The 72089-nt window shown below is 41.4% G+C and overlaps 4 protein-coding genes across 19 annotated transcripts in view; 3 read left to right on the forward strand and 1 right to left on the reverse strand.

Moving 5' to 3' along the window:
* Nucleotides 1–10640: 10640 nt before the first annotated feature.
* Nucleotides 10641–21437, forward strand: LOC109900328 (leucine-rich repeat LGI family member 2). The gene is made up of 8 exons (XM_020496019.2): nucleotides 10641–10948; nucleotides 11207–11278; nucleotides 11954–12025; nucleotides 12336–12407; nucleotides 15970–16041; nucleotides 16980–17149; nucleotides 17943–18107; nucleotides 19673–21437. The coding sequence occupies exons 1-8, from the start codon at nucleotides 10767–10769 to the stop codon at nucleotides 20506–20508; spliced, it is 1641 nt and encodes a 546-aa protein (XP_020351608.1). The 5' UTR covers nucleotides 10641–10766; the 3' UTR covers nucleotides 20509–21437.
* A 671-nt stretch (nucleotides 21438–22108) lies between these two features.
* LOC109901030 (coiled-coil domain-containing protein 149) lies at nucleotides 22109–45122 on the forward strand. Of its 15 annotated transcripts, none has more exons than XM_020497007.2 (16): nucleotides 22118–22293; nucleotides 25830–26001; nucleotides 26429–26635; nucleotides 26801–26907; nucleotides 29131–29292; nucleotides 31521–31559; nucleotides 34824–34931; nucleotides 35142–35258; nucleotides 35932–36104; nucleotides 36254–36326; nucleotides 36709–36793; nucleotides 41461–41608; nucleotides 41815–41891; nucleotides 42390–42425; nucleotides 43642–43869; nucleotides 44015–45122. In XM_020497007.2, exons 3-16 carry the CDS (start codon nucleotides 26593–26595, stop codon nucleotides 44155–44157), a joined length of 1539 nt encoding a protein of 512 aa, XP_020352596.1. In that variant the 5' UTR covers nucleotides 22118–22293; nucleotides 25830–26001; nucleotides 26429–26592; the 3' UTR covers nucleotides 44158–45122. The 15 variants fall into 15 exon arrangements, with proteins under 15 accessions (XP_020352600.1, XP_031693452.1, XP_020352601.1 ...); XM_020497010.2 differs by having other exon boundaries at nucleotides 26801–26875; XM_031837587.1 differs by having other exon boundaries at nucleotides 22119–22293; nucleotides 44135–45122.
* Nucleotides 45123–53258: 8136 nt separating this feature from the next.
* On the reverse strand, nucleotides 53259–56964 carry LOC109901031 (extracellular superoxide dismutase [Cu-Zn]). Its single transcript, XM_020497014.2, has 2 exons — nucleotides 56560–56964; nucleotides 53259–54147 (listed from the first exon to the last, which is right to left on the reverse strand). Exons 1-2 carry the CDS (start codon nucleotides 56646–56648, stop codon nucleotides 53487–53489), a joined length of 750 nt encoding a protein of 249 aa, XP_020352603.1. The 5' UTR covers nucleotides 56649–56964; the 3' UTR covers nucleotides 53259–53486.
* Nucleotides 56965–65471: 8507 nt separating this feature from the next.
* LOC109901032 (pre-mRNA-splicing factor ATP-dependent RNA helicase DHX15) overlaps nucleotides 65472–72089 on the forward strand; it is a 13756-nt gene continuing 7138 nt past the window's right edge. Inside the window, exons 1-7 of one of the 2 annotated variants that reach the window (XM_031837598.1) lie at nucleotides 65472–65561; nucleotides 67635–67989; nucleotides 68674–68867; nucleotides 69469–69628; nucleotides 70652–70870; nucleotides 71049–71216; nucleotides 71498–71584. In XM_031837598.1, coding sequence (XP_031693458.1) covers nucleotides 67771–67989; nucleotides 68674–68867; nucleotides 69469–69628; nucleotides 70652–70870; nucleotides 71049–71216; nucleotides 71498–71584 — 1047 coding nt within the window. In that variant the 5' untranslated portion in view covers nucleotides 65472–65561; nucleotides 67635–67770. Of the gene's footprint in view, nucleotides 65562–66313; nucleotides 66495–67634; nucleotides 67990–68673; nucleotides 68868–69468; nucleotides 69629–70651; nucleotides 70871–71048; nucleotides 71217–71497; nucleotides 71585–72089 lie in introns of those variants that run through there. The other variant, XM_020497015.2, reaches the window with a different exon arrangement.

A 72089-nucleotide genomic window follows, 5' to 3' on the forward strand; every position in this document is an offset into this window, starting at 1 on the left:
CGCAGCAGCGCCTCTTCAACCTCAGGAGGCTGAAGAAATTCGGCTTGTCACCAAAAGCACTCACAAACTTCTACAGATGCACAATCGAGAGCATCCTGGCGGGCTGTATCACCGCCTGGTATGGCAACTGCACCGCCCTCAACCGTAAGGCTCTCCAGAGGGTAGTGAGGTCTGCACAACGCATCACCGGGGGCAAACTACCTGCCCTCCAGGACACCTACACCACCCGATGCTACAGGAAGGCCATAAAGATAATCAAGGACATCAACCACCCGAGCCACTGCCTGTTCACCCCGCTGTCATCCAGAAGGCGAGGTCAGTACAGGTGCATCAAAGCTGGGACCGAGAGACTGAAAAACAGCTTTTATCTCAAGGCCATCAGACTTTCAGCTGGATCTTCACAACTAGCTATCTAGCTAAACCGCAACCCCGGATGATTACTCCTGGCTAGCGTTTCCACCCACTTAGCTTGAAGCTAGCCCGGCCTGCGCACCTGTGCTACCACCGTAGCATATGTGGGTGAAATTGGTTATGTGGGAGAATTATATACATGATTTGATAACAAAAGAGAAAAGGTACACTTATGGGTTCATTCCCTGTTCTGGTAAAATGCATTTTCTATTGTATAGGGCAGGAAGCAGTTAAAGGCCATAGGGGACACATATATTCTACCATGCCCAGAAACCTCCTCTTATTCTCTGTCCCCAACGCTCTAGGCGACCAGTTTTGATAGCCTTTAGCCGCACCCTCATACTACTCCTTCTCTGTTCCGCGGGTGATGTGGAGGTAAACCCAGGCCCTGCATGTCCCCAGGCACCCTCATTTGTTGACTTCTGTGATCGAAAAAGCCTTGGTTTCATGCATGTCAACATCAGAAGCCTCCTCCCTAAGTTTGTTTTACTCACTGCTTTAGCACACTCTGCTAACCCTGATGTCCTTGCTGTGTCTGAATCCTGGCTCAGGAAGGCCACCAAAAATTCAGAGATTTCCATACCCAACTATACATCTTCCGTCAAGATAGAACTGCCAAAGGGGGAGGAGTTGCAGTTTACTGCAGAGATAGCCTGCAAAGTAATGTCATACTTTCCAGGTCCATACCCAAACAGTTCGAACTACTAATTTTGAAAATTACTCTCTCCAGAAATAAGTCTCTCACGGTTGCCGCCTGCTACCGACCCCCCTCAGCTCCCAGCTGTGCCCTGGACACCATTTGTGAATTGATCGCCCCCCATCTAGCTTCAGAGTTTGTTCTGTTAGGTGACCTAAACTGGGATATGCTTAACACCCCGCCAGTCCTACAATCTAAGCTAGATGCCCTCAATCTCACACAAATCATCAAGGAACCCACCAGGTACAACCCTAACTCTGTAAACAAGGGCACCCTCATAGATGTCATCCCTCCCTCCAAATACACCTCCGCTGTCTTCAACCAGGATCTCAGCGATCACTGCCTCATTGCCTGTATCCGCTACGGAGCCGCAGTCAAACGACCACCCCTCATCACTGTCAAACGCTCCCTAAAACATTTCTGTGAGCAGGCCTTTCTAATCGACCTGGCCCGGGTATCCTGGAAGGACATTGACCTCATCCCGTCAGTTGAGGATGCCTGGTCATTCTTTAAAAGTAACTTCCTCACCATTTTAGATAAGCATGCTCCGTTCAAAAAATGCAGAACTAAGAACAGATACAGCCCTTGGTTCACCCCAGACCTGACTGCCCTCGACCAGCACAAAAACATCCTGTGGCGGACTGCAATAGCATCGAATAGTCCCCGTGATATGCAACTGTTCAGGGAAGTCCGGAACCAATACACGCAGTCAGTCAGGAAAGCTAAGGCCAGCTTCTTCAGGCAGAAGTTTGCATCCTGTAGCTCCAACTCCAAAAAGTTCTGGGACACTGTGAAGTCCATGGAGAACAAGAGCACCTCCTCCCAGCTGCCCACTGCACTGAGGCTAGGTAACACGGTCACCACTGATAAATCCATGATTATCGAAAACTTCAATAAGCATTTCTCAACGGCTGGCCATGCCTTCCGCCTGGCTACTTCAACCTCGGCCAACAGCTCCGCCCCCCCCGCAGCTCCTCGCCCAAGCCTCTCCAGGTTCTCCTTCACCCAAATCCAGATAGCAGATGTTCTGAAAGAGCTGCAAAACCTGGACCCGTACAAATCAGCTGGGCTTGACAATCTGGACCCTCTATTTCTGAAACTATCTGCCACCATTGTCGCAACCCCTATTACCAGCCTGTTCAACCTCTCTTTCATATCGTCTGAGATCCCCAAGGATTGGAAAGCTGCCGCAGTCATCCCCCTCTTCAAAGGGGGAGACACCCTGGACCCAAACTGTTACAGACCTATATCCATCCTGCCCTGCCTATCTAAGGTCTTCGAAAGCCAAGTCAACAAACAGGTCACTGACCATCTCGAATCCCACCGTACCTTCTCCGCTGTGCAATCTGGTTTCCGAGCCGGTCATGGGTGCACCTCAGCCACACTCAAGGTACTAAACGATATCATAACCGCCATCGATAAAAGACAGTACTGTGCAGCCGTCTTCATCGACCTTGCCAAGGCTTTCGACTCTGTCACCATATTCTTATCGGCAGACTCAGGAGCCTCGGTTTTTCGGATGACTGCCTTGCCTGGTTCACCAATTACTTTGCAGACAGAGTTCAGTGTGTCAAATCGGAGGACATGCTGTCCGGTCCTCTGGCAGTCTCTATGGGGGTGCCACAGGGTTCAATTCTCGGGCCGACTCTTTTCTCTGTGTATATCAATGATGTTGCTCTTGCTGCGGGCGATTCCCTGATCCACCTCTACGCAGACGACACCATTCTATATACTTTCGGCCCGTCTTTGGACACTGTGCTATCTAACCTCCAAACAAGCTTCAATGCCATACAACACTCCTTCCGTGGCCTCCAACTGCTCTTAAACGCTAGTAAAACCAAATGCATGCTTTTCAACCGGTCGCTGCCTGCACCCGCATGCCCGACTAGCATCACCACCCTGGATGGTGCCGACCTAGAATATGTGGACGTCTATAAGTACCTAGGTGTCTGGCTAGACTGCAAACTCTCCTTCCAGACTCATATCAAACATCTCCAATCGAAAATCAAATCAAGAGTCGGCTTTCTATTCCGCAACAAAGCCTCCTTCACTCACGCCGCGAAGCTTACCCTAGTAAAACTGACTATCCTACCGATCCTCGACTTCGGCGATGTCATCTACAAAATGGCTTCCAACACTCTACTCAGCAAACTGGATGCAGTCTATCACAGTGCCATCCGTTTTGTCACTAAAGCACCTTATACCACCCACCACTGCGACTTGTATGCTCTAGTCGGCTGGCCCTCGCTACATATTCGTCGCCAGACCCACTGGCTCCAGGTCATCTACAAGTCCATGCTAGGTAAAGCTCCGCCTTATCTCAGCTCACTGGTCACGATGGCAACACCCATCCGTAGCACGCGCTCCAGCAGGTGTATCTCACTGATCATCCCTAAAGCCAACACCTCATTTGGCCGCCTTTCGTTCCAGTACTCTGCTGCCTGTGACTGGAACGAATTGCAAAAATCGCTGAAGTTGGAGACTTTTATCTCCCTCACCAACTTCAAACATCAGCTATCTGAGCAGCTAACCGATCGCTGCAGCTGTACATAGTCTATTGGTAAATAGCCCACCCATTTTCACCTACCTCATCCCCATACTGTTTTTATTTATTTACTTTTCTGCTCTTTTGCACACCAATATCTCTACCTGTACATGACCATCTGATCATTCATCACTCCAGTGTTAATCTGCAAAATTGTAATTATTTGCCTACCTCCTCATGCCTTCTGCACACATTGTATATAGACTCCCCCTTTGTTTTCTACTGTGTTATTGACTTGTTAATTGTTTACTCCATGTGTAACTCTTTGTTGTCTGCTCACACTGCTATGCTTTATATTGGCCAGGTCGCAGTTGCAAATGAGAACTTGTTCTCAACTAGCCTACCTGGTTAAATAAAGGTTAAATAAAAAATTATATTAAATAAAAGTTCACGTGCTCCACAGCCTCTGACTGGGTGTTCCGGGACCTTAAACACCGCTTCACCAAGGCTCCGATCCTGGTTCATCAGGAACCTTCCCGTCAGTTTGTGGTGGAGTCGGATGCTTTGGATGTCGAAGCTGTTCTGTCCCAACGTTCTGCCCTGGACTTTAAGCTGCATCCCTGCGACATCCCTGCACCTTCGCAGTCTATCACAGTGCCATCCTTTTTGTCACCAAAGCCTCATATACTAGCCACCACTGCAACCTGTATGCTCTCGTTGGCTGGCCCTCACTTCATATTCATCGCCAAACACTGGCTCCATCTATAAGTATTTTCTAGGTAAAGCCCCACCTTATCTCAGCTGGGCTGGCGCTCTCACTGGTCACCATAGCAACACTCACCCGTAGCACGCACTCCAGCAGGTATATTTCACTGATCATCCCCAAAGCCAACACTTACTTTGGCCGCATTTCCTTCCAGTTCTCTGCTGCCAATGACTGGAAAGAATTGCAAAAATCACTGAAGCTGGAGACTTATTGTCACGGTCGTCGTTGGAAGTAGACCAAAGTGCAGCGTGATGAGCGTACATTTTCTTTTATTGTGGAATGACGCCAACAAAACAAGAAACAAAATGAACAACCGTGAAGCTTACAGGGCTAAGTGCCAAAAACTAAGTTAACTACCCACACTGAAAGGAGGGAAAAAGGGCTACCTAAGTATGATTCCCAATCAGAGACAACGATAGACAGCTGGCCCTGATTGAGAACCATACCCGGCCAAAACATAGATATAAAGAATCATAGAAAACAAAAAATAGAATGCCCACCCCACATCACACCCTGACCTAACCAAATAGAGAACTAAAATGGCTCTCTAAGGTCAGGGCATGACAGTACCCCTCCACCCCCCCAAAACCTGAACCTACAGGGGAGGGTCCGGGTGGGCATCTATCCACGGTGACGGCTCACTGGAGGCTTCGTGCCATGGATCATCACTAGAGGCTTGGTGCATGGGGCGGGCATCGGATACACTGGGCGGTGGAGACGCACTGGCGGTCTCGAGCACAGAGCTGGCACAACCCATTCTGGCTGGATGCCCACTTCCACCCGGCAAATGCGGGACACTAGCACAGAGCACACCGGCCTGTGAATGCTCACTCGAGACACCGTGCGCCTCACCCCACAACACGGTGCCTGACCAGTCACATGCTCCCCACGGTAAGCATGGGGAGTTGGCTCAGGTCTAAACTCCGACTCCGCCAATCTCCCCGTGTGTCCCCCCCCCCAAAAAAAACATTTTTTGGAGCTGCCTCTCAGGCTTCCGTGACCGGGTCTTGTCCCCTGCATCAGCTGCCAGAGCAGCTTACCAATCACTGTACACAGCCAATCGGTAAATAGCCCATCCAACTACCTCATCCCCATACTGTTATTTATCTTCTTCCTCTTTTGCACCCCAGTATCTCTACGTGCACATGATCATCTGCACATCTATCACTCCAGTGTTAATGCTAAATTAACATCCATCCAGTACCGTTGCCCCACCTCTGGTTTTCTGACCCCGGTCTGCCTTGACCTGTCTATTGCCTGCCCCTGTTTGGAACATTAAACTATTGTTTCTTCGACGTGGTCTGCATCTGGGTCTTCCCTTCATATCTGATAGTTATCACATCTTTATTCATCTTTAAAAAATGTTAGAATTTTTTTTCTCCCACTTTGACAGTGTATTTTGAGTAGATTGTTGACAAAAAATGTCAATTAAATCTATTTTAATTCCACTTTGTAACACAATGTGAAGAAATCCAAGGGGTATGAATACTTTTGCAAGGCACTATAAAAACTATTTATAACAGAAGAACTGCCCTGACATTGCTAATCTGTATAATTTCTTTGCCGATTAAAAAAATTCTGCATCTGGACGACAGCCTTTACTTGACTTAGTTTGTTGTTTATGGTATGTTTTGCTTAAGTAGGTATGCAGCATTGTCAGAGCTAGAACTGCTCATAGAGCAGGAGATGGTTTCTGTAGCTTCAGGCAGCTTGATGCACAAGTACACCTCCTGAACCGGACGCTATAGTTTATTTCATGGCCTTATCATCGATCTATCTCCTTAATGCTAAGAGCCAAGCAGAGCGGCATCAGTCTTTGCTGACTCAAATGGGGATCAAACCCCCAACCTTCCAATATCAGGGCTGACACTAACCACAAGGCAACGTAGTTTGTCTGAGTTGTTCTGCTGAAAGAGTTGATATTCTAGAGGTAATGAGAGAGAATCCCCGGGCTGACCTATTATCTCACTGAGATAATACATCATTTTCCTACAGTGTCCTTTTCTCTCTTGATTGCTACATTAGCCTAATGCAACCGCATTGCACATGTCAGTACAATTAGCCCTCACTTAGTCATTAAGGTTGCCCAGTCTTATTTGTAATGGGCATGGTAACCATATTCTACAAAGAGGATTTTGTACAGTCTATTCAAATCAAATCAAATTTTATTGGTTGTGTACACATATTTGCAGATGTTATCGCAGGTGCAGTAAAATGCTTGTGTTTCTAGCTTCAACAGTGCAGTAATACCTAACAATAGATAATAATAACAATATTACACACATAATGCAGAAAAACTAAGAAATATCAGAATGAGCAATGTCAGAGACTGGAATATGTTTTGTATGGAAACATTATTAAAGTGGCCAGTGTTCAATGACTAGAACACAATATTTACATATATACATATAAAGTGAGGAAAGCAGTATGTAAACATTGTCAGGCGCAGGACAGCAGATATGAGTAATCACCGTATTTTTACTCAAAATATCAAAATACAAAGTAACATCACGAGCACACCATGACAGACCGAAAATACAATAAACAATCACTCACAAATACAACATGGGGAACAGAGGGTTAAATAATAAACAAGTAATTAGTTGTGAAGCCAGGTGTGAAAAAGACAAAGCCAGAACAAATGGAAAATGGATCGGCGGTGGCTAGAAAGCTGGTGACGTCAACTGTCCGGGCCTCCCGAACAAGGAGAGGGACCGACTTTGGCAGAAGTCGTGACAAACATTTTTTAAAGTGACCAGTATTCAATGACTCTATGTACATAGGGCAGCAGTCTCTAAGGTGCAGAGTAGAGTAGCGGGTGGTAACCGGTTGAGAACAGTGACTAAGGTTAGTGGTGAATGTTTAACAGTCTGATGGCCTGGAGGTAGAATTTGTTTCTCAATTTCTTGGTCCCGGGCTTTGATGCACCTGTACTGTCTCCACATTCTAGATGGTAGTGGGGTGAACAGGCCGTCCTTGATGATCTTATTGGCCTTCCTGTGACACCGGGTGCAGTAGATGTCCTGGAGGGCAGGCAATGTGCCCTCAGTGATGCTTTTGGCTGACCGCACAACCCTCTGGAGATCCCTGCGAATGCTGATGTTACAGTTGCAGTACCAGGATGCACGACAGGATGCTCTCAATGGTGCATCTGTAGAAGTTTGTGAGGGTCTTAGGTTCCAAGCCAAATTTCTTCAGCCTCCTGAGGTTGAAGAGGGGCAGGTTGTGAGTGATGTGCACACCGAGGAACTTGAAGCTTTTGACTCTCTCCACTGTGGCCCTGTCGATGTGGATGGGGGCGTGCTTTCTCTACTGTCTCCTGTAGTCCACAATTAGCTCCTTTGTTTTGTTGACGTTGAAGGAGAGGTTATCTTTTTGTCACCACTCCGCCAGGGCTCTCACCTCCTCCCTGTAGGTTGTCTCACTGTTATTGTTATTCAGGCCTAGCACTGATGTGTCGTCAGCAAACTTGATGATTGAATTGGAAACGTGCGTGGCCACGAAGTCATGGGTGAACAGGGAGCACGCACTTCTGTGGAGCCCCCGTATTGAGGATCAGCATGGCGGATATGTTGTTTCCTACCCTTCACTACTTGGGGCAAGCCCGTCAGGAAGTCCAGGACCCAGTTGCACAGGGAGGGGTTCAGAACCAGGGACCTGAGCTTAGTGAAGAGCTTGGAGGGTACTATGGTTTTGAAGACTGAGCTGTAGTCGATGAACAAAATTCTTACATACAGTTGAAGTCAGAAGTTTACATACACTTAGGTTGGAGTCATTAAAACTCATTTTCAACCATTTTCAACCACAAATCAGAAAGGACATCTACTTTGTGCATGACACAAGTAAATATTCCAACAAAACTATAGTTTTGTTTACAGTATCACAATTCCAGTGGGTCAGAAGTTTACTTACACTAAGTTCACTGTACTTTTAAACAGCTTGGAAAATTCAAGAAAATGATGTCATGGCTTTAGAAGCTTCTGATAGTTAAAGGCACATGACAGCCCACTTGGAGTTTGCCAACAGGCACCTAAAGACTCTCAGACCATGAGAAACAATATTCACTGGTTTGATGAAACCGAGATTGAACTATTTGGCCTGAATGCCAAGCGTCACGTCTGGAGGAAACCTGGCACCATCCCTTCGACGAAGAATGGTGGTGGCAGCATCATGCAGTGGGGATGTGCTTCAGCGGCAGGGACTAGGAGAATCATCAGGATTGAGGGAAAGATGAATGGAGCAAAGCACAGAGTTCCTTGATGAAAACCTGCTCCAGAGCTCTCAGGACCTAAGACTGGGGTGAATGTTCATCTCCCAACAGGACAACGATCCTAAGCACACAGCCAAGACAATGCAAGAGTGGCTTTGGGACAAGTCTCTGAATGTTCTTGAGTGGACCAGCCAGAGCCCGGACTTGAACGCAATCGAAAATCTCTGGAGAGGCCTGAAAATAGCTGTGCAGCGATGCTCCACATCCAAAATGACAGAGCCTGAGAGGATCTGTAAGGCAAGCTTGTAGCGTCATACCCAAGAAGACTCGAGGCTGTAATTTCTGCCAAAGGTTCTTCAACAAAGTACTGAGTAAAGGGTCTGAATACTTATTGTTAGTAGAAAAAATAATATCATTTTCAAAATGTTTGTAGTATACATTAAGAGCTCAGTATTTGAATTATTTATTTTATTCAGTCTTTTTGCTAATCTTTATCAATGGTTCCACAATTTGGGAGGTAACTGTATGTGTTGTGTAGGGGATATAGCCAGAGCACTTACTGTTATAAATGTTTAATGTACACACTTAAATGCATCTTATCTTACCTAATTCAGTCACAATGCCATTAGGGTTGTCAATAGATTACATTAGCAGAGGTTATGATATAGAGGTCATATATCAAAAGGATGAGTTGCAAACAAGTCCACAGCCCTAAAGGCTTATACGGAATGGTAGAACTATTACATTTGATCTAAGGTAGTCTAAAAGTATGGAATTGCTTCATCACCTGAGCTGGACCTGCCTCATTGTTTACACTAGCTTCTACAGTATATCCATACAGTCAGATTCCACAGACACTAATTGAGATTCACAGCTACAAAGTCAAATTGGCTACAAAAATGATCTTAATTGAAATCATCTTAATTTAAGGTTAGGGTTAGGCATAAGGTTAGCAGTGCAGTTAAGGTTAGATTTAAAATAAAATTTGATGAAAAGAAATGGTAAATATGGGTGGGGTTTATGACTTAGAAGCTAGTCTAGGAGTTAGACATGCATCTGTCTCTCCTGTAGTTATCCTTCCTTGTCGTCTGTACTGGTGTAGGATCTTAATGTGATCACTCTTTTGTTGCTGGGATTTTTTTCTGCACTGCAGGAAAATCAAATCAAATGTTATTTGTCCAATGTCCCAAATAAAACAGGTGTAGTAGACCTTTACCATGAAATGTTTTCCTACAAACCCTTAATTAAACAACAATTTGGTTCAAGAAATAGAGTTAAGAAAATATTTACTAAATACACTAAAGTAAAAATTAAATAAAGTGCATATGAGCTTCATGATTTACACAAATTCACTGAAAACACGCAATAACAACGGTTATATTAGCAGGCTATTGCACTTTTCATTAAGCATAATTTTGGACAAATAATAGATTCATGCAACATTATAGACTAAACTTTCAAATCCTGTTAGGCCTGCTGTAGGTTTATTTTTCTGCGACAATAGGTTTAAATTAAAATCCTACACCTGTAAATCAACCATATCCTGAACAACTAGGATGGCCCATGAATTTAGTTGTAATCAGGCATCAGACAAAACAAATATATAAGGGCGAGATATTGGAGATCACGAGACATGTACTAAATCATTCAAGAGAGGTCACAAATTGTTTAGTTTAAACATGGAGCTGTAACATAATTGCGGACAGTATTTAGCCTATTTATAAAGGAGAAATGTATCCCGACAAAAAGCAGATATTGCCATGGCAGACACGTGGGTTTATGTGTTGGGGAAAAAAGGGGACAATTTATTTGAGAACATAACTACACTACAATCCTATTTTCAAACAAAAAAACTCTCCTTTCTCCGCTGCACATGTCAAGACTTCAAAAATCACTAGTCTGTCGCACATATGGGCCAACTTTCTCACCTATTGGAGCTTTGAAAGAAAGCTAACTACTGATATTATCATCAACATTTTTTAAATATTTTAATCGACCGTAGCTTGCCTGGAATCCCGGAAATCTTCCTGAATAGCGTTGGATGCGAAATTAGGAAGCCTTTGCGGAAGCATCTGCAGCAGAATCTGCTTATGTCAGGTGTTCTTCTGTCCACTGCTGTAGTCAAGGCACCGAGCGGTGAGATAGAGGTGGATTGCATCGAAGTCACTCTCTGCCATTGTCATACATTTAAAAAAAAATGTTAGCCTCGAAGCATTGGTTATGGATCAATTTGATTATACTCTGTCTCGGTCAAGCCAGTCTAGCTGCACCTAAAAAGGTTTTTCGATGCCCTTCGGGATGCTCGTGCTCCAGGGAGACCATTATTTGTGTCGGGACCTCAAGTGTACCACGGACTATGCCGAATGACATCAACTCACTGTGAGTATTGTCTTCAATTTATTCATCATCACACATAGTTGAAAGGAAAATACAGTTGGCCTATCACATGGAATGTTGAAAAACGTGCAAGCATGAATTGTGTAATGACATGAAGTTTGTAATTGTGTTACAAATGTAGCCTAACCCACTTTTTTTTGTGTCAATGATTTCCTCGTTACAGACTATTTAGACAACTGAAGCTTATTAATAGGTTAATGCTGGTTTCATATTGTCAATATTATGTCGATCTTCCACCAGGAGCATAGTAAATGGATCCCTCGCAGAAATCACAGAGGCCATGTTCTCCCTCATGCCATCTCTGCAGTTGCTGTACGTAGCCACATAATTTACATTTTCAGCAAGTACCTAAGAATATTGTGTTTTTATAGTAACCTATACATGGATGCAGCAATGCAGGCCTACACCACTAACTGTAAATGCAATTCTGATGAGGCTGTGGTCCTGTATGGCTCAGTTGGTAGAGCATGACGCTTGCTAAATCAGGGCTGTGGTTTGAATTCCTGGTGCTACCCAAACGTACAGTGGATGTATGCATGACTAAGTCGCTTTCTGTTAAATGGCATAAATGATTACTATATCAGACAGCGACACATGCAGGGAGTCGTGTCAGACTGAACTGCCTTATTTATGAACAGTATTTCAATGCCTTCGATAGTCTGTTTGGTCATTGTGTCTTGCAGATCGAAGGTCCGTCACTCACTATATGGTCCGTCACTCACTAAATTACTAGATATTAGGATGTAGCCATGAAAATGATTACTACAGTAATCATTTCAATTCTTCACTTGAAACCACACACGCTTTTGCGCGAGTACGAATGCAAGCCCTAACACGCACACAACTCACTGCATCCATGCTGCTAATCTTTTTTTTCTTCATCTTTAATAAGTGTAACCTTTGCCATCCAAATGTTAAAAGTGGAATATGCTATGGAATTTTGGCTAGTATGATCCAAAACGTATCATGTTTTTCTTATTTTCTCAGGCTTCTCAATTCAAATTCATTGACCAACATCAAAGATGATGCATTCTATGGCCTTCCTCATCTTGAATATTTGTGAGTATTTGGTTCAAACTAATTTGGCTTCCTCTCCTCAGTCAACTGTTTTTGCAGAGACTGTATGATTAACAAACATCTGAATTAATCTTCAATGTCTAAACACATTTTAAGGTGGCCTATGGAGCACTAGTGTAATGTGATACCTGTAATTCCCCATAATTCTTTCTTAATTTGTGTCATATAAAACCAAAAGTTGTTAGCTTTAGTAAAATAAGTAACTTGATGTTTTTAAAAGTGAATAACAAGCTCAAAAGACAGCTAGAGTAACATCATTACTCCCTTAATTTATTACATTTGTGATTAACAGATTCATAGAAGGCAACAAGATTGAGACCATCGCCAAAAATGCCCTCAGAGGTCTCCGAGACGTGACTCATTTGTAAGTCTGCTGATACCATTTCTACCATCTCTATTCTACCCAGGGCTGTAACTGCATATGAAGACACCAAGGTCCGGACCTCTGTAATTGTTTAGAATTTAAAAAATAAACAGTACCAGTCAAAAGTTTGGACACACCTACTCATTCAAGGGTTTTTCTTTATTTCTACTATTTTCTACATTGTATAATAATAGTGAAGACATCAAAACAATGAAATAACACATATGGAATCATGTAGTAACCAAAAAAGTGTTAAACAAATAAACATATATTGTATATTTTAGATTATTCAGGGTAGCCACCCTTTGCCTTGATGACAGCTTTGCACACTCTTGGCATTCTCTCAACCAAATTCACCTGGAATTAATTTCAAACAATCTTGAAGGAGTTCCCACATATGCTGAGTACTTGTTGGCCGCTGTTCCTTCACTCTGTGGTCCAACTCATCCCAAATCATCTCAATTGGATTGAGGTCGGGTGATTGTGAAGGCCATGTCATCCGATGCAGCACTCCATCATTCTCCTTCTTGGTCAAATAGCCCTAACACAGCCTGGAGGTGTGTTGGGTCATTGTCCTGTTGAAAAACAAATTATAGTCCCACTAAGCGCAAACCAGATGGGATGGCGTATCGCTGCAGAATGCTGTGGTAGCCATGGTAGCCATGCTGGTTAAGTGTGCCTTGAATACTAAATAAATCAGTTACAGTGTCACCAGCAAAGCACCCCCATCACAACTCCTCCTCCATGCTTCACGGTGGGAACCACACATGGGGAGATCATCCATTCACCTGCTCTGCGTCTCACAAAGACCAGTGGTGGAAAAAGTACCAAATTGTCATACTTGATTAAAAGTATCGATACCTTAATGGAAAGTTACTCAAGTAAAAGTGAAAGTTACTCAAGTAAAAGTGAAATACTACTTGAGTAAAAGTCTAAAAGTATTTGGTGCTAAATATAATTGTAAATGTAAATGTAATTGATAAAATATACTTATGTATGAAAAGTGTAAATAATTTAAAATTCCTTATATTAAGCAAAGCAGACGGCACCCTGTCTGGGTACACTACAACACTCAGACATAATCTACAAATTATGCATTTGTGTTTAGTGAGCATGTCAGATCAGAGGCAGTAGGGATAACCACGTATTATCTTGATAAGTGCGTGAAAGTCCTCAACTGGCAGCTTCATGAAATAGTACACGCAAAACACCAGTCTCAACGTCAACAGTGAAGAGGCGACTCCGGGATGCTGGCCTTCAAGGCAGAGTTCCTCTGTCCAGTGTCTGTGTTCTTTTGCCCATCTTAATATTTTCTTTTTATTGGCCAGTCTGAGATATGGCCTTTTCTTTGCAACTCTGCCTAGAAGGCCAGCATCCCGGAGTCGCCTCCTCACTGTTGACGTTCAGACTGGTGTTTTGTGGGTACTATTTAATGAAGCTGCCAGTTGAGGACTTGTGAGGCGTCTGTTTCTCTAATGTACTTGTCCTCTTGCTCAGTTGTGCACTGGGGCCTCGCACTCCTCTTTCTATTCTGGTTAGAGCCAGTCTGCTCTGTTCTGTGATGGGAGTAGTACATAGCGTATGAGATCTTCAGTTTCTTGGCAATTTCTCGTATGGAATAGCCTTCGTTCCTCAGAACAAGAATAGACTGACGAGTTTCAGAAGAAAGGTCTTTGTTTCTGGCCATTTTCTGGCCTGTAATCGAACCCACAAATGATGATGCTCCTGATACACAACTAGTCTAAAGAAGGTTTTATTAGACAGTTTTATTACTTCTTTAATCAGCACAACAGTTTTCAGCTGTGCTAATATGATTGAAAATGGGTTTTCTGATGATCAATTAGCATTTTAACATGATAACCTTGGATTAGCTAACACAACTTGCCATTGGAACACAGGAGTGATGGTTGCTGATAATGGGCCTCTGTACGCCTATGTAGATATTCCATAAATAAAATCAGCCGTTTCCAGCTACAATAGTCATTTACAACATTAACAATGTCTTCACCGTATTTCTGATACATTTTATGTTATTTTAATGGACAAAAAATTTGCTTTTCTTTCAAAAACAAGGACATTTCTAAGTGACCCCAAACTTTTGAACGGTAGTGTATATATAGAGAGAGATTTTTTAGGACCTCAGTCAAGGTCTCAACTTACTGTTGAGAGTTAGAATAGTAGAATACACAAGGTGCAATTTTGAAACTTAGTTGTGAATTGGCAGTTTTTCTTTTGTTATATGTCACTCACAGACAGTCACTCAATTAGCCCAAGTCAGTTAAAACATTTTTGATTGGTAAATTAGTCTAGTTAGTCTATCCAGCTATATAAAATTGCAGTAATCATGGCCGAATTCCCGACCCGGCCCAGGGCCCTGACTTCCAGGGGGCCCCCGTTGATTTCTTCCACTCAGATATCATATTAGCATGGCATAAGTCATGACAAAATGTGTAGAATTGCAGAAAAGGTGCTTTAAAACTGCAAAGAATTATCCCCATCCCATGACAAAACATTTAGAATTGTAGGAAATTATCTGTAAAACTGCAACCCCCCAAAAATGATTTGTTTTCTTTTTGTTCATAAAATACTTTTTCTGCTTACAAATTCCTTTGTACGCATTCAATTATCGTTTTGAATCCTGGTGCTGAGTTAATGTGAGTTAATGTGTTGCGACTTATTCTATAGCTAATAGGCTATGGCTGAATCTCAAACCAAACACTTGGCCACTAAGTCCTTTATTGAGTGGTGTTGTGTTCGATAGTGATCATTCGTGTTTTGGCCAAAATGAGCATTGGGACAATGCGCACTCCATGTCCCAATTGCCACTTAGCAATATTCAAAAATTCTAAATCCATTTGCGAGAATCACCTCCTGCGATCTGTCTTGTACCATGACTCACTTGCTATGAAACATGGGTACTGAGAACCTGGGGAAGACACAGACGCATACTCGGATAGACAGTGAGAAAGTTGCAACAAAAAAAAGAATCGGCGTTGGATGCCCACTCAATAAAGAAGCTTCCAAAGGGCGCAGTGGAGCCATCAATGACTCAAGACTAGCATTTTTAGATTGACTCAATTGACTTGTAAGTGCTCGAAGTACTCAAGTGTTTGGTTTGAGATTCAGCCTATATGTTTATAGATCAACTTTTTGCTGACCCCCCAACCCCCCCGTCCAAACCTCACTAAACTCAGACAGACCCTGTCTCTGCCATCTCTTCCATCTTTATTGTCTCTCGATCTCTATTCTATTCCATCTTTATAATCTCTACCATCTCTATTTTCTATCATGTCTATCATCTGTACTATTTCTACCATCTCTTCCATTTTTCAATCATTTCTATCGGCGCTATCATTTCACTCTCCCTGATCATCTCTCTGTACCACCTCTGTCATTTCTATCAGATCTATCAATCTCTTATATCTACCATTTCTATTGTCTCTACCATTTCTATAATTTCTATTCTCTACTATCTTTATCATCTCAATCCTCCACCCAAGAATCTCTCTCCATGATGACACATTATTTTTCTCACCGTCTCCTGCCGCACTGTCTCTCGCAGGTCGCTGGCTAACAACAACATGAGGGCTTTGCCAAGGGATCTCTTCCACGATCTTGACTCCCTGCTAGAGCTGTGAGTAAGAAACCCAGCTAGCAATCACTTATAGGACCACAGGTTTCTATGAGGCAGCACTGACACTGCACCAAACATCTCTAATTGACAGTTGGCAACCCGCTCTTATTAGGCTTTTAATGAGATTAAGAGGAAATGGTTGTTATACTCAGCTAGTTCAGTCAGAATGCTGCTTGTGCTTAAAGAGTTAATGGTCAATTTGTGTATATACCTCAATGTTTTGTTTTTAGTAGGTTCAATAAATAAGTGCTTTGTACCGTACACTGGCTAGACAGTGATTTAGAAATGGTGCACAAAATTGTTACTAGGGACAAGCTTAGTCCCGCATGCATATAGGGCGCCATTTTTGTCACAGAACAGAGCACAGATCTGTGAAAAACATTGTAGAGCTCCACATTTATAATATGCAGTGCAATATAATTTGAAAACGTTATTTAATGTTGTGCATAACTGCCAATTGCTCATGCAAAATTTTGCCCGTAATGTGTTGTTGTTTTGGCATTTGAAAAGGTGTATGGGATGTTACGCCTGGTCCAGAGACAACCTTCAGCCCCTTTCCCCTAGGTCCATCTGAAGAGAGATTGGATAGGTGAAATCAACATGATGTTTCATCAAATCTGAAAACCCACAAGGGGCTAAGGAAATGGACTAGGGGTTGTTTTGAAAAAAGTGTTAGAGTTAGGTTTAATCTGATTTTAGGGAAGTAGATAAAGGGCTTCATTGCCACAATCCCAAACTATCCCTTTAATTGGTGTCCAGGAAACTAGCCCCTAGAGTCCAGACATTATTTTCTTGCAGTGTGAGGATACTGGATGGTATACATGTTCCCCATTATTTTAACTCTGAATACCCTAAGCTTTGCCTTTTACTAAGTAATCACATTCTATCTTTTGGTGGATTAGTTTATGTTACTGCATTCATCCTCTGTCACATGTTAGGGATTTGAGAGGCAACATATTTCAGTGTGACTGCGAGAACAAGTGGCTGATGATGTGGCTGAAAAACACCAACGCTACCGTATCGGATGTCAACTGCGCAGGACCCATAGAAATGAAGGGCAAACGCCTGAACGACCTTCCAATCCCGCCAGACGAGTGTATCTCCACGGGTAATTTAACCAGCGCACCTCCACACTCCAGTCAAACATAAATGTCACACCCAACAAATGGATATTATTTCTCCTTTTAAGAATTATAATTTTGGTGTGTGTGTTGAGGGGGAATCAAATATACAGTTATGCATTTTATTTATAGGCACACTTGCCATCTGTGTGATACTGTAATAATACTACACATATACTGTAGTAGCTCTACATACTATGAACCATGTTTGATTTACATATTGTGATACACAAAGGTTTCATGACACACAGTCCTTTCACACCATATGTGTTGTCTGTTCAGCAGTTGATCAGATTTCTTGTAACAACACAAATACCTTTTTAACTCTTGCATGGTAAAATACATTTTACTTTCTGTAATAATGTATTGGACATCATCAGTACTTTGCTATTGAATAATTAACCGGGGCGGCAGGGTAGCCTAGTGGTTAGAGTGTTGGACTAGTAACCGAAAAGTTGCAAGTTCAAATCCCTGAGCTGACAAGGTACAAATCTTTCATTCTGCCCCCGAACAGGCAGTTAACCCACTGTTCTTAGGCCTTCATTGAAAATAAGAATTTGTTCTTAACTGACTTGCCTAAAGGTAAAATATTTTTTTAAATTACCAATATGGACAATGGGGGCTTTAATTCTTCAAATTCAAGTTATATTTATTTACTAATTTGTTGTAGCTTAATTAGAGAGTTGCCAGATTATTGTGGCCTTGTATGGATATCAGGGTCTCCTCTGTACAAATTTTTGTGTTGTGTTCATCATGTTGTGTTCCTTTTCTGCCCCACAGACTTTGTCCGTCATCAGTCCATTCCAACCCAGGCTTTGTCGGCTGACATTTTCTCCCATAAGGAGGACATTTATGTGGCGATGGCTGACCCCAATTACAACAGCTGTGTGGTCATGGAATGGGACCACATTGAAATGAATTTCAGGCCTTTCGATAACATCACAGGTTTGATTTATTTTCGTGTTTGTTTAAAAAAGAAAATAAAAGTTTATTGATTGTAGGCCTATCCTTGTTGTTTAGTTAAATATACTAGAAATCTCACCGTCCATTTTTTTTGTTTTTCAGTTGTACCATACACTGAGTTTACAAAACATTTCCATGCTCTTTCCATGACATAGACTGACCAGGTGAATCCAGGTGAAAGCTATGATCCCTTATTGATATCACCTGTTAAATCCACGTCAATTAGTGTAGATGAAGGGGAGGAGACAAGTTAAAGAAGATTGTTAAGTCTTGACACAATTGAGAGATGGATTGTGTATGTGTACCATTCAGAGGGTAAATGGGCAAGACAAAATATTTAAGTGCCTTTGAAAGGGGTATTGTAGTAGGTGCAAGGCACCCCGGTTTGAGTGTACCAAGAACTGCAACGCTGCTGGGTTTTTCACACTCAACAGTTTCCCGTGTGTATCAAGAATGGTTCACCACCCAAAGGACATCCAGCCAAATTGACACAACTATGGGAGGCATTGGAGTCAACATGCGCCAGCTTCCCTGTGGAATGCTTTCGACACCTTGTAGTCCATGCCCCTACAAATTGAATTTAGGTCCCAACGAATTACGGCAAAGGAGGGTGCAACTCAATATTTTTTCATTTGTAAATTTTTTAAAAATTTGATTTAACCAGGCAAGTCAGTTAAGAACCAATTCTTATTTACAATGACGGCCTACCCCGGGCAAACCTGGACGACGCCCTATGGGACTCCCCAATCACGGCCGGATGTGATGCAGCCTGGATTTGAACCAGAGACTGTAGTGATACCTCTTGCACAGAGATGCAGTGCCTTAGACCGCTGCGCAACTCTAGAGCAAATATTAGGAAGGTGTTCCTAATGTTTTTTACACTCAGTTTACATTTGTTGTTCCACACACAATTCAATAGAAATCACAAATTTGACTGGCCAGGACCTTAAAACAACTTATCTAGTGTGAATGTATATTGGGAAACATACGTTTCAAGTTGAAGTTTTTATTACACTCATATAGCAGTCAATATAAACTGAAATACATCAGCATACAAAATATTAAGATAAGAGTAACAAAATAAAAAGTGTAAGTAAATACATTTTTATAAAAAATGTCCTGCTTCTTAAAGCGGCTCCTTAATCAATGAGCAGAAATATAGGGTGGTTGACCTCTTGTACTGTTCAGTTCTAGACTTTGGTACAGTCAGTTGGTTTTGGCTGCGGGTGTTCCTGCCTGTCACTGTTTTGTCAGGGGGTAGCCAGTCTTTGAATTTAGATTTTAGGAGGCTGACAGCGAAATCCGTGCAGAGTTGTGTCGTTATTTCATCTCAAGTGCCTCAGTATAACGGGAGTATCATCCTAGGATGGTGTAGCATGCTCTTTTCTGAATAATTTCCAGGTCATCAGACTGGGCCTGGGTCAGTGAGCTATTCCATCACATGAGTAGTGGTAGAACTTATAGGACTTGATAATTTGACTATATTTTATTTCATTTTGTTCTCATTAATAATTTCACTATTACTAATTATTTAAATATTACTCCAGGAAAGTCTGTTGTTGGATGCAAGTCTGTTCTGATTGACAACCACGTCTTGGTAATCGTGACTCAACTCTTTGGCGGATCCCACATCTACAAGTTTGATGATCAGCAAAACAAATTCACCAAGTTCCAAACCATTGAGGTCTTCAACATCTCCAAACCCAATGACATTGAGGTGTTCCAAATAGCCAGCGAGTGGTACTTTATCATTGTGGACAGCTCCAAGGCAGGCCTATCTACTCTGTACAAGTGGAACGACCAAACGGACCGGAACGAGACCGGTTTCTACTCCTACCAGTTCCTCCACGAGTGGTTCCGAGATACGGACGCAGAGTTCGTCGAGCTAGACGGGAAGTCCCACCTCATCTTGGCCAGTCGCTCTCAGGCGCCCGTCATTTACCTGTGGAACAAGAGCAGCCAGAAGTTCCAGCTGCACAACGAAATCCTAAATGTTGACGACGTAGTGGCGGTCAAAGCCTTCCGGGTGGACGAGGAGCTCTACCTGGCCATGACGTGCTACATCGGTGACTCCAAAGTCCTCAAGTGGACCAGCAAGCAGTTCACTGAGGTGCAGGCCCTGCCTTCTCGTGGCGCCATGGTCCTCCAGCCGTTTTCATTCAAGGACAGGCACTACTTGGCCCTGGGAAGTGATTACTCCTTCACACAGATCTACTTGTGGGATGAGGAGATCAAAATGTTCTCTAAGTTCAAGGATATCTATGTGCAGTCTCCACGTTCTTTCAATGTGGTGTCCACTGACCGGCGTAATTTTTTATTTTCCTCCAGCTTCAAAGGGAAAACTATGGTCTTTGAGCATGTTATTGTCGACATAAGCCTGTGAAATTAGAAAGCTTTTATTTGTGCCTAACACCATCAAATGATTGTTTCTGACACATTTATACCCGTTGCCATGAGTAGTAAATTATTTATTTATTTCATGAAAGATCTTTTTAATTTGCAATGAACTATGGTTTAGACAGTCTCTGCAAAACTATGAATTTCTCTTTGTTTACATTTGTTAACATTTTGTTATTGAATGTAATGATAGATTGGTAAAATGATTTCCCTGTTAAGTTTGAAACCAAAATAATCATATTAAAGCAATGACAATATGTGAAATGTAACCCGCATGCTGAACAATTGGCTGCCAATACCTGCAATGGTCTTGTACAGTGACTTATCAGGGATATGATTATAGCAACTGCACAGTATTTACAGCTAGCTGTTAAACATTAACAACTATTATACCTTTACTGAACATAACGAATAACGGAACTGAAATTGATGATGGCCAGCTATATGGTGGAACAGTGCCTGGCTAATAGCAAAACAGAATGTCAATAATGTAGTATGAATTCCTATGCAAGATAATGATACATATCTTTCTGTATATTTAATGCTGTACTTTATTATTATGCTTTATTACATGCTGTACTACATTAGTACAGTTAGCTAGAACTTCATTTATATAATACACATATATTCCTTGTCTTTAGTGTCATGACCTTGCTGCCTTTACCTTCAACATGTTAACTATGCCCTACTACAGTATGTTACCTCTGTACAATGTTGATGTTCTGAACAAATGGTGTTTTCAGCCACATCTATCTATGTACTGTATATAAGTTAGACATAAAGAACATTAATTGAATGTAGATTCCATTTGGCTTTAAGAAGATCCTTGTGAAATAATTGTTCTCCATTTATTATTTAACATTTGTGGATTTAAAATGCAATAGAATTAAAGCATCTGACAGGAAATATACTGCACTGTTGTTTTTGTTCCCATTATTCTGTACAGCATACCTAGCACTTACAAATGCTGAGAATTTGTCTGTGTGGCAATGATAAAGTGCCCAAGATGGCAAAGTTAAGATGTGTAGCCTTGTCAGCACTGAGCCTTTGTGACAGATTTATCTCTGGCTTGCAAGAATAGAGGACATCAGTGCATCGGTAGGCTACATGTATTAGCTAGTGTTATGAGAATAAGAGAAATTGTAATGTGTGGGGAAATTTCCAAACCACTTCCATTCCTTGATTAGTTGTCAATCAATTTTGTAAGAGGAGGGCAAGTAGGCCTATGCTGTTATATTTATTTATTTGTGAAACAACAACACATTGTCAATATTCTTTGAATACATTAACAAGGGCTATGAGCATCACCTGATTCTGTAGGATATAGCATATAAACCTACGCATTTACCTCAAGATGAGTGTGATAAGTGCACCACCCTATGTTTAAAACCGACATTGCAGGGCATTGAGGCAAAAGGAAAACACAATATTTCGTATACAAATGCATTAAAATGTACTTTCCATGTCGGCATATTTGCATAACAAAGAAGACACAGATCACACTGAAAGGTCAGTCATATTCATATTAATGACCCTGATAGCTGCTCAACTCTGCTGACGTTTCACACGCACGCAATTGACAGACAGACGGAAGTGAGGTAGACTGAAATAGCACGTCTTCCTATGCAGAATAAATACAGTGATGCTTCCCTCCTGATACTGACTGTACCGTCAAGCTTGATAAACGACAACATTGAAAGGCTGTCATAAAACAAACGAGATGAATTCCTCAAGAAGAAGCGAAAGCGATTGGCAGGGTTTGGTCAGCGAGGTGAGTTTATTCAATATGCCACTGCCTCCATGTCAAATTTAATCCCAATCCCAATACATCGGCTCACAGCTGTCAGTATCTTTATCACGTTGTTTGAAATAAATGTGGCTACAGTATCTCGTTTTTTTAAACACTTCCTATAGTTTAAATGTTCATGTTTGTCGGGTAGCCTATTTAATCTACAACGCAGTTGCATATTTCAAATTCAACATGCTAGCCTACAACAAACTAGAACTGATGCGTACAGGGTATTTTATTTCTAAAACAGAACCGCTACGTCGTTTCTTTTGATAAATATGACGGCTTGAACATGGAATGAGATACAACATTTTGACGCATGTTCATTTTAAATGGAAATGGATTAACCGTGGTTTAATGCGATTATAAAATCGTCCTCGTTTGTTAGGAGGGAGGGAGGGAGGGAAGGAAGGAAGGAAGACTGTCTAGTACTGCACTAATAAACATCTAAATGTTTTCAATAAAATCCATTACATGTTTTCCTGCTACGGACATAGTCTTCATTGTGGGCATAGGCTATATGCTATCCCCGATAACATTTGTAAGCATAAGGAAGTACATTTTGAGAAGAATCCAGACAAATGTTTTCACACGGTGTTTGTACTGTTGGCCTACAGTACATTCTAAGCTTATTTACAGAAGCTTTTGTTAACAGTTAGGTTAAGGTTAGTCAGTCAAAAAGCACACAGGTGCAGAACAGGAATGTGACAGCTATATAAAGCATTATATAAACTATTCCAATCTTTATTTTGGTTATGTATTCATTGGGTGTGAATAATAGTAGAGAATGATTTATTTAATCTTTTATTTCTTTCATCACATTCCCAATGGGTCAGAAGTTTATATACACTCAATTCATATTTGGTAGCATTGCCTTTAAATTGTTTCACTTGGGTCAAATGTTTCAGGTAGCCACCCACAAGCTTCCCACAATAATTTGGCTGAATTTTGGCCCATTCCTCCTAACAGAGCTGGTGTAACTGTGTCAGGTTTGTAGGCCTCCTTGCTCGCACACGCTTTTTCAGTTCTGCCCACAAATGTTCTATGGGATTGAGGTCAGTCGGCTTTGTGATGGCCACTCCAATACCTTGACTTTGTTGTCCTTAAGCCATTTTTCCACAACTTTGGAAGTATGCTTGGTGTCATTGTCCATTTGGAAGACCCATTTGCGACCAAGTTTTAACTCCCTGACTGATGTCTTGAGGTGTTGCTTCAATGTATCCACATCATTTCCCTTCTTCCCTTTTCATGATGCCATCTATTTTGAAGTGCACCAGTCCCTCCTGCTGTAAGCACCACCACAACATGATGCTGCCACCCCCGTGCTTCACGGTTGGGGTGGTGTTCTTCGGCTTGCAATCATCCCCCTTTTTCCTCCAAACATAACGATGGTCATTTGCTTCATCAGACCAGAGGATATTTCTCCAAAAAGTATGATCTTTGTCCCAATGTGCAGTTGCAAACCGTAGTCTGGCTTTTTTATGGTGGTTTTGGAGCAGTGGCTTCTTCCTTGCTGAGCGGCCTTTCCGGTTACGTCGATATTAGGACTTGTTTTACTGTGGATAATATAGATACTTTTGTACCGGCATCTTCACAAGGTCTTTTGCTGTTGTTCTGGGATTGATTTGCACTTCTCACACCAAAGTACATTCATCTCTAGGAGACAGAATGTGTCTCCTTCCTGAGCGGTATGATGGCTGCGTGGTCCCATGGTGTTTATACTTGCGTACTATTGTTTGTACAGATGAACCTTCAGGCATTTGGAAATTGCTCCCGAGGATGAACCAGACTTGTGGAGGTCTACCATTTTCTTTCTGAGGTCTTGGCTGATTTCTTTAGATTTTCCCATGATGTCAAGCAGAGGCAGGCCTTGAAATACATCCACAGGTACACCCCCAAATGACACACATGATGTCAATTAGCCTATCAGAAGCTTCAAAAGCCATGACATCATTTTCTGGAATTTTACAAGCTGTTTAAAGACACAGTCAACTTAGTGTATGTAAACATCTGACCCACTGGAATTGTGATACAGTTAATTATAAGTTAAATAATCTGTCTGTAAACAATTGTTGGATAAAATACTTATGTCATGCACAAAGTAGATGTCCTAACCGACTTGCCACAACTAGTTTGTTAACAAGATAATTGTGGAGTGGTTGAAAGATGAGTTTTAATGACTCCAACCTGAGTGTATGTAAACTTCTGACTTCAACTGTAGATATAGGTAACAAATTACTAAAGAGGGAGCCAGAGATAAATATAGTCTAACCAGAACCTGTTCAGCCCTACTTTAAGAAAATATCTGTGACTTTGAAAGAGGGGTCTCAAAGGAGCATAGAGGGTTTAAAGTGTGTGTGTGCATGCGCGTGCCTCAGGCATATGAGATTTCAACCAAATTGAACCATTATGGGAGATTCTGGACCAGCGCCGAAAACGGCGTTTTCCATCAACAAAACACAAAATTGTGGAAAAATTGTCACATCCCTCCAGTAGAGTTCCAGACACTTGTAGAATCTATGCCAAGGCACATTGAATCTGTTCTGGTGGCCCAATGCCTGTTACTTTATGTTTGTCAGGGTTCCCATGGATCCTTGAAAGTTTGTTCATTTGAGGGGAAAAAATCAAGACCTTGAAAGTTTTTAAAAATGGACATAATAGACATGGGTCATTGAACGTGCTTGAATTTATATATTTTGTGCAAGAATAGAAATTGAAGTTCTTTAATAAAAAATGTAACTTAACGTCACTAACAGACTGACCACACCGCTCCCGTCGCGTGTGAATCTATGCTATTCCATTTTTGCACCCACTGCTCTCGTTAAAATAGAAATCAGTTCTATTTCTGACGCAGATCGCTCTGCAATTCCTGCCTCTCCCATCTCCTCATTGGTTTATAGAAGCATGTACCCACGTGCCATGTCCTCATTGGTTATACCTACTTGGGTGACTGAAAGACGAACGAGATCAGTGGCGGTAATGCACCTAATTTATGAACGTTGTTAATCGCAATGTGAAGTCAAGAGAAGAAAAGGCCTGGAAGGAAGAGAGATGACTAGAAATGATTCGGTTGACCGTTTTATGTGTGGATTAATTGGCGGAGTAGAGGACCTTGTGCAACTCAAATGTTTATATCCCAGGACAAATTAGCTAACTAGCTAAATTGCCATAAATGTTTAATGCTTTTTGACCTGTCCCCAAATTAATATAATTGGTTCAGAGTTTGTTTCGATATTGTAACCTGCGTGTCGTGATCGCGTTTGGTGTGTGGGGGGGGGGACAAAATAAATGCACTATGCAATAGATGCACAATGGTTTGGGTTCCGCGTAATAGGCTAAGTTCCGCTATCTGCATGTGTGTCTCCCGCCGTCTCTGTGTCCTTGTTTCACGCGTCACCTGCCTCGCAAGTGCGATGGTCAGGTGCATACATGAATGATGCAGCTTAAACAGCTTTCTCGCTTCCTTGCCGCTAACGTTAAGTGAACCTTCAGCTCTGCCTGGAAAATTTACATTCCAGGACTCGAGTCTCACCAAAGACATTTACAAAGACTGGCTTGTTGGAGATCCATGGGACATCCATACGGCCCGATGAAGAGCCTGCCGCAAATCAATAAAAGTGGGCGAAGCAGCTGTGACGAGCCATGCTGATGGAGCATCACACATGACGGCACTGCACAAGTTAAAAGCAGGTGGGTCCTACCCCAGGTAACATGTAGAAAGGAATACAACAACCATAGTTAGTTACTAACGTTAATTAGTTAGCTAGATTATTCCATCTGTTCGCAGTTGGGCAAATATAACTTTAACGTTACAGAATTTTTCAGTAAAATTAAGGTTTGCTATGTTGTTTAGCTAACGTTATCTAGATGTCAGTTCTCCCACAAAATCACACCTGTCAATATAGTGCTAACTAGCTAACGTTAGCCAACTTGAGGCCAGCAGAGCTAGACAGTGAACATTTCAAATAAATGACAGTTTGCTGACATTGACTGAAAGTTTACATTTAGTTAAAGGACGTTAACTGGAGTCGTAAGTGACAACATTTCATGACTAATGCTAGTTAACGTTAACCAGCTAGCTAGTATTCATCAGACTTGGACACTTATTTTCTTACAGTTCCCACTCTATTGAACTAAGTGGAAAAGTCATCGTCATCTACATCACCACCAAGACAATCTTCTACAACTACTACCACATTCACCACCTCCTCAAGACAATCTGTCATAACTGGTGTTCCAAAAGAGGACACATTGCAGGCTGAGACATTATGGTGTCTGAATATGATGGAGTCTTACTACTCTTTCCACTCTAGTGAACGCACAGGTGAGTGGTATGGTTTATAAACTCACCTGTAACATGAAATTATTTTTAGGAACATGTTTGTTTTCATATTCTCTCTGACACAAACACGTTCACACACAGGCTAGATACAGAAATAAGTGTTTGATTTCAATCTTTTTTCTTTTCTTTTTTTTGTGTAACTTTTAGGTGCTGTTCTTAGTGATGTTCCCAGACAGTGCACTAGCCCAGACCTTCGCATGCGGGGCAACAAAGACCAGCTATGTGTGCACAGATGGCTTGGCTCCTCATTTCAGGCATTTATTGTCTAAAAAACGGTCTGCTGGGGGGGAGGACTATGTACTTCTCTTTGAGAGCTTTAACAGAAAGGCACAGTCAAAGCAGTGTGACTCACGCCCGTTTATGGGATAAGGACAAAGTCGTGACAAGAATTTATGATTCTAAATTCATGGGACATGCGACTGCTTTGGACCTTAAAGCTGTTTATGAGAAGAGCACCGAAGATCTACCAAAGAAAAACATGCTTCAGAATCAGATCTCCATGGGTAGACCAAATGTAATTTGGGTGTTTTACTCATAGGTTGGGAAGTCCCTCCTTGATGCTATTTACCAACTTCTGAAGGATACTCCAGCCTGCAGGGAGGACTACTTTAACATAATTGGATCATCAGATCCCCCAATGCCACTTAGGTTTTGCAAGACACAGTGGGTTGAAAATGCGCCCGTGCTTGAACAAGCTTTAGAGTTTTTACCTCATATGGCAACATGTGAAGGCTGTAGATCTAGGCATAATCCAGGTACAAAGTCCTTTGAGGTGATTCAGGAGGCTGTTAAGGACCCTCATGACAGCAAAACTTTATTTTATCTTGTCAGTGAGCAAAGAAGGGACACCATTTCTCACACGCTACCAGACCAATAAGCCCATGGTGCCATTGTTCAAGCTGCTTGATAAGCAGATTCATTAAGCCAGACCTCATGAAAGAAGTGAAGACCCCTCAAACGTATTGATGTCGAGGTGAGCCAGTCATCCAATCACATCGACTCCTCACAGGTAGACTTGGGCTTTGTTACTTGAAGAATTATGAGAGACTTGTCCGCAGGGATTTTTGTTGCCCGAGAACATTGATGGACTTCAAAATCGCTTGCAAGAAGTGTATGCTCACAACTGTTAACAAACTCATTGAGAAATCCCCATTGAGGTACTCTCTGGTCTTGCATCTTTCTTTGATCCAAGGGAAATGGCAGGAACAAATAGAAAGATGCTGTCTACAGAAAAATCGAAGATGGCCCTGACCTGCCTCGTAAAATGGTCAATGAGAGGAAGAAGATTGTGATAACATCATTCAACAATACTCACATTTTATTGATGACATTGTCCAGGCCCAACACTCAGAGTTTGTAAACTTTGATCCTGTCCAAGACAGTGTGGACACATTTTTCCATGAGTATATGTCAAAGGACAAAGAGTTCAGAAATCCTTGGAGACATTGCCGCCAACTCCTCTTACTGTCACATGGGCAAGCCTCCGTAGAGCATGGATTCTCCATCAATCGGAAGATTGAAGTGGAGAACTTGAAGATTCATACGTAGCACAGATGTGTAGTTGACCACATAAGAGCTGTGGGTGGCATACATAATGTGTGCATTGACAGATCGCTGCTGATGTCAGTGGCATCTGCAAGGCAGAGGTATGTGACGCATCAAGAAGAAGAGAGTAACGGAGAAGAATGCATGAGCAAAAAACAGAGACCTTATAGATTAACTTAAAGGGAAGAAAAAGACTGAGAAATGCTCTTGAGACCTCAGCAGACAAATTTGCCCTAAAAGCAGAGAGCACAGGAAATCTCACTCTTATTGCCAAGTCCAATAGCCTGAGAAGGGGTGCTAAAGATAAGAGCTGAAATAGAAACACTACTCAACAAAAAAGTGAATGTCCTAAAAGTGAATGACTGGGGGGAAAAAAAGGTCATGTTTTTGCTCTGCGACATGTTTTGTGTTAAGCTGGTGGTAATGAAATAAACGAGTTACTTAGCTCTTCAACTCGTAAATAAGTCTGTCTTTATCACTCATTATACACAATATATTGTTTTGCTTTGTTAGAGAAGGCAAGAAACCACGTAGTCTGCCGTCACTGTAACACAGCACAATTGAGAAGTGTTCACTCATTCAAGCCTCTCTCTCTCTTTAATTGTCTGTGAGCTTCTGTAAAGCCTGCTAGTTCTCATTATAATAATTCTCAGTGTTGTAACTGTAATTAACCTTGATCCATGTCTCAAACTATGCCATGCTGGGTCCTTGAATTGGGCCTGGAAAGGTCTTAAAGTCCTTGAATTTGATGTTTAAGAAGGACCCTGGTTGGTGTTTCCATTATTTTGGCAGTTAGCTGTACAGTGTGTCCTGCTTATAGAAGTTTAATATGTCCCACACAGTGATCTCATCATGCAGGGAAGTTGCCTTTTTTACAGTATGTCTGATCTGCTTGCACAAGATGACAATGTGTGTTCCTGTCATGTGTACAGTTTCTGGTGTGTAAGCGCAAGTTGGAGAGCAAGAAGGAGGCCCTCCTGATTCTGTCCAAGGAGCTGGATACCTGTCAACAGGAGAGAGACCAATACCAGCTGATGGCCAACCAGCTCCGAGAACGCCACCAGGGACTCAAGAAGAAGTACAGGGAACTCATAGTGAGTCTACACCCTCGGAATAGGGTGATTTTGGATCAGTTACATTTTCAGGATTAGGGGAGGGGAATCTGATCCTAGATCTGTACCTAGGGGGGAAACTTCACCCCGGAGCCACTACTTCACACTACGACTCCACAACTGCTCCTCACATTGCTACAATACCTTACTACTGCCTACTACACTGACTTACTACACAAGAGGGACATTAAAGGCCTCATTCAATCAAAAGTTGTATTACCGAGTTCTAATATTTCAAAGTGACACTTCCGGTATCACAAGAAATATGAAGATCAAGTTTGATTTGTTACATGCTTCATAAACAACAGGTGTAGACTCAGTGGCATGCTTACTTAGGGACCCTTCCAATAATGCAGAGAGGAAAAAGATAAATAATCGAAAAGTAATAACACAAGGAATAACACCATAAAGGCCTACACATTGAGTGTATTGATAACTTGGCTATATACACAGGGTACCAGTACTGAGTCGATGTGCAGGGCTACGAGGTAGTTGATATGTACATATAGGTAGGGATAAAGTTACTAGTCAACAGGATATATTATAAACGGTAACAGCCGTGTATGTGATGAGTCAATGCTGATAGCCTGGGTAGCTTAACTATTTAACTAGCTTTTTAGCAGGGTATGGCGCTACAACCTTGACACCTGTATTTGGAGAGTTTCTCCCATTCTTCTCTGCAGATCTTCTCAAGCTCTCAGTTTGGATGGAGAGTGTCACTGCACATCTATTTTCAGGTCTCTCCCGAGATGTAAGATCAGGTTCAAGTCCGGGCTCTGGCTGCACCACTCAAGGACATTCAGACACTTGTCCAGAAGCCACTCCTGCGTTGTCTTGGCTGTGTGGTTAGGGTTGTTGTCCTGTTGGAAGGTGAACCTTCGCCCCAGTCTGAGGTCCTGAGCGCTCTGGAGTAGTTTTTTTCGTCAAGGATCTTTCTGTAATTTTCTCTGTTCATCCTTCCCTCGATCCTGACTAGTCTCCCAGTCCCTGCCACTGAAAAACATAATGATGCTGCCACCACCATGCTTCACCGTAAGGATGGTGGTGGCCAGGTGATGAGTTGGCATTCAGGCCGAAGAGTTGGATCTAAGTTTCATCAGACCAGCGAATCTCTGTCTCATGGTCTGAGAATCCTTTAGGTGCCTTTTGGCAAACTCCAAGCGGGCTGTCATGTGCCTTTTTACTGAGGAGTGGCTTCCGTCTGGCCACTACCATAAAGGCCTGATTTGCGGAGTGCTGCAGAAATGGTTGTCTTTCTGGAAGGTTCTCCCATCTCCACAGGAACTTTGGACCATCAGATTCTAGGTCACCTCCCTGACCGATTGCTCAGATTGGCCGGGCGGCCAGCTCTAGGAAGTGTCTTATTTCATTTAAGTGTGATTAAGGCCGCTGTGTTCTTTTTTTAATTTTTTTTTTTAAATGTAACATTTATTTAACTAGGCTAGTCTGTAAATAAGAATTTGTTCTTAACTATGACGGCCTACCCCGGCTAAACCTTAACGACACTGGGCCAATTGTGCGCCGCCCTATGGGACTCCCAATCACGGTCGGTTGTGTTACAGCCTGGAATCGAACCAGTGTCTGTAACGACTCTTTTAGCAACTGAGATGCAGTTCCTTAGACTGCTGCGCCACTCTTGGGGATCTTCAATGCTGAAGAATATTTTTGGTACCCTTCCCCAGATTTGTGCCTCGACACAATCTTGTCTCTAAGGACAATTCCTTTTGATCTCATGGTTTGGTTTTTGCTCTGTCTGTGGGACATTATACAGACAGGTGTGTGCCCTTCCAAATCATGTCCAATCATTTGGATTTACCACAGTTGGACTCCCATTAAGTTGAAACATCTGAAGGATGATCAATGGAAACAGGATGCACCTGAGCAAAATTGAGTCTTGTAGCAAAGGATCTGAATACTTATGTAAATAAGGTATTTCTGTTTAATACATTTAAAAATAAGTATTATCTTTGTTATTTTGGGGCTTTGTGTGTAGATTGAGGGAAAACAATTATTTAATCAATTTTAGATCAACGCTGTAATGTAACGAAATGTGGGAATAAAGGAAGGGATCTGAATACTTTCCGAATGCACTTTATTTCTTTACATTTTCATAATTTATTAACCATAGTCATATCAATCATACAATTTTATCTTGACTTCAGGTAAGTGATCTGTCCTCACGATCAATTTTTTCTTCTTCTACATTCTAGGATGGAGACTCCAGTCTACCACCTGAAAAACGAAATCAAGTAAGTTGACATCAATAGATGCCATGGCGTCAAAATATTTTCTTACTATTTGTAGTAGCGTGGCAGTCTAAATGTGTCGACTGAAAAGTAAATGATAAACTGTGTCAAATTGGATGACCGAGGTAACGGTTTGCATTATGACTGTACTGACATAACACCCGTGGCCAGAAACTTCCCTATGTCGCGGATGTTATAGTATGCTAGACTCCACAGCAAATTTGCGGGTGTTAAAATCTCTGTGATCAGGTAAGTGTTGTCATTGCAATATCTGAATGTTGATTCTAGTGGGGTTGAAATTGGGATCGAAATGGGATGTGGGATCGAAATTGACGCCATATGCTGTGAGTAAATTAAGTGTTATTTGAATCACAGTGGAATCAACACCAGTTGGTGTTACTCGACTGTGTTACGTTAATTTCCATGAAAAAGACGTGGGAGGGGCCTCATCATATTTCCCAGCATTCTTTGTTGCAGGTTGCTTTTTAGAATTGTTTATTTTAATATGTATGTTACTGAATTAATTAATTGATCTTATGCTACACAAAGATAAATTAAAATACGATTTGTTTAAAAAATATGTTAAGTGGTTGATCCAGTTTAGATGGTTCAGGTAGTCTTATTTATCAATCTCCCTACCTTGGCAGGCATTCTATCTGCAGATGCGGGTGATTTAAAAGTTCCGACTGTTGTATATCCTAAATAGATTCCAATAGGAATTATATAACACTTTGCAAGCCAGCAGAATATTACTTGCCGATGTAGCCTACAAACCAGGAGTTTTAGACCACTGTGTTAGGGTAAAACTAGGCTGTCAAAGTATGGTGTTAGGTTCTTATTTTTCAGAGTAAATAACTCAAGAGCACTAGAGAAGCTTTAACCAAGTTTAATCATTCCCGAAGGTTCTGCACAGCTGAAATCAGACAGCAAACATTTCAGACATCACAGTTTATATACATCCTACTTAAGACGCTCCTCCTTACAGTTTGTCTCCACAGGAAAGAAGGTAGCCAGATACTAACCCTGATTACTCCCTTAAGGCGAACTGACCTCACCCCTCACCTCCTGATCCACAGATGTCCATCTGTCTTCCCTATATCAACACATCGCTCTCCTCTCCTACATCAAACACATTCCAAAGCCTTCTGTCTTTCTTTAGAGAACCATTAACTTCTAACATAGTCTCCTATCATTCATTTACTACCTCAATGATCAAAGTTTAGCTGATTCCAACAATGGTATTGTCAAGAATGTTATGTATTCTCATAAATAATTTCATTTTCATTATAAAATATGACCTTACGCACTAACTTAGTGAAGGCTACAGGACTGAAAACCATTGAATGCAACAATCATGTCTCTGTCACTAGAAAAGGCTGTCATGGGTGCAACAGGTACCTCTAAAATTCACTCGAAAGGCACTCTGAGAAATAAATATGCCAAAGGCTTTATGTTAACACCCCAAAAATAGTTACTGTAAGTCCACAGGTGTTAATTCCATAAGACTGTTAGAGCTGATGCTGTTACATTTTCTTAGTGTGCATTTATCAGCAATATTCTGATGGGTCACATACACACATTTAAGAAAGTGTTACATTTAACACTGTTTGTTAAAATTCTGATCTCACATTTGCTGTGTAGATGTGAAAGAACAGTATCGTGTACAGTTGAAGTCTGAGGTTTATATTCACTTAGGTTGAAGTCCATTAAAACAATTTTTTTCAACCACTCCATAAATGTATTGTTAACAACCTGTAGTTTTGGCAAGTCGGTTAGGACATCTACTTTGTGCATGACACAAGTAATTTTTCCAACAATTGTTTACAGACAGTGAATTATGTGAAGTGTAATTTTCTATCACAATTCCAGTGGGTCAGATGTTAACATGCACTAATTTGACTGTGCCTTTTGAACAGCTTGGAAAATTTCTGAAAATGATGTCATGGTTTTAGAAGCTTCTGATAGACTAATTGACATAATTTGAGTCAGTTGGAGGCATACCTGTGGATGTATTTCAAGGCCTTCAAACTCAGTACCTCTGCTTGACATCATGGGAAAATCTAAAGAAATCAGCCAAGACCTAAGAAAGAAAATGGTAGACCTCCACAAGTCCAGTTCATCCTTGAGAACAATTTCCAAACTCCTGAAGGTACCACGTTCATCTGTACAAACAATAGTACGCAAGTAGAAATGCCATGGGACCACGCACCCTTCATACCGCTCAGGAAGGAGACGCATTCTGTCTCCTAGAGATGAATGTACTTTGGTGTGAAAAGTGCAAATCATTCCCAGAACAGCAAAGGACCTTGTGAAGATGCTGGAGGAAACCGGTACAAAAGTATCTATATCCACAGTAAAACAAGTCCTATATCGACATAATTTGAAAGGCTGCTCAGCAAGGAAGAAGCCACTGCTCCAAAACCGCCTTTAAAAAATCCAGACTACGGTTTGCAACTGCACATGGTAACATTTTGGGCTTTTTGGAGAAATGTCCTCTGGTCATTATCATTATGTTTGGAGGAAAAAGGGGGAGGCTTGCAAGCCGAAGAACACCATCCCAACCGTGAAGCACGGGGGTGGCAGCATCATGTTGTGGGGGTGCTTTGCTGCAGGAGGGACTGGTGCACTTCACAAAATAGATAGCATCATGAGGTGGGAAATTGTGGCTATATTGAAGCAACATCTCAAGACCTCAGTCAAGAAGTTAAAGCTTGGTCGCAATTGGTTCTTCCAAATGGACAATGACACCAAGCATACTTCCAAAGTCGTGGCAAAATGGCTTGAAGTCAAAGTGGCTATCCCAAAGCCCTGACTTCAATCCCATAGAAAATTTGTGGGCAGAACTGAAACAGCGTGTGCGAGCAAGGAGGCCTACAAACCTGACTCAGTTACACCAGCTCTGTCAGGAGTGGGCCAAAATTCACCCAACTTATTGTGTGAAGCTTGTGGAAGGCTACCTGAGAAGTTTTTGCCTGTCAATTGTGTAACTTGGGGAATGCTACCAAATACTAATTGAGTGTATGTAAACCTCTGACCCACTGGGAATGTGATGAAAGAAATAAAAGATTAAATCATTCTCTACTATTATTCTGACATTTCGCATTCTTTAGGATCACCACTTTATTTTAACTGACCTAAGACAGGGAATTTTACTTAATGTAAAAAAGGATTAAATGTCAGGAATTGTTTAAAACTGAGTTTAAATGTATTTGGCTAAGGTGTATGTAAACTTCTGACTTCAGCTGTACATATCATTCACTCTATCAGTTGAATTTGGCCCAGCTGTTGAGAGACTCCAGAGAAAGGAGTAAGCAGCTGTCTGAAGAGGTGAAGGAGCTGTGTCAACGACTGGCTGAGGCCCAGGGGGATAACAAGGTATGATATCCTTAAGGGATGGGGTCAATTCTTTTTCAATTCAGGAAGTAAACTGAAATTCAAATTTTCATCATTTGAAAATAAATTCTGTTTACTTCCTGACAGTGCAGCAATGGTTTACGCACATTTGAAATCCAACAGTGGAGTTACTGTCGGTTACATTCCAAATTTAAATGGAATTGACTCTGTCCTCCCCCTACCCTCCCACAGCTCCTGCGGATGACCATAGCCAGACAGAGGTTGGGGGATGAAGAGGTGGGGGCAAGGCACTTCCAGGCCTATGAGCGGGAGGACCTGGTCCAGCAGTTGGAGACGGCGCGAGAGCAGGTGAGGAATGGAACGGTTGTGCCATAATTTGTAACTGTTGGGATCTGAACCCCGGGCTACCACTCAGGAAACCAACCTCTTTAACATTCGACCAAGAGGAAATTCCAGGGCAGGGCTACCTCATTGCAAAAGTGTGATTCTGCTTCACCTCTGCTACATTTGGTTGAGTGGTACTGCGACTAATTGCATTGGACCACATGTCCACTCTAGAGACCAGGGTTCAATTCTGGCACTTCTGAACTGTTTCCACCCTCATCTATCTCCTTTTTACTGTCTTAAATACATTTTAAAATTCTGAACAAGACTGCTTTCTCTTTTTTTAATCAAAGTTGTAGAATAAGTTGTCCTGCTAAGAGGGTATGGTGGTGGGTTAATAAAAGAAGCAAGTGTGAGGAACATACCTTGGGTGACGTTGGAAACAACACTAATGGCAGAATGAAGTTGTACAGATGGTTTTAATATTTTCATATAGCAAGATAAGAGATCAATTGTCACTACCATATTCCCAACCAACCATAGTTCAGCCTATGTTTCCCACTCATTATGCAAGGCAGTGTTGGAGGTTTGTCACAATCTGTAATATTATAGGTATTTATAAGGCATCTCTTACAATGTTTGAAATGCCTTACAAAGTTTGAAATCGTACATGTTGTGTTTTTTTTTTGTGTCCTAGAATGAGGAGCTGGAGCACAGTGTGAAATCTCTGACGGATGAGCTGCAGGATGTGAGGGCGGAGCGTAACGTGTTCCAGGAAAAGGCCCAGCGGCTGAACCACGAGGTGAACCACATCTTGGGGGGACACGAGTGTCGGATTCTAGACGTAGATGCACTCTGCATGGAGAACAGGTGCGTTTGTGTGTGGGAGAACATAATGTATGTAATATCTGTAATGTTTTACTGAATGCAATAAGGATGTTCATGAACAACTTTCTTCACAATGTATGACTTTGGGCATTTGTTTTGGAATACTTTTTAAATAAACTGTTTTCTTTCAGATATTTACACGAGCGGTTCAAACAACTGCAGGAGGAAGTCACCATGCTCAAAATGAATGTCATGAAGTACAAGGTATTGTAAGCAACATATAAACAAGCATTTCACATTGTGTGAATAGTACTAATAATACTATAGAAAAGAATAATCCTTAGAGATGGTCTTAAATATCACAACTACTCAAGGCCTTATTTGGTCAAAGCTGGTAACTGAGTTTCTGGGCTCATGTTCTAATGTCAATTAAAATGTCATCTTTAGTGACAGTTTTGTTGCCAAGATGGCACCCATAACAGTTGTAGCTCTCAAACCAAGTTTGACAAACTGTATGATTATCTGTATGTTTATTTAACTTGGTAATATTTTGTATGGTTCACAATCCTCTACTACTACACATGCTCAATCATGTTAGTGAACAGGGGTATACAATATATCATATGAATATTTTACTGGTTTTCAGAGTGCTCTGGAGAGCAGGAAGAACTCCAAGACTTATGGCAAAGCTAACAGCAGTGCACTCACTGGGGTGCTCTCTGCCAAACAAGGTACTGCACAAACCGTTCCCCCACTCATCTTCTTTCTGTTAGTATTTTGTTCATTAGTTCATAATGCAAATCAATCATTGTACTCTATCTTGAAACTGTACACACTTCCAGACTTGGAGTTAGAAAACACATTTTTGGGGGATTGTATTAACAGTGGACTAATGAACAAAATAATAAACATTTTATTTGTATGTAGTTTTTTGTTTATTCGTAGTAGACCTATTGAGACCTAGGTCTCTCTTTGAAATTTGACCTGCAAACACAAATATACACACACAGAGTACCAGTCAAAAGTTTGGACACCTACTCATTCAAGGGTTTTTCTTTATTTTTACTATTTTCTACATTGTAGTATAATAGTGAAGGCATCAAAACTATGAAATAACACATGGAATCATGTAGTAACTGGAAAAGTGTTAAACAAATAAAAATATATTGTATATTTGAGATTCTTCAAAGTAGCCACCCTTTACCTTGATGACAGCTTTGCACACTCTTGGCATTCTCTAAACCAGCTTTGCCTGGAATGCTTTTCCAACAACCTTGAAGGAGTTCCCACATATGCTGAGCACTTGTTGGCTGCTTTTCCTTCACTCTGCGGTCTAACTCATCCCAAACCATCTCAATTCGGTTGAGGTCGGTTGATTGTGGAGGCCAGGTCATCTGATGCAGCACTCATCACTCTCCTTCTTGGTCAATTAGCGGCTTACACAGCCTGGAGGTGTGTTGGGTCATTGTCTTGTTGAAAAACAAAATATAGTCCTACTAAGCACAAACCAGATGGGATGGCGTATCGCTGCAGAATCCTATGGTAGCCATGCTTGTTAAGTGTGCCTTGAATTCTAAATAAATCAGACTGTGTCACCAGCAAGCACCCCCAGCAATTTGACCATGAAGTTCACGCAGTCTCCTCTGAACAGTTGATGTTGAAATGTGTCTGTTACTTGAACTCTGTGAAGCATTTATTTGGGCTGCAATTTCTGAGGCTGCTAATTCTAATGAACTTATCCTCTGCAGCAGAGGTAACTCTGGGTCTTCCTTACCTGTGGTGGTCCTTATGGGAGCCGGTTTCATCATAGCACTTGATGGTTTTTGCGACTGCACTTGAAGAAACTTTCAAAGTTCTTGAAATTTTCCAGATTGACTGACCATGTCTTAAAGTAATGATGGACTGTCTCTTCTCTTTGCTTATTTGAGCTGTTCTTGCTATAATATGGATTTGGTCTTTTACTAAACAGGGCTATCTTCTGTATACCACCCCTACCTTGTCACAACAGAAATGATTGGCTCAAACGCATTAAGAAGAAAATACATTCTACAAATTATCTTTTAACAAGGCCCACCTGTTAATTGAAATGCATTCCAGGTGACTACCTCATGAAACTGGTTAGAGAATACCACGAGTGTGCAAAGCTGTCATCAGGGCAAAAGGTGGCTACTTTTGAAGAATCTCAAATATAAAATGTATTTTGATTTAACACTTTTTTGTTTACTTGATTCCATGTGTGTTATTTCATAGTTTTGATGTCTTCACTATTCTACAATATAGAAAATTAATTGTAAAAATAAAGAAAATCCCTTGAATGAGTAGATGTCCAAAACAGTTACATTCCTCCACAAATAATTCCCCAATCAATACTCTAAACTGCACGAACAGAACCGTAAGATGAAATATATTTAGAATTTTGTTACAGCAATACAGTGCATTAAAACTAAAAGCAGATTTACCTAGCTTGGTGGAGACCCTAGGAACCTAGAGTTAACCAATCCTGTGAACTGGTTAGGCAACTCACTAACACGGATGTGCGTCCAATCGGCCTCACAACCACAGACCAGATGTAACCACACCAGCCCAGGATCTCCACAGCCGGCTTCTTCACCTGCGGGATCGTCTGCGAACAGCTGATGAAACTGTGGGTTTACACAACTGAAGAATTTCTGCACAAACTGTCACAAACCATCTCAGGGAAGCTCATATGTGTGCTCATCATCCTCATTAGGGTCTTGACCTCCTGACTGCAGTTTTATGTCGTTACTGACTTCAATGGGTAAATTCTCCCCTTCAATGGCCACTGGCACCCTGGAGAGTGTGCTCTTCACGGATGAATCCTGGTTTCAACTGACCCTGGCAGTTGGCATTGTGTGGTGTCGTGGAAATTTCCTGTATTTACCAAATCATGAGAGCAAACCACACAAGTCAGAGTTATCATAAAGTCCATCTTTAATTATATGAGCTCCATCACAACCCTGTGACTGTCAGATCAATTCAGTGTCTATATCTGTATTCTCTGAGAGTCCCTTACACATTGCAACTGAGATCCTTTATAGCAAAGACACACACAGCCAGACAGCATTGGCCATAATTTATCGTTCAGCTTTGTCTCCTAAACTATGTTATTTTCTCAAACTCAGAACCATAAACCAAATCCTCATATCAACAGGCATATATCAAATCCACCCCTCCTTGACAAGATCACAGAGACACATTGACTGGCACACAGACATTGTGGAGCCAAGAGATACACGCTTGACCTCTCCCCTCTCTGCAGCCCAAGTAACTTAGTCCTGACAGAACAGATGACTGCAACCCGGCCACAGTATTATACAAAAATAAACATTCTGATGAGAAGTAACTTCCAAACATATGATGAATATAAAACATCTTACCTATGTTACCAAATAATTCTGATTATTCCCCAACAGTGGGTGAGCGGTTTGCTGACATAAACATTACGAACAGAGTGCCCCATGGTGGGGGTAGGGTTACGGTATGGGCAGGCATAAGCTACGGACAACAACCACAATTGCATTTTATTGATGGCAATTTGAATGCACTGATACCGTGACGAGATCCTGAGGCCCATTGTCATGCCATTCATCTGCTGCCATCACCTCATGTTTCAGCATGATAATGCTCTCCCCCATGTTGCAAGGAACTGTACACATTTCCTGGACTTTCAAAATGTCCCAGTTCTTCCATGGCCTGCTTACTCACCAGATATGTCACCCATTGAGCATGTTTGAGCATGCTCTGGATAAACGTGTTCCAGTTCCCGCCAATATCCAGCAATATCCACTTTTCACAGCCATTGAAGAGGAGTGGGTCAACATTCCAAAAGCCACAATCAACAGCCTGATCAACTCTGATGGAGATGTTTTGCGCTGCATGAGGCAAATGGTAGTCACACAAGATACTGACTGTTTTTGTGATCCACGCCCCTAAGGTATCTGTGACCAACAGATGTATGCCCGTCTTCCCAGTCATGTGAAATCCATAGCTTAGGGCCTCATATGTATACGTATATACTGTACTCTATATCATCTACTGCATCCTTATGTAATACATGTATCACTAGCCACTTTAACTATGCCACTTTGTTTACATACTCATCTCATATGTGTATATACTGCACTCAATACCATCTACTGTATCTTGCCTATGCCGCTCTGTACCATCACCCATTCATATATCTTTATGTACATATTCTTTATCCCCTTATACTTGTGTCTATAAGGTAGTAGTTTTGGAATTGTTAGCTAGATTACTTGTTGGTTATTACTGCATTGTCGGAACTAGAAGCATTTCGCTACACTCGCATTAACATCTGCTAACCATGTGTATGTGACAAATAAAATGTGATTTGATCATTTATTTACATTTTCTGTAATTTGAAGTTGTTGCATGTTGAGTTTATATTTTTCTTCAGTGTAATATCACCATAATCAAGAACAGATTAAAAAAAGGTTGACTGAATAATCTGCTTAATAAGCTCATCGATGTTTTAAAAAATAAATAAACGTAAAATCCATATCAACCCAAGTGCCTAAGTACTTACAGTTGAAGTCGGAAGTTTACATACACTTAGGTTGGAGTCATTAACTCGTTTTTCAACCACTCCACAAATTTCTTGTTAACAAACTATAGTTTTGGCAAGACGGTTAGTACATCTACTTTGTACATGACACAAGTAATTTTTCTAACAATTGTTTACAGACAGATTATTTCACTTATAATTTGCTGTATCACAATTCCATTGGGTCAGAATAATGCTTTATGACAGTGTCAAAGTGTATTTTCGACAAGTTATTTAAAATGTTATGGAAAAAACATGACTGTAAAGAGTTCATTACAACAATAGAAAATTACTTTTTTAAAACACTTTCAAACAAAAGGAAACTTCTTGGCAGGAAAACAACTAATCTGAGTAAATGTGGGTTTTGATGTGTGTAGGTGTCATAACAGCCATAAAATAACACACTGTCTCAACCGGTGTAAATATATGGGTCATGACATGTTACTGACAAGCTGTCAGCTGTTACGACATGGTTATGACACTGGGTGTCGAGTAAAGTGTTACCTAATTTTCCTCTAAAGCCAGTGCTGATGTAGATATCTCTGAACATTGTGTCAGTTCTCTGCACATTTCATTTTAGATAATGATACATAATCAAAATGCCAACATCCCTCTGTATCCATCTAACATGTTCTTGCACCATGCATTTACTTCCATATGTAATACGCATCAAAAGGCAAAGCTATCCAAGATGGACACTCTAAACTTAAACCCCCCAAAACATCTGCCTAGGCAAACATAATCACAGACTAAATCTAGTAGTCTTTTTTTCTGATCATCTTACCTATCTTAATGGGATTTGTGTGTGTTCAGTCCAGGAATTATTGCTTTCTGAGGACAACGGATGCAGTCTCCCTGTCACGTCTCAGTCCATCTCAGACCTCAAGTCCCTGGCCACAGCCCTACTGGAAACTATCCATGAGAAGAACCTGGTCATTCAGCACCAGCGCCAAACCAACAAGTAGGGAGCTCTTCTACTCTGTAGAAATGTTTTAATTCCTTTCTTCTTAATCAGAATTTCTCATCAGAACTCTCATGACCAATTTCCTCTAGTTACTCTGTAAGTGGCCCCTATACCATGTACTCAATTATTGCATTTCTACCTGTAATGTTGTGAACATCTCACCTCAGTGAATAGTCTGTTTGTAACTCTTCCTATGTAAACAGGATTCTGGGAAACCGAGTAGGGGAGCTTGAGAAGAAACTGAAGACTCTAGAGGTGTCGGGATTATGGAGCCTCCCAGGTCTCTGCCACACACTGTTTATTTTTTGGTTCTGAGGTCATTTTTATTATTTTAGAATTTATATCATGATGCATATTGCATAATGAGTAACTTACTAGCCTGTATGTATACCATGCAAATATAAATGTGGACCTCGAAGCCAGTTCCATGATTGATTTTCATTTCCCTGCTGTAATCAGGGACTGATTTAGATCCTGGGACACCAGGTGGATGCAATTAATTATCAGGTAGAACAGAAAACCAACAGTACTCCGGACCCCCAGGCTCGCATTTGAATGCCCCTGCTGTATACATTCTTAAATGCTGTTTGAAAGTGGCATGAGCTAATATAGAGTATTAACTGGTGACTCATACTGATAGCTTTTGATCCTGTATGTGGTCACTGGCCAGTATTATTGTTACTCAGTCACTATTGTCAAACTATGAATGATTTTGATTGATGTTCCATCTCTCCCACTGTACTGAGTTTCATCTCTCTTTTCCTTCTGCTTTCTGGAGGCCTGACTTACAATGTGTCTCTGGGATTCTCTGGAAGTATGTTTCCACTGCTTTACTTTACTTCACTTATATTATACTGTACTATAGTGCACTACCATTTTTTTAATTTAATTTTTTTAAGTTGCTTGCTTTATCTCCATCCTGTCCCTGAAAATATCCATGGTACACATTTTTTTCTATATGTATACTTAGCAATCCCCACTGCATGCATGTTTTGAGATTAGTCTGTTTTTTTACGGAGAAGAAAATACACTAATGCAACAAAACCATACTTATAAAACTTTTGAGTCACTGCAGAAAGCCTGACCGGCCTTCAAAATAATAAGGCAGGTCAGGCAGAGAGAAAGTCACAATGCTGTCCCTGTCTTTCTTGTCTAAAGTGTGAACCCAAAAATAAACCTAACTATATTTTTCTGAACATTCTTTCTCACTGGATGGGAAGAATGTCCTTTGCACTGATCCCTGTAAACCCAGACTCGACTGAAGAGAGGTAGCCTGGTCCCAGATCTGTTTGAGCTGCATAGTCAACTCGTATCGTTGTTTCTGCATTGGTGTTACACAGCACAAACTGATCTGGGCCCAGTCCAGAAGAGAAGCCACTCTGAAGCCACACCCTATATTTACCCTGTCCCTTCTACAGTATGATGTATCCAAAGATAAGGGATGCTCTGCTCAGTATTGTAAATTCATTACAAGTAAAGATCTGGGCTTTTATGTGCAGGGTAGGTTGGGAGTATAATATTTTTGTCAATACAGTTGCTGACGTGATCTAGTAGAAATATGTGACAATTGTTGCAACATGGTTATGTTAACACTAGTTAACATTAGGACTTGTTATTATATCAAAAGTGTAATATGGCCCTCCCGAGTGGCGCAGTGGTCTAAGGCACTGCATCGCAGTGTTAGTGACCGGGAGACCTGTGAGACGGCCCAGCGTCGTCCGGGTTAGGGGAGGGTTTGGCCGGCCGGGATGTCCTTGTGCCATTGACTCATGTGCACGCTGACATGGTCGCCAGGAGTACGGTGTTTCCTCCGACACATTGGTGCGGCTGGCTTCCGGGTTTAGCAAGCAGTGTGTCAAGAAGTAGTGCGGCTTGGCGGGGTCGTGCTTCGGAGGACGCATGGCTCTCGACCTTCGTCTCTCCTGTACTAGAGTTTTAGCGATGGGACAAGACTAAACTACCAATTTGGATATCACAAAAAAGGGGTAAAAAATAGTGCTTGTAATATAATTTGGCTTGTTTTGTGATAGGAGGGAGAGATGCCATCATCCTGAATGAAACTCTGCAGCCTAGCTCCACTGTGACAAGCTCTGAGGAGAAGAAAGTACCATCCAATGATCACGAAGTACCCCCTACTGAGCACGAAGTACCCCCCAATGAGCAGGATGTAACCTCCAATGAGCAGGAAGTACCTCCCACTGACCACAAAGTACCCCCTACTGAGCAGGAAGTACCTTTCACTGTGCAGTCTACCACAGGTAAGAATATTCTATGTAATTATGTGGGGCTAACTGTATAAATAGCAATTTCATTAAATATCTTACATTCCAATTATCATGCATTATATAGAGTAATGTATCTTTCACTGGCTCTTATGTACTATATTGTTAATTTGTATTACAGCAGATGACTACACCATTCTCATTGCTGCCAATTTGGTTCTGGGTGTTGAAATCAATGTTACTAATGCTGCTACATTTCAATTACACCGTAACATTCTCAATTCTTTTGACCAAAGAGCAGAGGATGACAAGGTAGCCAAATGACATGCAGATCCCCGTCCCCGTCCCAAGACATGTGGGGGGTTACCCAGTGTGACGGGGGATACAGAAATAAGCACCAAGGAGTCAGAGCCACTAGTGTCACCAGTCAGCCTGGACACATCCAAGCAAAACTGCTGAGGAAGTCACTGACTGTTCTCAAGGAGAGACAATAAACCTGGATGAATGTCACTGTCGACCACTCACAAAGTGCAAATGAGGTCACGGTGCTTCCATGGTACCAATTAGATGAGACTGTAGGCGGGACTCCATCCCCTTCCTCAAGGCCAGACTTGGACGTGTCCTCCTGTAAGACATATGCCACATATCAGAGCCTCTAAAGGACACAAAACCCACCCAGAGAGAGGTGAGTTGGTCAGATGACAATGTCTTTAGGGTGGGGTCTGAGGAGATTGACATGGCAGAGGGCTGTATGACACAAAACACCAATCTTCCATCCTCAACATCAACCTGCAGCTCTCCTATTCAAACAAGTCCCACCCACGGGGAGAATAACCAATCACACCACAAGGCAGAACATTCAGAAGATGTGAGGGTCGAGTGCTTAATGAATAAGGAGGCAGAAATCCTTCCCTTGAACAGTAGCCACTCAAATGCTGAATGATCAGACCGGGATGGGAAAACAGTGAAGAATGACAGCTACTTCAGCCAAAACCACGCCTAGATTGACACTAATAGAATGGGTTTCAATATTCCTGAGGGTGCATTCTGTAAAATGTCGTACTGCTTATTGGTGATTCCAAGCTCCCAAGATTTCTGAAAGAGATATTCTGCTACAACTCTGCTACAGTTGCTCTAACGTGGAATTGAACCCTGCGGCCCTTCTATTCAGTGGTTGAAGCTGGCTTGGACTGACTAAGTACAGAGAACCTACTAGCTCCTCATATGTTCTACTGCTTTTTATTTTTATGTACACTGCTCAAAAAAATAAAGGGAACACTAAAATAACACTTCCTAGATCTGAATGAATGAAATATTCTTATTAAATACTTTTTTCTTTACATAGTTGAATGTGCTGACAACAAAATCACACAAATTATCAATGGAAATCAAATTTGTCAACCCATGGAGGTCTGGATTTGGAGTCGCACTCAAAATTAAAGTGGAAAACCACACTACAGGCTGATCCAACTTTGATGTAATGTCCTTAAAACAAGTCAAAATGAGGCTCAGTAGTGTGTGTGGCCTCCATGTGCCTGTATCAAATCAAATCAAATTTTATTTGTCACATACACATGGTTAGCAGATGTTAATGCGAGTGTAGCGAAATGCTTGTGCTTCTAGTTCCGACAATGCAGTAATAAGGAACAAGTAATCTAACTAACAATTCCAAAAAACTACTGTCTTATACACAGTGTAAGGGGATAAAGAATATGTACATAAGCATATATGAATGAGTGATGGTACAGAGCAGCATAGGCAAGATACACTAGATGATATCGAGTACAGTATAACATATGAGATGAGTATGTAAACAAAGTGGCATAGTTAAAGTGGCTAGTGATACATGTATTACATAAGGATGCAGTCGATGATATAGAGTACAGTTATACGTATGCATATGAGATGAATAATGTAGGGTAAGTAACATTATATAAGGTAGCATTGTTTAAAGTGGCTAGTGATATATTTACATCATTTCCCATCAATTCCCATTATTAAAGTGGCTGGAGTTGAGTCAGTGTCATTGACAGTGTGTTGGCAGCAGCCACTCAATGTTAGTGGTGGCTGTTTAACAGTCTGATGGCCTTGAGATAGAAGCTGTTTTTCAGTCTCTCGGTCCCAGCTTTGATGCACCTGTACTGACCTCGCCTTCTGGATGACAGCGGGGTGAACAGGCAGTGGCTCGGGTGGTTGATGTCCTTGATGATCTTTATGGCCTTCCTGTAGCATCGGGTGGTGTAGGTGTCCTGGAGGGCAGGTAGTTTGCCCCCGGTGATGCGTTGTGCAGACCTCACTACCCTCTGGAGAGCCTTACGGTTGAGGGCGGTGCAGTTGCCATACCAGGCGGTGATACAGCCCGCCAGGATGCTCTCGATTGTGCATCTGTAGAAGTTTGAGTGCTTTTGGTGACAAGCCGAATTTCTTCAGCCTCCTGAGGTTGAAGAGGTGCTGCTGCGCCTTCTTCACGATGCTGTCTGTGTGAGTGGACCAATTCAGATTGTCTGTGATGTGTATGCCGAGGAACTTAAAACTTGCTACCCTCTCCACTACTGTTCCATCGATGTGGATAGGGGGGTGTTCCCTCTGCTGTTTCCTGAAGTCCACAATCATCTCCTTAGTTTTGTTGACTCATCTCCTTAGTTTTGTTGACCTCCCTGTATGACCTCCCTACAACGCCTGGGCATGCTCCTGATGAGGTGGCGTATGGTCTCCTGAGGGATCTCCTCCCAGACCTGGACTAAAGCATCCGCCAACTCCTGGACAGTCTGTTGGTGGATGGAGCGAGACATGATGTCCCAGATGTGCTCAATTGGATTCAGGTCTGGGGAACGGGCGGGCCAGTCCATAGCATCAATGCCTTCCTCTTGCAGGAACTGCTGACACACTCCAGCCACATGAGGTCTAGCATTGTCTTGCATTAGGAGGAACCCAGGGCCAACCGCACCAGCATATGGTCTCACAGGGGGTCTGAGGATCTCATCTCGGTACCTAATGGCAGTCAGGCTACTTCTGGCGAGCACATGGAGGGCTGTGCGGCCCCACAAAGAAATGCCATCCCACACCATGACTGACCCACTGCCAAACCGGTCATGCTGGAGGATGTTGCAGGCAGCAGAGCGTTCTCCACGGCATCTCCAGACTTTGTCACGTCTGTCACATGTGCTCAGTGTGAACCTGCTTTCATCTGTGAAGAGCACAGGGCGCCAGTGGCGAATTTGCCAATCTTGGTGTTCTCTGGCAAATGCCAAACGTCCTGCACGGTGTTGGGCTGTAAGCACAACCCTCACCTGTGGACGTCGGGCCCTCATACCACCCTCATGGAGTCTGTTTCTGACCATTTGAGCAGACACTTGAGCAGACACATGCGCATTTGTGGCCTGCTGGAGGTCATTTTGCAGGGCTCTGGCAGTGCTCCTCCTTGCACAAAGGCGGAGGTAGCGGTCCTGCTGCTAGGTTGTTGCCCTCCTACGGCCTCCTCCACGTCTCCTGATGTACTGGCCTGTCTCCTGGTAGCGCCTCCATGCTCTGGACACAACGCTGACACACAGCAAACCTTCTTGCCACAGCTCGCATTGATGTGCCATGAGCTGCACTACCTGAGCCACACTACCTGAGCCACTTGTGTGGGTTGTAGACTCCGTCTCATGCTACCACTAGAGTGAAAGCACCGCCAGCATTCAAAAGTGACCAAAACATCATCCAGGAAGCATAGGAACTGAGAAGTGGTCTGTGGTCACCACCTACAGAACCACTCCTTTATTGGGGTTGTCTTGCTAATTGCCTATAATTTCCACCTGTTGTCTATTCCATTTGCACAACAGCATGTGAAATGTATTGTCAATCAGTGTTGCTTCCTAAGTAGACAGTTTGATTTCACAGAAGTGTGATTGACTTGGAGTTACATTGTGTTGTCTGGGAGTGGTGTGAGTGGGGAGGGGAAAACTGAAATCTAGCTGTTATTGCCAGTGATGTTTTTAACTCTTTGGTCTATTAACCAATTTACAGCATGGTGACGTCACCATGGAAAGCCAAAACTCCCGCCCATGCAAACCTGCTGATTTATAAGGTCCTGCGTAGAATGTATTTTCAACCAGCAACTATCTGGAAATAACACTGATCAAATGTTTTCACACTTTTACAGTGTTCATTTCATCAGCTGTTGTACAATGTGATAATAAAGAAAAACATTTAAATTGCATTTTGACTGCACTGGGCTTTAAGAGTATTGGAACATGTAAGGAGTTGCAGGTAAATCCATTTGAATTCAATCACTCTTTGACAGCATCCCTTTTGATTTAATCGAATCTTTCCATACATGTTTGCCCTTGGAAGAAGTGGTCAGAGAGTGTTTTGGCCTTCAGGTCCAAAAATTCAATCAGGAGATAAAGGTGCTCAAAGTTGACCTATTTTGCATACCCCACCATATTCATGTCTTCATTTTTTACCTTAATTTAACTAGGCAAGTCAGTTAAGAACAAATTCTTATTTTCAATGACGGCCTAGGAACAGTGGCTTAACTGCCTGCTCAGGGGCAGAATGACAGATTTGTACCTTGTCAGCTCAGGGATATGAACTTGCAACCTTTCGGTTACTAGTCCAACGCTGTAACCACTAGGCTACCCTGCCGTCCCATAAACAGTTAAGTTTGAAATCATTTTAAAAGCTTACAAACAGTGTTGTCAACCTATTTTCTTATTTATTGGAGTACATAACAATTTAATAAAGAAATTCATTTTTAAAACTTTTAGCGTCAATTATCTAAAACCAGTAAAAAGGATTTCACATTATCTGAGGTTTTAGTGTTAAAAAAAAAATTGCTCTTGAACACAGGGTAGGTGTTATTTCATTTAAGTGTGTTAACACTTACAAGGCTGCCGGCCCAGATGGCATCCCAAGCCGTGTCCTCAGAGCATGTGCAGACTAGATTGCTGGAGTGTTTACCATCATACCGGTATTCAATCTATTCATATCCCAGTCTGTTGTCACCACTTGCTTCGAGATGTCCAACATTGTTCCTGTACCCAAGAAAGTGAAGATAACTGAACTAAATGACTAGCACTCACTACTGTCATCATGAAGTGCTTTGAGAGGCTAGTTAAGGACCATATCACCTCCACCTTACCTGACAACTTAAACCCACTACAATTCACATACTGCCCCAACAGATCCACAGACGATGCAATTCCTATGGCACTGCACACTGCCCTACCCCAACTGGACAAGAGAAATATCTATATAATGCTGTTCATCGACTACAGCTCAGCCTTCAATACCATAGTGCCCTCCAAGCTCATCACTAAGTTCAGGGTCCTGGGTCTGAAACCCTCCCTGTGCAACTGGGTCCTGGACTTCCTGACAGGCCGACCCCAAGTGGTGGAGGTAGGCAACAACACCTCCGCCAAGCTGATCCTCAACACCGAAGGCCCCACAAGGGTATGTGCTCGGCCTCCTCTTATACTCCCTGTTCACCTACGACTGCGTAGCTACACGTCTCAAACTCCATCATCAAATTTGATACACTTTATATGTACAGTGCATTCGGAAAGTATTCAGACTCCTTCACTCTATCCACATTTTGTTACGTTACAGCCCCTCATTCTAAAGTGGATTAAATACAAAAATCGACACACACTATCCCATAGTGACAAGTGAAATATATATATATATACAGTGCCTTGCGAAAGTATTCGGCCCCCTTGAACTTTGCGACCTTTTGCCACATTTCAGGCTTCAAACATAAAGATATAAAACTGTATTTTTTTGTGAAGAATCAACAACAAGTGGGACACAATCATGAAGTGGAACGACATTTATTGGATATTTCAAACTTTTTTAACAAATCAAAAACTGACAACTTAGGCGTGCAAAATTATTCAGCCCCTTTACTTTCAGTGCAGCAAACTCTCTCCAGAAGTTCAGTGAGGATCTCTGAATGATCCAATGTTGACCTAAATGACTAATGATGATAAATACAATCCACCTGTGTGTAATCAAGTCTCCGTATAAATGCACCTGCACTGTGATAGTCTCAGAGGTCCGTTAAAAGCGCAGAGAGCATCATGAAGAACAAGGAACACACCAGGCAGGTCCGAGATACTGTTGTGAAGAAGTTTAAAGCCGGATTTGGATACAAAAAGATTTCCCAAGCTTTAAACATCCCAAGGAGCACTGTGCAAGCGATAATATTGAAATGGAAGGAGTATCAGACTAGGTCTCTACCAAGACCTGGCCGTCCCTCTAAACTTTCAGCTCATACAAGGAGAAGACTGATCAGAGATGCAGCCAAGAGGCCCATGATCACTCTGGATGAACTGCAGAGATCTACAGCTGAGGTGGGAGACTCTGTCCATAGGACAACAACAATCAGTCGTATATTGCACAAATCTGGCCTTTATGGAAGAGTGGCAAGAAGAAAGCCATTTCTTAAAGATATCCATAAAAAGTGTCGTTTAAAAAAGTTTGAAATAGTTTGAAAGTTTGAAATATCCAATAAATGTCGTTCCACTTCATGATTGTGTCCCACTTGTTGTTGATTCTTCACAAACAAATACAGTTTGATATCTTTATGTTTGAAGCCTGAAATGTGGCAAAAGGTCGCAAAGTTCAAGGGGGCCGAATACTTTCGCAAGGCACTGTATATATATATATATATATATTATATATATAATTTTTTTTTTTTTAAATGTATACACTTTTTTTCTTCAAATAATACCTTATTCAGACCTTTTGCTATGAGACTCAATTAAGCTCAGGTGCATCCTGTTTCCATTGCTCAAGATGTAGAAACATCTCAAACATGATTGGAGTCCATCTGTGGTAAATTGATTGGACTTGATTTGGAAAGGCACACACCTGTCTGTATACGGTTCCACAGTTGACAGTGCATGTCAGAGCAAAAACCAAGCCATGAGCTCGAAGGAATTGTCCCAGACAGGAGCTCCCAGATATCGTTGTTTTGAGGGACAGATCTGTGGGAAGGGTACAAAAACATTTCTGCAGCATTGAAGGTCCCCAAGAACACAGTGGCCTTCATCATTCTTAAATGGAAGAAGATTGGAACCACCAAGACTCTTCCTAGAGCTGGCAGCCCGGTCAAACTGAGCAATCGGGGGAGAAGGGCCTTGGTCAAGGATGTGACCAAGAACCTGATGGTCACTCTGACAGATCTCCAGAGTTCCTCTAAGTGCATACACACATATACGTGTATTTTGTGTTGTAGATACAGTTGAAGTCGAAAGTTTACATACACTTAGGTTGGAGTCTTTAAAACTTGTTTTTCAACCAGTCCACACATTTCTTGTTAACAAACTATAGTTTTGGCAAGTCAGGTAGGACATCTACTTTGTGCATGACACAAGTCATGTTTCCAACAATTGTTTACAGTTTATTTAACTTACAATTCACTGTATCACAATTCCAGTGGGTCAGAAGTTTACAAGACACTACGTTGACTGTGTCTTTAAACAGATTGGAAAATTCCAGAACCAACAATCTACCAGTGGCACCGATGGCTTTAGCCTATCAGAAATAAAAATAGGCTAATGGACATCATTTGAGTCAATTGGAGGCATACTATATGTATTTCAAGACCTACCTTCAAACTCGGTGCCTCTTTGCTTGACATCATGGGAAAATCAAAAGAAATCAGCCAAGACCTCAGGAAAAAAATGGTAGACCTCCACAAGTCTGGTTCATCCTTGGGAGCAATTTCCAAACTCCTGAAGGTACCACTTCATCTGTACAAACAATAGAACGCAAGTAAAAACACCTTGGGACCACGCAGCCGTCATACCGCTCAGCAAGGAGACGCGTTCTGTCTCCTAGAGATGAATGTACTTTTTAGTACGAAAAGTGCAAATCAATCCCAGAACAATAGCAAAGGACCTTGTGAAGATGCTGGAGGAAACCGGTACAAAAGTATCTATATCACCCTGTATTCAAGAGCATGTTGTGTCTCAACTAATGGCAGACATGATGTAAAATAGGGTCTAAGCTACAACATGTGAAAAAAATTGGTGTTCATGCTTTTTTGGATAACTGGCGTTAAATGTTTAATAGGGACCATTTTTATTTAAAAAAAATACTTTATATTATATAATTGTTTGATAACCCTGTTTGTAAGCTTTTAAATTATGTCAATCTCAACCATTTATCTTTTCCAGTGATGAAGACCTGGATGTCTCATGGTATGGTGGGGTATTCCAAATGGATCAACTTTGAGGACCTTTATCTCTTGAATATTTTGGCATTCAGGTCCAAAAAGTCACTTCGGAGCACTTTTACAATGGGCAAATATGTATGGAAGGTTTCGTTCCAATAAAGAGACGGGTGCTGTCAAAAAAGTGATAGAATTCAAATTGATTTACCTAGGTGCAATATACTGTACCATGCCATTTTGGGCATATGCCCTTCCCACTGGGCACACCACATAATTTCAACGTGGACAATCAGGTATTTGGTTGAGGCATTGATCAATGAGATTACAAACTATTATTTCCCCACTCAAAAAGACCGCCAGAAGTTTGTTGAATTTCCAATGTGTTATCACTACTTTCAACCATCAAAAAGCACACTGCTTGGCTAGTATCTGCTTGGATAGTTCCATCAGTGCCACTGGGGGATTGTTGATGAGTTGAAGACATGAATCCAACATAATTTGTCAACACTTTATTCGGCTAGTTACTGTATTATAAAAGTGATATTGAATTGTGTTTGGTTGTCAACACAAACAAATATAAACATTTGAAGAGATGTATCTACTGCTTGGAAAGTTCCATCTGTCCTATATTCTTTAACTTTAATTTTTGGTTGAATCCAACATATCAATAATTAACTTGTCAACAACCTGGAACTAAATTTGAAATCAACCAAAGCTTGAAACTCTATTGTCTTTTTTGTTGAATCCTGGGTTAAATTGCTTAATCGAAACGATTGAAATACTGCTTGTTTTCCCAGAAAGCTGCCCTTTTCATTAGCCAATGCAGCAATTTTGAAATGGAAGTGTCAGCCAATCAGCTCCTTTGTTGTTCAACACAATGTGCCATTCCATATTTGCTAATGTGGCTAACGCTAGCTAGCGTGAGAACAAAAAGGGCAGTTTTCCTCAAAGTATCAGTATTTCAATCTTCTCAATTGAGCAGTATGGATAAAGGTAACATTTGGAGTACAATGGCATATCCCATCCCTGGATTGAGGTATGTTTTCTGATGAATATCTTGCGCCATAACCACGGTGTCTTAATGTAAACATGATTGCATTCCGACCCTAGTGCAGCGCAGTGTAAACAAGCACAACGGTAGGGTCGGGATCTTCTAGCTAAAATAAGAGTATTAATTTGAAAGATCTATTTTGATATACCGGTTAAAGTATAATGAAATGTAATGAATAAACTAATTTTTCAGAAATGATTTTACAAAGCACACTTGAAATTTCAATAAAGGTATTTTCCAAGTTTAATACAAGATACATGAATTGCTATCAGCTATGGTAAACCTGTCCTATCCCTTAAAATAAAAGATAAACATGACTTTAAAAGAGAAGGAAAGATTTTTGTAATTTAGATCTGGATAAAATTAAAGCAATGAAATGAAGTTGTCTTGCGATGAAAGATGGTGAGCTCAGAAAGAAAAGGGAAGAATAAACTACGATTCTCATCCCCTTCTTCTCTGCTGTCGATGATGGTGCTTATCCCACAGTTTGGGACTGCTCATCCCGATGGTGCAACATGCCAGCCTCCGCCCAGCATTACCATGTAGCAGGCTCCCCGCATCCCCGCCCTGCCCTAGGTCGTCTGCCTTCTCATGGACCACCACCGCCCGCCCAAGCACCGACAGCCCCCCGAACAGAGTGGCCTTTGATTCAGTCAACTTGTGAACCCTCCCCTGGTGGGCCACAAAGTTCCCAAAGTCCCCCGGGTGGCTGGGATGGGGGACCCTGTAAGGGTTGTAATGGCCGCCTGTGGAATCGCAGCCCTGGCTGAAATCTCCGTACTGGTGGATGTGGATGGCTTTTGACTGATGATCACTGTCACTTGGGAAACCATGGAGAAGAAAGAGGACTTTGAGGCTTCCCTCAGGGTATTCCTGCTTGAACAGCACCTGTCCATACACGTTAGGTAGACCTTCGCCTAGTTTGGTGCTGGGTCTCATTTTGCAGGCTGCATAGACAGTTCTGTTATACTCCATGGCCTCTGGTGGGGCCATGTTGGAGGCAGCCTCCTGGCTGTGTGTAGAGGAGCATGCTTGGAAGCTTACCAGAACAAACAGAAATATTGGATGAAATAAAGGCATGGTCCTAGCTTTTTTGTGTAACCTAGAAGAAAAACAAAATACACAATCAGGATCTCATAGTGTCCACAGGGCAACCATGTTTTATCATTAAACTAACCTGTAGCCTAACTAATGCACATAAATATAAACAGATTTAAATTGGGAGGATGAAGCCTTTAGGTCAAAGTTGGGATTTTAATTACATTAAACTATTCTATACTATTTAAGTACACTTCTTTATACATTTCTAATATTTGCCTAACACTATAGAATGGTAGTAGGCTAACCATTGCCTACCTAACCTTGTAGATATTTTTGAAAGATATGCCCTGTCATATTTACATTTAGAATATTTAGAAACGGCTATTGAAAAGCCAGGTTTACCTGCCAGGCTGGTATTACAGAGACGTGGGGAGGGGGGCAGTGGGGCAAAAAAGTATTTAGTCAGCCACCAATTGTGCAAGTTCTCCCACTTAAAAAGATGAGAGAGGCCTGTAGTTTTCATCATAGGTACACTTCAACTATGACAGACAGAAAACGAGAAAACAAATCCAGAAAATCACATTGTAGGATTTTTTATGAATTTATTTGCAAATATGGTGGAAAATAAGTATTTGGTCACCTACAAACAAGCACGATTTCTGGCTCTCACAGACCTGTAACTTCTTCTTTAAGAGGTTCCTCTGTCCTCCACTCGTTACCTGTATTAATGGCACCTGTATGAACTTGTTATCAGTATAAAAGACACCTGTCCACAACCTCAAACAGTCACACTCCAAACTCCACTATGGCCAAGACCAAAGAGCTGTCAAAGGACACCAGAAACAAAATTGTAGACCTGCACCAGGCTGGGAAGACTGAATCTGCAATAGGTAAGCAGCTTGGTTTGAAGAAATCAACTGTGGTAGCAATTATTAGGAAATGGAAGACATACAAGACCACTGATAATCTCCCTCGATCTGGGGCTCCACGCAATATCTCACCCCGTGGGGTCAAAATAATCACAAAAACGGTGAGCAAAAATCCCAGAACCACACGGGGGGACCTAGTGAATGATCTGCAGAGAGCTGGGACCAAAGTAACAAAGCCTACCAACAGTAACACACTACGCCGCCAGGGACTCAAATCCTGCAGTGCCAGCCGTGTCCCCCTGCTTAAGCCGGTACATGTCCAGGCCCGTCTGAAGTTTGCTAGAGAGCATTTGGATGATCCAGAAGAAGATTGGGAGAATGTCATATGGTCAGATGAAACCAAAATATAACTTTTTGGTAAAAACTCAACTTGTCGTGTTTGGAGGACAAAGAATGCTGAGTTGCATCCAAAGAACACCATACCTACTGTGAAGCATGGGGGTGGAAACATCATGCTTTGGGGCTGTTTTTCTGCCAAGGGACCAGGACGACTGATCCGTGTAAAGGAAAGAATGAATGGGGCCATGTATCGTGAGATTTTGAGTGAAAAGCTCCTTCCATCAGCAAGGGCATTGAAGATGAAACGTGGCTGGGTCTTTCAGCATGACAATGATCCCAAACACACCGCCCGGGCAACGAAGGAGTGGCTTCGTAAGAAGCATTTTAAGGTCCTGGAGTGGCCTAGCCAGTCTCCAGATCTCAACCCCATAGAAAATCTTTGGAGGGAGTTGAAAGTCAGTGTTGCCCAGCAACAGCCCCAAAACATCACTGCTCTAGAGGAGATCTGCATTGAGGAATGGGCCAAAATACCAGCAACAGTGTGTGAAAACCTTGTGAAGACTTACAGAAAACATTTGACTTCTGTCATTGCCAACAAAGGGTTATATAACAAAGTATTGAGATAAACTTTTGTTATTGACCAAATATGTATTTTCCACCATCATTTGCAAATTAATTAATTAAAAATCCTACAATGTGATTTTCTGGATTTTTTTTCTTCTCATTTTGTCTGTCATAGTTGAAGTGTACCTATGATGGAAATTACAGGCCTCTCATCTTTTTAATTGGGAGAACTTGCACAATTGGTGGCTGACTAAATACTTTTTTGCCCCACTGTACCTATACTACACTTGATGCTTAATTTAGCCGATACTACAATTTCTGTTTAGCCTACTTCTCTAATACAAATAGGTTTAAACACATATAAACACTATAGGCTGTGGTGTAAAGTACTTAAGTACTACTTAAGTCGTTTGGGTGGGTATCTGTACTTTACTACTTGTATTTTTGACAACTTTTACTTCACTACATTCCTAAAGAAAATAATGTACTTTTTACACCATACATTTTCCCTGACACCCAAAAGTACTCATTACAAAAAAAATCACAAGCTATAGCTTGTAGTAATACTTGAGGAAAACACACCCAAATGAACACATATTCCTCAATCGTTTACGGTCTTTGAAGTCCAACGTAATTCGGATTTGGCAAGCAATTTTCTAGAATATAAATTGATGGCCATGTTCGTGATCTCTGTAGCCTACCTGTCTGGCGAAATCACAGTTCTTGACAATTGTCGGAATAAACCATCGGGGTTGTCACAAACTTTGCAGAGATAGAGCCCGTCAATCATGAGGGTGTTCGATTAACTGCACCGTGCTATTGTCCATGACATGAACGGGTAAAAAGTAGTGAGGGTAGAGCGCCCTCTAATAATCTCAAATAGAAAAAGTAATCTGCACCGTTCGGTCATGTTGTAAACACTGCAGCATGATGTGTCGTTCAGAAACATACATCTATTTTCCATTAAAGTATGTGTTCGAATTCTCAAAATACGTCACTTTTGTTTTAAGACGATTTGGCACCTGGCTCACACCAGGGTGGAAGCCGGTTCCTAAACGAACGCATTAATAAAATCCTCTCCTTGTGTAACCAGAGGGCGTAGGTGGTGGGTGGAGCGGGGGTGAGAAGGGACACATTCTTTCCAGGGCATTTCGCTCGGGGGCCTGTGCTTTACGTCACGGTGGGCGTAGGTTTCAAAGTGCATGGACTGTCCAGATACTCGTCCACGTTCAACCGAGAACCTTCCGCCTGGGACCTTCATAAATTAAAGTCTGGTGGGTTTATACTTTATAGTTTACACTTGAACGTTCGTATTAGTACATCATTTTGCTTTATTTGAACTAACAATAGCTAGCTGGACCAGTTTTCCCAAAAGTTAACGATGTGTAAAAGGTTTGCTTTCTAGCCAACCAACAACGTCAATGCTGCTATCAAGCCAATCTACTTTAGCTGAATGAAATAATGAAATTGATCAGGACTAGATTTAATCTAATTTAAATTGTTCAACTGCAATTGTTTAGTCAACGTGCAATAATACCTGTATACTGTCAATCACTGAGATTAATTATTTCCCTTGCTGGCTTCATTCAAAACTCTTAATCTGATGGATTTTGGATGTCTTTGATTTTATTGATTTGTTGTAGGGCCTATACATGAGGCCAACTTTACCATAATTTATCTTAGAGGCATTGGGCATACTCACACATCCAGTCTCATTACTTTGCGTGAATGAAACAGTATCTCTCAACTTTTAACAATGCAAAATATTAATACAAAATCATTTGTTTTAGCTTCTTTCTATTCTGTGGCTGCGTTATTAGCAAACAACGTGAATTCAGAGATTACATTTGTTTAGGCTACTTCATCTTTGTGGCTCCCCGATTAAACAGTAACATCCATTACTGTAGTTAGGCTTGGTATGTCCACCAGATGCATGTCCACCAGATCAGTGGATGCTGGTGGGAGGCGCTATAGGAGGACTGGCTCATTGTAATGGCTGGAATGGAATTAATGGAATGGAGTCAAACGTGTGGTTTCCATAAGTTTGATGTTTGATACCGTTCCATTAATTGCATTCCATCCATTACAATGAGCCTGTCTTCCTATAGCTCCTCCCACCAGCCTCCTCTGCACCTGATGCATCAAACTCTGCTTTCTGGCGGAGGTCATTCGTTGTCAATGGAGCAGTCAGCAATGCAATTGTGGGGATGCCGCACTAGGCTGCGGTGCATTCTGTGTACCACATGCATTCAATATTTTAAACTCTTGCTTTGCTTTAACATGTGGTGGTACAAATGGAAGTACACACACAGACTCCAACTAGCTAGTGTTTAGCTAGTTGAAAAGCGAGCTACACATCAGGCAAAACAAAACGCATATGCATCTGGTGGACATCGGACGTACCCCTGCACATCGACTCGGTACTGGCACCCCTTGTATATAGCCAAGTTAATGTTACTCATTATGTATCTATTATTACTTGTATTATTAAGTGTTTTACTTTTCTATTATTTCTCTATTTCCTTTTGCTGCATTGTTGGGAAGGACCCGTAAGGAAGCATTTCACTGTTAGTATACACCTGTTGTTTACGAAGCATGTGAAGAATAACATTTTATTTTAATTCCAACTCGTAAACTTTCTAGAGCTCTGACTTTCGACCTGAAGATCACTGACGTCATGATTTGACGTAGTTTTTTCAGAGTTTCCGAGTTGTCTTGAAAGCACAATGGGTGTTTCTCAAAATCCATACTACTTTGAGGCATTATATGTGTCTATACCTTAATTGTAAAATGTAATATTAAACTAACAACTGATAAGTCAATGATTATTGTAGTGATTATTGGAAGACTCGAACTGCTCATGCTCCGAGCACGCAAATTGGACCAAGGAGGCTGGAGTATGAGCCCAAATCAAAGTATGCGAAACGGAGCGCGGAGAGCATTTCTCGAATGCGTACTTCATTTTAACATATTTTGAAGAATGTATCGATGCTTCAATGGAAAGTATGCGAAGAAATATGACGCAACCACAAAAAAATGGACGCAAAAATGTATTGAAATCAATGGCAGACATTATTTGAGCTGACATTCTTTCTCATTATTTGAGAGAAAATACACTCTGACTTCAGAATGAAATGTTGCCTATTCACATCTCATACAGTATGGTTACCTGACTGCAATACGTTATCTTGATATGTTAATAAAGACATGTTGTGTTAATTTTGGCATGTTTACCTGGCTATGTACCGTAGATAGCAAGCACATAATAAGTCAATAGGGGTAACTGGTGAGCTACTACTACTGTTTGCTAGCCAGCCAGATAGCCATGAAAAATTGTTAGCAAGCTATCAATGAAGAATTGACATCTATCTTGCATAATATTTGTTTTAGGTCATTTTTGCCTGCTAAACTATCTGGTTAGCTACATTATCATGATTCACACATAGCTTGCTGTTAGTTATGAAGTAAAACGGTTGCTTTGTGTATATATTCTTCTCTATTGCCATTGTTGTCCTGGCTGGAAGACTGTTCAGTAAATGGGTATTGTAAGTTAACTGACTAGCCAGGAAAAATTGGTGGCTACCCATGAAAAATTTACATCTACCTTGCATATTTTTAATTTTACCTTTATTTAACTAAGCAAGTCAGTCTAGATAAATTCTTATTTACAATGACGGCCAAGGAACAGCGGGTTAACTGTCTTGTTCAGGGGCAGAACGACAGATTTTTTACTTGTCAGTTCAGGGATTCTATCTAACAACCTTTCAGTTACTGGCCCAACGCTCTAACCACTAAGCTACCTACCGCCCCGCATAACATTAGTTGTAGGTCATGTTTGGCCGTTTAACTAGCTGACTAGCTAGATTATTACGATTCACATATCTAGCTGATAATTATGTATCAAAACATTTGCTTTGTGTATATCTTGTTTCGTCTATTGTTGCCATTGCCATAGCTGGACAAGTTCTATAATTGTTTTATTATTAACAACAATTCAATACAAAACGCACATGGGGAACACAAGTATATATCAAATCAAAGCAGATGTTATTGTGAGTGGAGTGAAATGCTTTTGTTTCTAGCTCCAACAGTGCAGTAATATATAACAAGTAATATCTAACAATTTCTCAAAAATACACACAAATCGGAAAAAAATCTTAAACAGTTATCATTTTATATATATATATACACTACCGGTCAAAAGTTTTAGAACACCTATTCATTCAAGGGTTTTTCTTTATTTGTACTATTTTCTACACTGAAGACATCAACACTATGAAATAACACATATGAAATCAAGTAGTATCAAAAACAAAAGCAAATCAAAATATATTTTAAAAATCACTTTGCCTTGATGATAGCTTTGCACACACTCTTGGCATTCTCTCAACCAGCTTCATGAGGTATTCCCCTGGAATGCATTTCAATTAACAGGTGTGCCTTGTTAAAAGTTCATTTGTGGAATTTCTTTCCTTCTTAATGCGTTTGATCCAATCAGTTGTGTTGTGACATGGTAGGGGTGGTATACAGAAGATAGCCCTATTTGGTAAAAGACCAAATCCATATTATAGCAAGAACAGCTCAAATAAGAAAAAATAAAAGACATCCATTACTTTAAGACACGAAGGTCTGCCAATCCGGAAAATTTCAAGAACTTTTAAAGTTTCTTCAAGTGCAGCCACAAAAACCATCAAGCGCTATGATGAAACTGCCTCTCATGAGGACCACCACAGGAAAGGAAGACCCAGAGTTACCTCTGCAGCAGAAGATAAGTTCATTAGTGTTAACTGCACCTCAGATTGCAGCCCAAATGAATGCTTCACAGAGTTCAAGTAACAGACACAACTCAACATCAACTATTCAGAGGAGACTGCATGAATCAAGCCTTTATGGTCGAATTGCTGCAAAGAAACCACTGATAAAGGACACAAATAATAAGGAGAGACTTTCTTGGGCCAAGAAACAATGGACATTAAACTGGTGGAAATCTGTTCTTTAATCTGATGAGTCAAAATTTGAGATTTTTGCTTCCAACCGCCGTGTCTTTGTGAGACGCAGAGTAAGTGAACGGATGACCACCACATGTGTGGTTCCAACCGTGAAGCATGGAGCTGCATTCTGCAGTGATTCGCCATCCCATTTGGTTTGCGGTTATCATTTGTTTCATTATCATTTGTTTTTCAACAGGACAATGACCCAACACACCTCCAGACTGTGTAAGGGCTATTTGACCAAGAACAAGAATGATGGAGTGCTGCATCAGATGACCTGACCTCCACAATAAATCGACTTCAACCGAATTGAGATGGTTTGGGATGAGTTGGACCATAGAGTGAAGGAAAAGCAGCCAACAAGTGCTCAGCATATGTGGGAACTCCTTCAAGACTGTTGGAAAAGCATTTCTCATTAAGCTAGTTGAGAGAATGCCAAGAGTGTGCAAAGCTGTCATCAAGGCAAAGGGTGAATACTTTGAAGAATCTAAAAAAAAAAAAAAAACTTTTTTGTTTACTACGTTATTTTATAGTTTTGTTGTCTTCACTATTATTCTAAATATTGAAAATAGTAAAAAAATAAATTTAAACCCTTGAATGAATAGGTGTGTCCAAACTTTTAACTGGAACTGTATTTCTAACAATATCAGACTAGTATTAGACATACTTGACTACTCAGACCTAATAACCAAGGATAGTTTCATATCATTTATAGATTTTTCTAAAGCTTTTGACACAGTGGAGCATCCGTTCCTCTTCCATTCCCTTGAGAAATTTGGCGTTGATGATGTTTTCTGTAAGGCTATTGACTCTCTATACGAATGGTAACAGCTCTATTAAACTGACACATGGCACTTCACCTAGATTTGAGTTAAAGAGAGGAATTAGGCAAGGTTGTCCTATCTCACCGTATCTGTTTTTATAAATCATCCAACTTCTTACATTCTTTAAATAATAGTCCTGTACAAGGTATTTCCATAGCTGGTAAATAAATTATTATAAGCCAGCTGGCTGACTATTTTCTGAAAGACGCTAATCAGATTCCCATATCGAGCAATGTGATAGACCAGATGCTTTGGAACAGGATTCTATGTCTTAACATTAATACATGTGAACTCATGGCTGTCAAAGATTGTGTGACACCCTCATGTTATGGTATTCCAGTGAAAGAAGAACTTACATATTTTGGCTAAGGACTATGGTTTGCAACTGCACATGGAGACAAAGATTGTACTTTTTGGAGAAATGTCCTCTGATCTGATGAAACAAAAATAGAACTGTTTGGCCATAATGACCATTGTTAGGTTTGAAGGAAAAAGGGGGAGGCTTGCAAGCCGAAGAACACCATCCCAGCCGTGATGCACCGGGGCGGGGCATCATCATGTTGTGGGGGTGCTTACAGCAAGAGGGACTGGTGCACATCACAAAATAGATGGCATCATGAGGAGGACAATTATGTGGATATATTGAAGCAACATCTCAAGACATCAGTCAGGAAGTTAAAGCTTAGTTGCAAATGAGTCTTCCAAATGGACAATGACGCCAAGCATACTTCCAAAGTTGTGGCAAAATGGCTTAAGGACAACAACATTAAGGTATTGAAGTGGCCATCACAAAGCCCTGACCTCAATCCTATAGAAATGTGTGGGCAGAACTGAAAAATCTTGTGCGAGCAAGGAGACATACAAACCTGACTCAGTTACACCAGCTGTGTCAGGAGGAATGGGAGGAGGAAAATTCACCCAACTTATTGTGGGAAGCTTGTGGAAGGCTACCTGAAACGTTTGACCCAAGTTCAACAATTTAAAGGCAATGCTACCAAATACTAATTGAGTGCATGTAAACTTCTGAGCCACTGCGAATGCGATGAAAGAAATAAAAGCTGAAATAAATCATTCTCTCTACTATTATTCTTGACATTTCACATTCTTAAAATAAAGTGGTGATCCTAACTGACCTAAGACAGGGATTTTTTACTACGATTAAATGTCAGGAATTGTGAAAAACTGAGTTAAAATGTATTTGGCTGGTGTATGTAAGGTGTATGTAAACTTCCGACTTCAACTGTTCCTACTTATTAACAAAATTAAGGAAGTTTCTTTAAAAAGTATTAATACATATTATCCTGCCAACCACTATATGAAGTGATTAAAAAAAAAAAAATACCACCCAGAAACATGTTTTTTGGCATTGTATTCATGTTAGGAATCTGTGGCAGGATATCAATAGATTTATAACTGATTTATAACACATTTATAAATATTTTACACTATTATGGAGAGATGTACTGCTTGGATTCTTTACTTATGATAGAAATACGTTTAAACAATTTTATGTAATTAATTTCATTATTCTTTTGGCCAAATGTCATATACAAACAAAACATCACATTTTCTTACCTTGCAAAAAGAAATTGAACTATATGTTAAGACAGCTGGAAGAAGGTTCAGTGAATGGGGAGGTGAAGCGTGAGGTAATACAGTAGGGGGGGTGCGAGTGCTTCTCAAATGTATTGTTTTATGCATTCTCCACACTCGTCCTCACAAGAAAGTACTCAAGAGAACGTGGTCGGAGAACACACTCGGAGCATGAGAGTGTGGAGCACGGTATAATGCACATTGATGAATACCCAATGTGTCCCCATTGCTTATAGAGCTTGCCAGTTTGTTCTAAAATCCGGAAATGAAACCTCTGGTTCGTTCAGCCAGAGATTTGTGTATAATGAGGAGATGCCCTAACAATGGGAGTCAATGGGCTCGTTTTAGTGGTATAGCAACCGACCATTGTCCCAAAGGCGGGAAAGGCAGGTAACAAGTTTAATACGTTTTTTGTCACAACCCAGCTCGTGGGAAGTGACAAAGAGCTCTTATAGGATCAGGGCACAAATAATAATGTAATAATAATCAATCATTTAGCTCCTTATTTAACCATCTTACATATAAAACCTTATTTGTTCATCGAAAATTGTGAATAACTCATCACAGGTTAATGAGAAGGGTGTGCTTGAAAGGATGCACATAACTCTGCAATGTTGGGTTGTATTGGAGAGAGTCTCAGTCTTAAATCATTTTTCCACACATAGTCTCTGCCTGTATTTATTTTTCATGCTAGTGAGGGCCGAGAATACACTCTCACATAGGTACATGGTTGCAAAGGGTCTTAACAGCTCAGTTTGCCAAGGCAAGATAATCTGAGTGCAGCCCAATCCAGAAATCTGGCAGTGGCTTCTGATTAAATTCAATTTTCACAGAACCGCTTGATGCAATTTCTATGAGGCTTTCTTGTTCCGATATCGGTAAGCAGACTCGAGGCAGGGCATGAATGGGATAACGAATCCAGTTGTTTGTGTCATCCGTTTTGGGAAAGTACCTGCATAATTGCTCACCCAACTCACTCAGGTGCTTCACTATATCACATTTGACATTTTCCGTAAGCTTCAATTAATTTGCACACAAAAAAATCATACAATGATGGAAAGACCTGTGTGTTGTTGTTGTTAATGCAGACAGAAAAGAGCTCTAACTTCTTAATCATAGCCTGAATTTTGTCCCGCACATTGAATATAGTTGCGGAGAGTCCCTGTAATCCTAGTTTCAGATCATCCTGGAAAGAAAAAACATCACCCAGATAGACCAGTCGTGTGGGAAATTCGTCATCATACAAGTGGCCAGACATGTGAAAATGATGGTCAGGAAAGAAAACTTTAAGCTCGTCTCTCAATTAAAAAACGTGTCAATACTTTGACCCTTGACAACCAGCTCTCTTCTGTATGTTGTAAAAGCGTCACATGGTCACTGCCCATATCATTGCATAGTGCAGAAAATACACGAAAGTTCAGGGGCTTTGCTTTAACAAAGTTAAAGTGTATTTGTATTTTTCTAATAGGCCTTAATGTGATCTACAATTTCTTGTCACAAAGAATATTCAATATCCTGAAAATAAGTAGCCTAGTCCCAGAGACAGAACGTAAGATCCCGATAATGTAGCCTATTTTCCCAGTGAACACTACCAAATCACTGTTGCCAACTCCTCGGTAAGGAAAGTAGCCATTGGCTGTCCTAAAAGTCGCTATAAGTAGCTGGATGACGCCGTCACCTAATTTGCATAATTGACAATGTGCATGTAATTGTGATGGACACTGTAGGAGAAAGGAATAACGTGGGAGAGACAAAAAGTGAGTAAAAAACACCCTAAATATGTTTAGAACTACAAATGAACTTTCTTCTGTCAATTCTTGTGTTTTTTTTATGACCGGCAAAAGTGACCCAAAAGAGACACTGGCGGACTTCGTTTTTTATTTTATTTTTTAATTTGGTTTGGTGTTTAACCTTATGATCCACTCAGGAGCCTGCAACAAGTCACAGTAAAACATTAACATTTTAAACCATAATATTTTTTACATTTTTTGTATACAATCTACATCAACAATCTAAAAATGGAACAAAAAGAGACATTAGAAAAAACTCAATGGCAATGTGAGAAAATTATGGTAACTAGTCTGGCCCTAATTCAGGATCATTAAAATGTTTATGTAAACCAGGGTGGCATTAGCCAGCGGCGGCTTCCCGCATTGCGTGATTCATTTGCAGTGTGGAAGAGGAGGGATGAACATCTCCTGCTCTGACTGCATCTGGGAGGGACTGCTGCGCGAGGACTGGGCCACCTGTGAGTGCTTTGGGACCCACGGCAGCACCCGCTGCTCGTTGAGAAGAGTAAGAACGATACGTGCTTTCACGTCCGAGTCTCCAAAAGTCTCCAATAACACCAGAAAAAGTCGCTAGATTTGTCGCTAGTCGCTTTTTTGAAAATGTGTGGGGCCTGAATACTCGCTAAATATAGCGACTAGTCGCTAAGTTGGCAACACTGTAAATAGAAAGACACCAAATATACTGATAACTTCCGCTATTCAACTGTGCTGAAACATATGAGTCTGACCGTGTAACAACTGTTATGGCGCAATGATACAGAGGATGGAGGCAGTGAGCGACACACTGAGCGACATACTATTTTACCGAAGATGTTTTATAACTAAACCAAGATAGACCATCGCCCCTCGTTTCCAATGGGGAAAAAATTACCAATAGTGGGCTAGCACGAGCTAGCGAGATCCTATTGGCGTGTTCTAATATAATCTGCATATTTCCGTTCGGGAACGCCTATTCTGTGAAGTGTGCAAGAACTCAATTCGCCTTTGCGCACCTTCTAAACAACGCGATTTTTAAAAACGTTTGCAAAGGGCAAAGTCTACAATAATTAGTCCACTATGTTCATAACATATTCTAGTTTTGTGAACAGAAAACTGTATTGAGATCACATGTTTCGTCGATAAGAAAATTTGCAGAATGTCTGCCAAAATCCATCTCCTCCCACTGCCCAAAGCGAATGCTTCACATTTATTATCCAGTGAAACATCTGTCTCATTGTCCTAGTCTGTGGTTTTACCCTCTGCCCGACCACAACCAGCGAGCTAAAACAAACAGCTTCCGGGTTACCCGAATTTGCTTCCTCGCGCGGAACACTAGCTTGCTGGTTGTAAGGAAACTAGCTAAATATACGCTGTTATTTTAAATCTCTTTATTCATCATGTCTAAAAGACACCGTTTAGATTTAGGCGACGACTACTCCAATAAAAAGAGATCTGATGGGTAAGCTTCTCGTTTCATGCAGCTACTGTCTTTCGGGTAGCAAGTTGTTGCTAGCGAACGGCTAGATTGTTTTGTTTAGCTAGGTACCAACCGGCAAATATTGCGTCTTACTAGTTATCATTTATAAACTGGATACTTTGTAGAGATGATACACGATTAGCTACATATCCGCGAGTTTCCTGTGTTATTCAGCCTGTGACGCTCGTGTAGTCATGTTGACAAGGCACGTGTTGATGTTCTGAGGCCTAGCGCTAACGTTACACAGAGTAAACTGGCTAGCCATAATGTTAACTCAATTCCACGTTGTCTTTACATCAAAGGAGTTGGGTGGACTGGAGCTCCGACGTCACATACAATGGAGTTTTTATTTAAAAAACTACGGCACTCAAAAAATAGCCCGCAATTATGCGACACATTGTCGTTTTCTGTGACATCGGAGCTCCAGTCCGCCCACGCCTTCGCTCAATTCTGTTTATGTACAGGAGCTGGGTGGCAGGTAACCGAACGGTTGCCAGTTCTAATCACTGAGCTGACAAGGTGAACAATCTGCCGTTCTGCCTTTGAGCAAGGCAGTTAATCACCCACAAACAGGTGCCCAATGTAGCAGCCCCATGCACTTCTCTGATTCAGAGGGGTTGAGTTTTGGTTGGGCCTTGTGGGCAATTGACGATAAATGTAATCCTTTAATCATGGAGTTGGGGTTTATTTGGCAATTAATTGGCCAAGCTATTTCTCAAGTTCAGGAACTAGCCTCTCAGCTGAAAGATAGCCAAATAACAAACACTTGCGTATTGTAATATTGCATCCAATTAGCATTAGCACATAATCTGATTTTATCTACATACAATCGTAATTTGGGGACCAGTTTGCATATTTGGATTCCACGAATGGGTCATATGTAAAAATAAAAAATAAATCCTGCTGTAGAATGGTCAATTAATAATATAAATACACTGATTATTGAGTAATAATTCTTATTGACATAACCCCATATAAGAATATATAACTGAATTTGTTTTTGTCATTGAGTTTTTATTAACACACTGCACATTTTGTAAATGTCCCACTACATTAAAGTGCACTCTATTTCAAGTAATATACTATCGTGGGTTGACTTATGTATATTATTCTATTTTTCAGGAAAGACCGAGATCGTGACAGGGACCGTGACGAGCGCTCTAAAGACAGGGACAGGGAGAGGGACAGGGACCGCGACAGAGATCGGGACAGGGACCGAGATAGGGACGTGAAGCCCTCTGTCGTGCCCCCCAACACCATGATGGCCGTTGGAGGCATGCTTCCTCTCAAGCAGACAGCCATGCAGCAGCAGATCAACCCGTTCACAAACCTGCCCCACACACCACGCTACTATGAGATCTTGAAGAAGAGGCTGCAGCTGCCTGTGTGGGAGTACAAGGAGCGCTTCAACGACATCCTGGCACGCCACCAGAGCTTTGTGCTTGTCGGAGAGACGGGCTCCGGGAAAACCACACAGGTGCAGTTCTGTTCAATAGTCCTTAAACAGGGATTGACATTAAGGTCTAAACGGCTCTTCCCATTGGGCAAGTCAGGAGTACTTTTTTTTGGTTGGCCCGAAAGATTATGATCACTTATTTTCACCTACCCACGGGAGGAACCAGAAAGACCAAACTACTAGATTTCTTTGCATTTTGGTTATCTGTAAATAAATAAATAAAAACTCTCCCCTGCCCAATGGGGCAACTCAGGTCACTTGCACCGGGAAATGGGGAAACCCTTAATGTTAATCTCTGGCTTAAATTCTTCTGTTTCTCTACATTGCAGAGGTGCTTCGTTTGCATTTTTGCATTGGTGAATCTTCACTCTTGTAACAGAAGAAGCAGTTTGGATTGACTTTTAGTTTGATCTCCCGTTCCCTCTGTGTTTGTGTTTCTGATGGAATCAGATGGGTGATATTGCTTACTGTACGCTTTTCACCCCCCTCCCCACACATGCCATTGAAGGCCAAGTGGTTACATCACTGTGTTGTTTACACCTACTCTGTTCCCTCAGATTTGCAAACACAGAAGAGGTAGTGTTTAAGGGCCATTTGTAATTTGGCATTCCAGTCAATTCTCTCCCTCACCTCCAAACCAATGCACATTGAAATATGTTTGTTTCAGTTAGACACATCCATAACATGCACTCCCTTTTCCCTCAGATCCCCCAATGGTGTGTGGACATGGTGAAGGGCTTGGGTGGCCCCAAGAAGGCGGTGGCCTGTACCCAACCCAGAAGGGTGGCAGCCATGAGCGTGGCCCAAAGGGTGGCCGACGAGATGGATGTCATGCTGGGCCAGGAGGTGGGCTACTCTATACGATTTGAGGACTGCAGCTCCGCCAAGACCATACTGAAGTAAGCAACTTCTTGTCTGGATAGTAGAGGCTACATCAGGGTTATTCAATTCCAGGCCTAAACACTTCTGGTTTTCATTCTTGCATACTACCAGGATCGTTAATTATTAGGGCGCGCACGTAGCAAAGCGCTGCAAAATGTTATGCAACGAAATTAGAAAATGAGCATTTGTTATTGGATAAGTTCAGATGGTACCTCTATTTCACTCAGTTTTTAAGAGTTTTCTTCTGTTTTGTGCCTACTAAACACAACATAGGTAAAACCAAAAAAACAAAGCATTTTGGCCCTTCAGAACTGTCATTTGAATACCCCCAGAATACAGAATTTGGAGTCATAGCCTGTTAATTCAATTTGACACACACATCTTCAGTCAAAATACGTTGGACATGCTTTAATAATGAATAAGAATTAAGTTATTTTAGGCAACTGTGGTCAACAAGTATTTGGTATAGTGTTGCAGCTGCACACTAAAAGAGAGCAAAGGTTGTTTATATTTATTCGTTTTGAAGAGGCGTAAAATCAATGAACACATTTTGGTGTTCAAGCCATCACTCAGTCAGCATCTGCTATGTTTTAAACCGTGTGTCCTTTCCCCTTTAAGGTATATGACAGACGGTATGTTGCTTCGGGAAGCCATGAACGACCCCTTGCTGGAGCGGTATGGCGTGATCATCCTGGATGAGGCCCACGAGAGAACGCTGGCCACGGACATCCTAATGGGAGTATTGAAGGAGGTGGTCCGACAGAGGTCAGACCTCAAGGTACAGCTTCCGAGTCCAGGGGGGAATCTCAAGTCTTTCCTCGATTCCTCATGTCCTTGATTTGGATATTCTCCTTTGTGTTTTGAGAAAGAGGCGAGGAATCAAGGAAAGACAAATGAGGGTTGGTATCTCTTTTTTTCCATTATTTTTTTTTTCATTTAGTCCATTCTGGAGATAAATTTGATTCATTAGTTTAATGTAAATTAGCTTGTTTTTGGATGAAGTTAAAATGGCATTGACCATAACTGAATGAGTCGCATGAAGAAAGAAAATCACATATGAATTGTACATTTTGTTTTACCGTTGAAATTATTTTAAAGTCCCAAAACAACTCCTGGCTTAGCCCATTCCCCATGCCTCTACAAAAGGCCAAAAGTGCCACTGAACACCCCAATTGGCACGTGGTTTTCTGTTGCTTATTAGAACATTTTGATTTCTGTCTTGGTGTGTTTCCTGACAGGTTCTGCATTTGGTTAGTTTGTCGCCCATGAGACACTAGACACCGAAGCCTATTTCACTTCTGCAAACTCCCCAGAATGACTCTAAGATACTGTAACTCAATAAATATGTTAATTAAGACATTTTTGCAGAGGATGTTTGAGCGGCGCAATTTTATGTGTAAGTTGTTTGTGCAGTATTTGGGCAAATGGTCATTGTCAAATCAAAACCCAACCTTAATTTATCCGTTGTGACGCACTGATTATCCAAACTGTTTTAGACAACACAAGAATAACTGTTTCTGACTCATATCGATGCCACATAGGCTGTTTTCAAAGGGATTTCTTTGCTTTTTAAAGGCAGTCGCTCTTTAGGGGTTATGTTTTTGGATTGCTTTTGACTTACCTTGGTCCCAATGTAATTTAGCCTAGTTATTTGCTCGCCCATTCTAGATCCCTATTCAAACGTAGATGTTTCCCTCTTTGGCTCCCATAGTCAGGCTTTCACTATTGTACACTAAAAGTGGCATTGCAACAAACCTTAACAACCACAAAGCATTAGCAGGAATATGTTCTTTGCCCACAGGTGATTGTGATGAGTGCCACATTAGACGCCGGGAAGTTCCAAGTGTACTTTGACAGCTGTCCGCTGCTGACCATTCCCGGACGCACACACCCCGTGGAGATCTTCTACACCCCTGAGCCGGAGCGGGACTACCTGGAAGCCGCCATCCGCACGGTCGTTCAGATCCACATGTGTGAGGAAGAGGAGGGGGACTGTCTGCTGTTCCTCACCGGACAAGAGGTATACTTCCACCCCTTCTCAAATGCAGTCAAGATGGTTCAATTCAGTGTTGAAGAGTGATACTGACAACACCAAGGTTGTCGCCTGAATATAAGTTGAATTGTTGGGGAGGTTTAACTTTCAGGATACCTGTCTACTGCTCAACGTGAATATTGCCTGACTCTGAACTGTCTTTCAGGAAATTGACGAGGCCTGTAAACGGATCAAACGGGAGATCGACGACTTGGGACCTGAAGTCGGGGACATCAAAGTCATTCCACTATATTCCACACTGCCTCCCCAGCAGCAACAAAGAATCTTTGAGGCCGCACCCCCCAGGAAGCCCAGCGGTGCGATAGGAAGAAAGGTAGACCAGCAGAACACTGCAAAAACAGGGTTGTGTTCAGTAGGAAGAAAACATTTTGGAACTGAGAAGAAATGGGAAGGTACTTCCTGAACTTGTACAATCAGATTAGAATTTTCCATTTCAAAATGTTTTGCTATGGGGTGCCCTACTGTATATACAACCCAGATTTCATACATTGGTGCTTGTTTATCACCAAATATTTCCAATGTCTTATGATGTAAGTATGTATAGAAAGTCCTTGAATTGTCTGCTAGTGCTAACCCCCAATGCCTGTTCCCTAGGTTGTGGTTTCGACAAACATTGCTGAGACATCCCTTACCATCGACGGAGTGGTGTTTGTGATCGATCCCGGTTTTGCCAAGCAAAAGGTAGGCTGCTACTCCTCTCCCTCTATAATGTTTTACCTTACCTTGTCTCGTCATTTCAAACCCAGAGCGAATACCTGGCACTAGTACTACGAACTTGTACTTTTTTCAATAACAGGGACACTTGAACTGTCTGTGGTCCACAATCTGAGCACAATGCAGATAGAAAAGTAATAGTAGTTCATTAACCAGGTTTCCATCCAACCAGTTCAAGCGGATTAATTACCTGACGCATAAAACAACTCATGACAGGCCTCATAGAAACCGAATGTTATCAGTAAAGTTTCGCAATTTCGACAAATCAAAATACGAAAGACAAGATAAGATCTTTTTGTTGTTGTCTGTGAAGTAGATTGTGCGACAATTGTGGTAGAAATGCTTTTATGTGCAAATATTGATATAAAAACCATCATACTTTTGGCCATGAAGTGTATATGGACACCCCTTTAAATTAATGGATTCATCTATTTCAGCCACACCCGTGTATAAAATCGAGCACACAGTCATG

Source organism: Oncorhynchus kisutch, linkage group LG12 (genome assembly GCF_002021735.2).
Source record: "Oncorhynchus kisutch isolate 150728-3 linkage group LG12, Okis_V2, whole genome shotgun sequence".
Classification (NCBI taxonomy): Eukaryota; Metazoa; Chordata; class Actinopteri; order Salmoniformes; family Salmonidae; genus Oncorhynchus; species Oncorhynchus kisutch.

Excerpts from the sequence above, each read along its gene's own strand:
- LOC109900328 (XM_020496019.2), top strand. The coding sequence starts at position 10,767 with ATGTTAGCCTCGAAGCATTGGTTATGGATCAATTTGATTATACTCTGT. Across the intron at positions 17,150-17,942 it reads AGACGAGTGTATCTCCACGG|ACTTTGTCCGTCATCAGTCC; the intron begins GTAATTTAACCA and ends TCTGCCCCACAG. Across the intron at positions 18,108-19,672 it reads GCCTTTCGATAACATCACAG|GAAAGTCTGTTGTTGGATGC; the intron begins GTTTGATTTATT and ends ATATTACTCCAG.
- LOC109901030 (XM_020497007.2), top strand. The coding sequence starts at position 26,593 with ATGATGGAGTCTTACTACTCTTTCCACTCTAGTGAACGCACAG. Across the intron at positions 36,105-36,253 it reads GCACTCTGCATGGAGAACAG|ATATTTACACGAGCGGTTCA; the intron begins GTGCGTTTGTGT and ends GTTTTCTTTCAG. Across the intron at positions 41,609-41,814 it reads CACCAGCGCCAAACCAACAA|GATTCTGGGAAACCGAGTAG; the intron begins GTAGGGAGCTCT and ends CTATGTAAACAG.
- LOC109901031 (XM_020497014.2), bottom strand. The coding sequence starts at position 56,648 with ATGATTGACGGGCTCTATCTCTGCAAAGTTTGTGACAACCCCGATGGT. Across the intron at positions 54,148-56,559 it reads ACTGTGATTTCGCCAGACAG|GTTACACAAAAAAGCTAGGA; the intron begins GTAGGCTACAGA and ends TTTTTCTTCTAG.